The sequence below is a fragment of the Zootoca vivipara genome, chromosome 10, assembly GCF_965207765.1.
Source record: "Zootoca vivipara chromosome 10, rZooViv2.hap1.1, whole genome shotgun sequence".
Classification (NCBI taxonomy): Eukaryota; Metazoa; Chordata; class Lepidosauria; order Squamata; family Lacertidae; genus Zootoca; species Zootoca vivipara.
In genome coordinates, this window is record NC_142593.1 from 42796672 (window position 1) to 42868760 (window position 72089).

The 72089-nt window shown below is 43.9% G+C and overlaps 1 protein-coding gene and 1 pseudogene across 1 annotated transcript; one reads left to right on the forward strand and one right to left on the reverse strand.

Annotated features, from left to right (window-relative positions):
• Nucleotides 1-11331: 11331 nt before the first annotated feature.
• On the forward strand, nucleotides 11332-45556 carry EMB (embigin). The gene is made up of 10 exons (XM_035100730.3): nucleotides 11332-11474; nucleotides 25051-25131; nucleotides 28904-28966; nucleotides 31015-31210; nucleotides 32396-32487; nucleotides 38269-38408; nucleotides 40074-40356; nucleotides 41410-41446; nucleotides 42827-42902; nucleotides 43689-45556. The coding sequence occupies exons 1-9, from the start codon at nucleotides 11372-11374 to the stop codon at nucleotides 42882-42884; spliced, it is 1053 nt and encodes a 350-aa protein (XP_034956621.3). The 5' UTR covers nucleotides 11332-11371; the 3' UTR covers nucleotides 42885-42902; nucleotides 43689-45556.
• On the reverse strand, nucleotides 32977-33487 carry LOC148684457 (small ribosomal subunit protein uS19 pseudogene; annotated as a pseudogene).
• Nucleotides 45557-72089: the final 26533 nt, after the last annotated feature.

A 72089-nucleotide genomic window follows, 5' to 3' on the forward strand; every position in this document is an offset into this window, starting at 1 on the left:
TGGTCTCTGTTATCACCAAATGGCTCATTACAGGGTGTGGAGGCTGCCAGCCGCAAAAGGTCTGTTGTCTGCTCTCTAATCAGCATTCACTTTGCCAGAGGGTACTCTCTGCTGAAGAAAGAATGTTCTGGTTTCTTCTTCTTCTTCTTCTTCTTCTTCTTCTTCTTCTTCTTCTTCTTCTTCTTCTTCTTCTTCTTCTTCTTCTTCTTCTTCTTCTGATGTGCTACTGTTGTGCAGGAGACAAGACCTCTTCAGGTCAAGCATTGATCAAAGGAATATTTAGGGAAAGGCAGCAGCGAGATGGGAGGAGTCCCCTGAAAGGATTCCTGCAGCTAATTAAAGAGTTGGAAGCTCTTCCTTCGAAGACAGAGGTCCTCTGGCTGGGTCGGGATGGCATGGGGATGAGACGAGAGACCAACTCCCTTCTCTTGCGGGGACACAATTGGTGCCAGTGCCTTCCGTTAAGAGTTTGGGTGTAATCCTTGATGCCTCCCTTTCCATGGAGACGCAGGTTACAGCAACAGCTAAGGTGACACTTTCCCATCTTCTCCGCATTAAGCTTTTGGTCTCTTACCTCTCCCGCCTCGATCTGGCCACAGTGATCCATGCGACGGTCACCTCCAGGCTTGACTACTGTAATTCGCTCTACGCGGGGCTGCCCTTGAAACTGTCCCAGAAACTCCAGCGGGTGCAGAATGGGAGCATATTCACCCAGTGCTTTACCAGTTGCACTGGCTCCTGGTGGAGTATAGGGTCAGGTTCAAGGTGCTGGTTTTGACCTTTAAAGCCCTTTGTGGCTTAGGGCCCTCGCATTTATGGGACCGCCTCTCCTGGTATGCCCCAGAGAAGACCTTAAGGTCCATGAATAACCATAGTTTAGAGGTCCCGGGCCCTTAGGAAGTCAGACTATCCTTCACCAGGGCCAGGGCCTTTTCAGTGATGGCTCCGACCTGGTGGAATACTCTGTCCCATGAGATTAGGGCCCTACAGGACTTAACCTCCTTCCACCAGGCCTGTAAGACAGAGCTATTCCATCTGGCCTTGAATTTGAACTCAGCCTGATCTTTTATTTTCCCTTTTCTCCCCCCCCCCCCATTTTATGAAGATTACCCGCTCTGGGACTCCACAGCTAATTCTCCCCTGGCCTCCTCGCTGGCCCAAGTAGGACAAATTTAGCCAGCTAGCCCTGGTGACTATCTAATGTTTATTTTGGATGGATTTCCCCCAAATGGATTTTTGAACTGTGAGTTTTATTGTTATTCATGATTTTATACTGTATTTTATGCTGCTTTTATGTTGTATTACAATTAAGCATTTTATATTTGTTGTTAGCAGCACTGAGCCCAGGTTTATGAACCGGGAAGGGCGGGGTATAAATAAAAAAATATTATTATTATTATTATTATTATTATTATTATTATTATGGAGGTAATATGTAAAGCTGCTAGAAGGAGAGAAAACCATTGCTCAGGCTTCTCCTTCGAAAAAATATGTTTCTAGCCAAATAACTTTTCTATACTGCTTGATGTATAAAATACCTTTAAGTTAGACTGATACAACTTGTTCAAATTATGGGTAATTTGTACCCCCAGGTATCTAAAACTTTCCCTAGCTATTGGAATCGTCAACATGGCTGTAAAAGTCAGTTGTTTATGGGCTGCTGTATGAAAGCCTCCTTGTTCTCACCCAGGACTCCACCCAGGCAGGGCCCAAACAAACTCACAGGTCACCACAAAAACTCTCACAACCAAGGCCTACTGGCCTCACCCTAGTTCCTCACTGGAGGGTTTAGCCTCACCATGATGGGTGGAAACCTTTGTGTTAGTTTGTGTGTGTGTGATTCCTTCATCCCCACAACACCAATATCACTGGTGTTTCAAAGTTTCTGAGGTTCATTTGACACTGACATGGAACCAAGCCTTTAGTTTTTATCACTCCAGTCCTGTGGGATGAACCCTCTCTCCTAACTTTCAAATGTTTGCTGAAAACTCTTCTTTGCCAACAGGCTTGTGCAAACAACTAAGAAACATTTTTATTCTTAGTATAGAGACTTTCGTATGTTATTGACTTGTTTAGCAATAAGCTATTACCGGTATATGCTTAAGTGATAAAAAACAAACAAGCCCATTTCCTCTAGTAGTCAGCTGGTGTACTATTTTTTTTTTAATTTTTGTGTGGTTTTTATTGTACTACTTATTTATTATTAAATTTATATCTTACCTTTTCCTCCAAGGACCTCAATCCTTGGGGTTTTCCTCCCCATGTTATCCCTACAACAACCTTGTGAGGTAGGATAGGCAGTGACTGGCACAAGGTTCCCCAGTCAGCTTCATATAATTGTCGTAAACCACTTTGGTATTTTATGAAATTGCTGCAAGCAAATATTGTTATGAATAATAAATAAATGAAGTTAAGTAACATGTCCCAGTGTTACCTCAAGGAGGACTCTGATTCAGAGGACAATGTGGGTCTTCAGCGGTGCTTTTTTAATTTTAAAAAAAGCTTAGGGGTACAGTGGTACCTTGGTTCTCGAATGGCTTGGGTCCTGAACAAATTGACTCCTGAACACCACAAATCCAGAAATAAGTGTTCAGGTTTGCGAATGCCTTTCGGAAGTCAAACATCCGACACGGCTTCTGCTCAAGTGCAGGAAGCTCCTGCAGCCAATCGGAAGCCACGCCTTGGTTTTCGAATGGTTCCTTGAGTCAAACGGACTCCTGGAATGGATTAAGTTTGACAACGAAGGTACCACTGTACTCTCATTTTGACTCAAGAAAGTCACTGTTTTATAGTTCAGATCGGGGAAAACAAATACAGTAACTGGACAAAAGTACTAAGTTTCACAAAACATTTAAGCTTTCACAAAACATTTATCTGAAGAAGTGTGCATGCACACGAAAGCTCATACCAATGACAAACTTAATTGGTCTCTAAGGTGCTGCTGCAAGGATTTTTTTTATTTTGTTTCGACTATGTCAGACCAACACGGCTACCTACCTGTAACTAAAACATTTAGGGGTATGCATACCCCTGTGTACCCCCCGGAAAAAAAGTACTGGTCTTCAGTACTTTCTCTCATATCATCCTAAGAACTCTCAGTACCATTAACAAAATGCAGCTCCTGGGATTCCTTGGAGGAAGCCACAACTGGTGAAGAGGAGAATGTGGACATGACTGAGGAGTCAGGCAATCAATTCTGCCCCTCCTGTGTGATCATGAAAGGGGTTTACCCAGGGTAAGGCTCATCTCCCACAACCTGGGTCTGCTGATCCCCACTAATTAATCAGTTTTGTCCAATGTGGGTATAAATTGATACTCCAAGGGTACAATCTACCCAAAGTGAATTCTGAACTTTTAATTTAAGAGGAGTCCTGCTGGATCAAGCCAAAAAGCCTCTTTTAGGGCAGCATCCTAGTCTCTTCGTTACTAATTTACCTACTTAATTTATATCCCACCATTTAGTGGAAGATAAGGCTCTCAAGGCATCTTTCCTCCCTTAAGTCCCATTCATTTCACCAAGATAAATTTAAGCAGTACTTAACTCTTCCATGGAGATACGGTAATGGGACTTCACTTTGATGGTGCCCTGAGGCAGGAGTGGCTAACCTAAGTTTGAGAGGAAGAAGGGACAGAGAGGGAGAAAATGGTTTGTGTTCGCATGCCTGTGGATGAGGGAGGTGTATGCAGTGTGTTTGTTTGCATATACATTGACCATGCTGGCCCTTGGAAGGGTGGATGATGTGGCCCCCACTCCTACCCTAGGGATTTCAGATAAATTCCAAATCGGCTTCAATCAGTCTGCATTGAATATCCATATCATCTTAGCAGGCAAGCTCAGCAAACCCCTTTCCGGCCGTTCCCAGCAGCTGCTATTCAGAAGCATTCTGTGGCTGACCATGGAAGCAGAGTATAGCCATACTTATCATCCATGAATTTGTCTAACCCTCTTTTAATGCCACCCAAGTTGGTGGCTATCACTGCCTCGCGTGGGAGTGAGTTCTGTGGTTTCAGGAAGTGCTGTGTGAAGTACTTTCTTTCTTTCTTTTATCTGTCCTGAATCTTCCAACATTCAGCTTCATTGGATCCCTGTGAGTTCTAGAGACTTTTCTCTATTCATGCAGAATTTGATAACAGAATCATAGGGTTGGAAGAGACCACAAGGGTCATCCAGTCCAACCCCCTGCCAAGCAGGAAACACCACCAAAACATTCTTGACATATGCCTGTCAAGCCTCTGCTTAAAGACCTCCAAAGAAGGAGACTCCACCACACTCCTTGGTAGCAAATTTCACTGCCGAACAGCTCTTGCTGTCAGGAAGTTCTTCCTAATGTTTACCGGTAGGTGGAATCTTCTTTCTTGTAGTTTGAATCCATTGCTCCGTGTCCGCTTCTCTGGAGCAGCAGAAAACAACCTTTCTCCCTCCTCTATATGACATCCTTTTATATATTTGAACATGGCTATCATATCACTCCTTAACCTTCTCTTCTCCAGGCTAAACATACCCAGCTCCCTAAGCCATTCCTCATAAGGATAAACTTCTAAAGGTAAAGGCGCCCCTGACCATCAGGTCCAGTCGTGTCCAACTCTGGCATTGCGGCGCTCATCTCACTCTATAGGCCGAGGGAGCTGGCGTTTGTCTGCAGACAGCTTCCGGGTCATGTGGCCAGCATGACAAAGCTGCTTCTGGCAAACCAGAGCAGCGCACGGAAACGCCGTTTACCTTCCCGCCGGAGCGGTCCCTATTTATCTACTTGCACTTTGATGTGCTTTTGAACTGCTAGGTGGGCAGGAGCTGGGACCGAGCAACGGGAGCTCACCCCGTTGCAGGGATTCAAACCGCCGACCTTCTGATCAGCAAGCCCTAGACTCTGTGGTTTAACCCACAGGGCCACCTGGGTCCTCATAAAGATAAACTTCTGTTGTTGTTTAGTTGTTTAGTCGTGTCTGACTCTTCGTGACCCCATGGACCATAGACCATGATAGATAAACTTCTAACATGACTCAAATCCCAAACACGGCAACCTTTCCCCATAGGTGAGTGGCTAAATAATTGTTCTGCCTTTTCACCACTAGGTGGCTTAAACAAGATAGCTTCAGGACAATAATGTCTTTGCTTTTGTCATCATAGGTAAGTTGAAGAAGATGTAACTTTTACCCATTCAAGTTTCTTTTTTTTTCTTTTTGTATACACTATGGACTGACCTTGATCCTAAAACTTTGGTAACCAAACTGCCCCAATTTTAGTGGGCTACAACTCCCATCATCCTTTTTTTTAATAATAATTTTTAGGTTTGTACACTTGCTGACTGGGGCTGAACATCAGCTGCAGCAGCCCTAAACCCTGCGTGAGGCCCAAGCTTCACCCACACACCTTGAAGATGCCCTAAAGATTAAACTGAGGACATCTAGGAACAGCGTAAATCTCATTGTATAGGAGGGAATTAAATGACGATCGTGATTAAATTGCATCGATCCAATCTGCCTTCCTTGTTTATAGGCAGTGCTTTTGTTTTCAAGAAAAATACCGTAGGTGCCGGAACTCACCATGAAGTTGTTACAGTTAATCACCAGGCGACTCAGGGCAGCTCTGAACAGATGCCGGTTTGACAATACTGTAGTTGCATTCGCTGATCATAGAGGTGCTAAAAACTATGGCAAACTGTCTCCCTAGCTGGTATGAGGGTTGCCTCTGGTTCAGGTGCAGGTCAAATAAAAGCGCCCCCCCCCAACCTCCCAGGTTCGTTCTCTTAGATTCAAGTGGATGGCTAGGGCTGAAAAATAGCACTGCTTATAGGGATTGCAATTCAACTTCTTTTAAAAGGCTTGCCTATGTTTTATACCCCTAGGACTGCATAGGAAGGCTTCCAGGACCTTTAATGGGCCTTTGAATTTGGTCCTCAGCCATTTTTAATCCCTGGTTTAGATGTTTTTAATTGCTTCTCTTTTCTATATAATCCTTTCCTTTTAGGTTTGCTTTGTTCTTTAGTCACTGCTTCTCTCCTTGCATATTCGATGCCACAAGAGGCTGACACCACTGGATGCCAAAATGTGGGGTTTAATGGATTATGCTTATAAATAAAAGTCTGAATGGTTCCACGTTGCCTTGGAATTTCAAAACAAAAATGGTCTGAAAGAACCTTAAGCGCTTGCTGGAGGTATTTTTGTGCAAACTCATGACCCATCGATTGCAAAGGCAAAACTTTAACACTTAAGTCCATAACTGTGGAGGGTGTGGTAAGGGGTCAAAAAGAATGAATGGAAACATTATTCTGCTTTTATGTTACAATGTATTTAGTGGTTGGAATACTTGCCAGACTTTACTGTGAATGTTTGCTTGCATACTTATTACATTTACAACCACCTTTTCTAAGGGGATGCCCAAGCTTCTCCCCCTTCCATTTTATCCACACAAGAACCCAGCAAGGTAGCTCAGACTGAAAGATAGTGACTAGTCCAAGGTCACTCAGTGGGCCTCATGGATGAGTGGGATTTGAACCCTGGTCTCCCAGGTCCGACACTCTAACCTCTACACCACATGAAACCTAGCTGTGCATCACCGGCTGTGAATATGGCAGGAGGCAGAGAGAGGCAGGTTGTGCTCAATCCTTTCTGAGCTCCAGACTCAGGTCAAGTTGCCCACTTCCAGCCAGTTCCAGGTTGAGCAGGGCTGGGCAGACCTCAGGATCATTTGGTGTGATTGGCTTCACAGCTAAAGAAAGACAAGACAGCTGAAGAGAATGCACATTTAGCACTAGAACCTCCAAGGTCTACTAACCTGTGATTAGCTGCGATCTCTGCATTGCAGGGGGTTGGGCTGGATGACCCTTAGGTTCCCTTCCAACTCTATAACCAGAGCTGGAAACTAAATAAAATGTCCCTGAGCCTAGGTAGAGGCTATCAGTTCTGTACCCTGAGCTCACAATGCTTTCACGTAGAAGTCCACTCCTGCTAAGCCTGTTCAGTGGCCTAATTTTCCTCTATTTCACTGTATCTGAAGAAGTGTGCATGCACACGAAAGCTCATACCAAAATAAAAACTTAGTTGGTCTTTAAGGTGCTACTGAAGGATTTTTTTTATTTTACTAATTTTAGCGAGAAAAGCTATTTTGTTGTTGTTGCTTTGAAACAACTGGGAGACAGAAACCCTGTAAGTCACCCACTGATCCACCAGAACAGGGGTCAGCAACCTTTTTCAGCCGTGGGCCGGTTCACCGTCCCTCAGACCATGTGGTAGGCCGGACTAAATTTTTTTGGGGGGGGGAATATGAATGAATTTCTATACCCCACAAATAACTCAGCGATGCATTTTAAATAAAAGGACACATTCTACTCATGTAATAACATGCTGATTCCCAGATCATCTGCGGGTCGGATTGAGAAGACGATTGGGCTGCATCTGGCCCCTCGGGCCTTAGGTTGCCTACCCCTGCACCAGAAACCCTCAACCCCCTCCCTCCCATTAAAAGGCTACCTCTGCTGCTTCCTCTTACTCTTGCTGAAACCAGCTGCCTCCCCCCTCCATGAGTATATGCAAGCAAGAGGGCAATGGAATGAAAAGTTAGGAAACCATTGATCTAGATCAGGCATCCCCAAACTCGGCCCTCCAGATGTTTTGGGTCTACAACTCCCATGATCCCTAGCTAACAGGACCAGTGGTCAGGGATGATGGGAATTGTAGTCCCAAAACATCTGGAGGGCCTAGTTTGGGGATGCCTGATCTAGATGAACTGGGTGAGACAAGTTACAGGTAGGTAGCCGTGTTGGTCTGAGTCGAAGCAAAATAAAAAAAATTCCTTCAGTAGCACCTTAAAGACCAACTAAGTTTTTATTTTGGTATGAGCTTTTGTGTGCATGCACACTTCTTCAGATACACTTGAAACAGAAGTCAGTCCCTTATGTATATACAGAGGGTGGGGGTGGGTGGGTGGGAATGGGTGATGGGCTGATTGGGAGTGATAAACCTGTAGATGGCTGTTAACGACTGCTGATGACTGCAATTGGTCCTGCGGGGGGGGGGGGAAGCAAGGGCTGAGGTGCTAAAGAAAGCTTGATCATGCATAATGAGATAAGAATCCAATGTCTTTGTTCATCCCAGGTGGCTCCATGAGACAAGAGTATGTGAGACAAGAGTATCTCATTAGGAAGGGTAAAATCACTCTGCGCATGCTCTGAGGTGTTCTTATTTTATTAATATTAGAATGCTTATGGCTGAGCTCTGACATTTACAGCAAGCATCAAAGGTTAGTCCTGCTGAGTCCCTGGAATTAGCTGCGCAGGGTACTTTACAGCAGGACTCTTCAACCTTTTCAGACCTGAGACCCACGTTTAACCGAAGCACACATTTGACAGCCCATTTCTTTTCTTTTTTTTAAAAAAAGCATATAATCATATGGTGGAGTGCTGCTATTATGACCCACCTTAGATTAGGCTGCAGGCCAATAGCTGACACACCCGTTGAAGACCACTGCCTCATTTTATGGAGCAGCATACAAAATGTCACTCATAACTAACTAAATCAAATCAAGTCTTAAATTTTTTTAGACCATGGTGGACAGCTCAATGAAAACTTTAGCGGTAAGGAAAAATAAAAAAATATAAGGCTGAAATTATAGCAGGGAAAAATACCGCCATGCCTTTAAAGAAATATATGGAGTGACTTTGGGAATAAGTTGTGCATCCCCCCCCCCAAAAAAAGAATATTTTAGAGCTGCAAAAGATGCAGGAAAGAGCAAGCAAAAGTATCAAAGTATTGAAGGATCAAAAGACTTGATCACAACACACTTTGTGCGAAAGCACTTTGGGACATCAGTGTTTGGGGTAGAAATTGTGCATGGTACAACTGCCCATTTTCATGAGAATTGAACTCAGTGGGCCTTACTTCCGAGTAAACATTTTTGGGTTGTGCTGTAAGAGGTTCTGTGATGGAGGTTTAGAACAAAATATATCTCCTTCTTCCACTACACTAGATTGACAGTTTTTAGGACAAAAGGAAGTACTTCTTCACACAAGCCACATAAATGCCTGGAATTCCACCTCCAGGAGATGTAATGGGCACCAGCAGGGGATTAGGCTAATTCAAAGACAAAGAGACTTAGTCAATCAATGGCCAGGATGGCTATCTCCAGAGACTGCTGAGCCACTAAATACCTGTTGATGGGAAACAAACAGTGCCAGTGGAGTGGAGGGGTGTGTGTGTGTGTTGCTGTCAAGTTTCAGCAGTGTTCTCGGAAAAAGATTTCTGTTTGTTCAACCCAGAGGGGCTCTTCTTCATAATCTTATGAGGTTAGTTCTGTGGTGCCTCAACCATACATGCAAAAATACTGATACACACACTTCTCTGAGTGGTGAGAGACTTCAGCTTATACCTTTGTTTTCATTTCCTTGGAATGAAAGTCACTATAGAGGCTATGGTGTCTTTATTAAATATGGTTTTATTTACACATATATTCAAGCTGAGCATCAGAGCATCAGATCTTGCCTCCCCCATTGGAGTTCTAGGCGAGTTCAGTACAGAGAGAAAGTCAAGCCATTGTGTCTTCCCAGCTTTCAATGGCACTAGCCAAAAAATAGTCCCTGGTCTATTGTTCTCCTGCACCTCAGATGATGTGGCCTCCAGCCAGGTGAGAAGGTGGCAATGCCTGCCATCTCCCTCTAAATCAGGCATGTCAAACCTGCGGCCCTCCAGATGTTTTGGCCTACAACTCCCATGAGCCCTAGCTAGCAGGACCAGTGGTTGGGGAAGATGGGAATTGTAGTCCAAAACATCTGGAGGGCCGCAGGTTTGACATGCCTGCTCTAAATGCTTCACTGGTTAGTTGCTTCTATGGCAATACAGCCAACTCTTAAGTCATGGATAAAGGATGCTTAACCAACCCACAGTCCTATAACAAAACATTCACTGGGTTTATTTAAGTAGTGGCTGGTTGGCTATTGGTCAGGAATTCCACACTGATTGTACCCTGCAATGCAGATGCAGGTTATTATTACTTCTTATATTTATTAGTCACTTCCCCTCTCCTGCCTAAATGAAACTCAGAGAGTAATAAACAAACAAAAGAAATAAAAAAAATTGTCCAGTACCACCTTAGAGACCAATTAAGTTTTGTTCTGGGTATAAGCTTTGGTGTGCATGCACACTTCTTCAGATGCCTGTATCTGAAGACCTGTATCTAGAAACAAACAAAAGTTAGACTAGTTGACCATAGAGGTTCCTTCCAACTTTATGACTGTAAAGAGAAAGCAGAAAGAAGTTGCTGATAGCCTTTTTGAACAGATTTATGCACGGCATTTCTGTGCGCTGCTCTGGTTCACCAGAAGCTGCTCCCTCGGCCTACAGAGCAAGATGAGCGCCGCAACCCCAGAGTCGTCTGCGACTGGACCTAATGGTCAGGGGTACCTTTACCTTTACCTTAAGTGATTTTGGTTTGGTTTATTTAAAAAAAACCTCATTTTTTTGAACCAAGGTCCTTTCAAAATGGCTGCAAAAAAATAAAATACAGTGGCAACATTGCCAATCCAGTCTTTTACCATCACATACAAAGTAAGACTTTTGAGAAAGCCAAATGCTACGAGAGCAGCTAAAAACAAAACAAAACAAAACACTGGTATCCTAGTGCAGGCATCCCCAAACTGCGGCCCTCCAGATGTTTTGGCCTACAACTCCCATGATCCCTAGCTAACACGACCAGTGGTCAGGGATGATGGGAATTGTAGTCCAAAACACCCAGAGGGCCGAAGTTTGGAGATGCCTGTCCTAGTGGAAGCCAGAGCTGTCTTAGTGAACCTAGATTTTTTTTAATGCACCTGGAGTTGTTATTGTGCCGTTGTTCCTGTTTGCTCTGTATCTCTTGTGAGCCCATCCATTCACTCAGGCTGCAGTCCTAAACACACTTACCTGGGAAAAGCCCAACACGGAGACCCAGTGCAACTTACCGGTACTTTTGAGTAAGGATGCATAGGATTGGAACGTCCACTCTCTAACCCAGGCTTCCTCAACATTGGCCCTCCAGATGTTTTGAGACTACAATTCCCATCATCCCTGACCACTGGTCCTGCTAGCTAGGGGTCATGGGAGTTGTAGGCCAAACACATCTGGAGGGCATTCATTCATTCATTCATTCATTCTTAGAAAGATTCGGAGGGTCTAAACAGTTGCGCGATGGCCACACTTTCCCTTTCGCACCTGCCCAACGATTCGCTGGTTGGTTGCTCCTCTTGACGTCAGTCTCCCGTTATTAGTACGGCTCTTGGGCAACACCCTTCTCAAAGAACGAGGCGCTGGTTGCTGGAGCGGCCGAGCGGGGCGCAACGGAGCAAGTGGCCTGATCTCATTGCAGTGCTATTGCAGAAGCTTCTGCCAGCTGCAAGCAAGTATGAGCGCCTCCGTGGCGTTGCACTCCGTTCGCCTCCTTCTCCTGCTGGTTGTTTGCGGTGTCTTGGACGTCGGGAGCAGCAGCAACAGCAGCACTCCCGCAGGTAAGGATATTAATATTCGGTATGAATTTCCGCTGTGTTTTCTCCGGGCGGCTGGCAATCTAGGCAAACGGCCAGAAAAAAGGATGGTCGTTGCTGCGTTTCTCATCCCAAGGTGAGCAGTCACCTTGAGAAGGTTTGCTTCAAGGCAAAAAATAAATAAAACGATGACAATTATTTTCTCCAAACCGAGGGGAGGGGTTAGATTCTCCAAGGCATTTTAATTTTAATTTTAAACATTCTCTTTATTTACCCCAGCCCGAGTTTATTTGGGAGGAGGGGGTTGTTTTGGTGAAGTGATGTTCTGCCCGAATCTTCTAACCAGGCTTCCCCGCCCCCTGAAAGGTTAATTCCTACCTTATGACTATTAAGATTAAAAAGATACGCGGCTAAGGCGCTTCCAAACTCTGCATTCCCCTGGTTGTAGAATCCTTCATGTCCTCTTTTGTAAAAGCCATTGCCTTCCTAGTCTAATAAAAGGAAGGGGGGGGGAATAAACCGGGGGAGAAGGTAAGATTCCAGCAGGTGGTAAAGTGGAGGCAGACAATAGTCCCTATGGCTGGAGATCCGTGTTGTTGGAGCAACATTTCCGGTGGAATTAACTTAATAATGCCAGGATGATGGCCCATTGTTTCAGCTGTGAATGATCACTGTGCTTTATTTTGTGTCTGTTTGCTGCTCTGTGTGAATGATGTGCTACTTGCATGCCGTTGCTCTTTGACTCCACTATAACCACCACCATGCGCGCGCACAGTTATAAAGACACAAGGACATAAGAAGAGTCTTGCTGGATCAGACCCATCCAGTCCAACATCCTGTTCTCCCAGTGGCCAACCAGATGCCTGTAGGAAGGTCCCCCCCCCCACAGCAGGACATGAGCGCAACAGCACTCTCCCCCCCCCACTTGTTGCCTCAGATTTTTATTTATTTAGACCATTCCAATATCACTTCAGATATTAAACTGTCTCTAAACAGTCTGCAGTAAACTGAAACAACGGTTACAAAAAAGGCACAATAAAGTCAGGAATGTGAATATACAAACACAGAGGTGGAACTTCCATCTCAAACTACTACTCCCCCCCCCCAACAGCTCTCAGCATCCTGTCTCTCACTGTCATCAATGCTGGCTCTCACCCAAGACCTAACAAACTCACAGATTTGTGCAAGTCTCTTACAACAGAAGAGGGTTCCTAGACCAGGCATCCCCAAATTGCGGCCCTCCAGATGTTTTGGCCTACAACTTACATGATCCCTAGCTAACAGGACCAGTGGTCAGGGATGATGGGAATTGTAGTCCAAAACATCTGGAGGGCTGACATTTGGGCATGCCTGTCCTAGATCCTGCTGACATTGCCCTAGGGACCCATCCGCACCATAGAATTAAAGCAGTATCATACTATTATAAACAGCCATGGCTTCCCCCCAAAGAATCCTGGGAGGTTAGGGGTGTTGTGAGTTGTTAAAGGTAAAGGGACCCCTGACCATTAGGTCCAGTCGTGCCCAAATCTGGGGTTGCACGCTCATCTCGCATTATTGGCTGAGGGAGCCGGCGTATAGCTTCCAGGTCATGTGGCCAGCATGACAAAGCCGCTTCTGGCAAACCAGAGCAGCACATGGAAACGCCGTTTACCTTCCTATTTATCTACTTGCGTTTTGATGTGCTTTCGTTATTTATCTACTTGCATTTTGATGTGTTGTGAGTTGTTAGGGGACCCTTATTCCCCTTGCAGAGCTGCAGTTCTCAGGGTGGTTTAAAAGTCGGCCCCTCTTCCCAGGGAACTCTGAGAATTGAAGATCTGTGAGTGGAATAGTCTCTCCTTAACAACTATGCTTTAAATGTACAGTGTGCAGATAGGACTCTAGTCTCCGGCTCCAGGTCCCCAACCTCACTACACATTTAAAACTGTTTTAGCACTTTGAAGTCCTGTTTTGTGCACGCTGCATTAAAACCCTGTTTGGCACGATATCTGACGATTCTCCCCTCCCCGCAGTTTCCGCCACAGTAAATGCAGAGGAAGTGGTGTCAATGCTTCCTGTTTGAAAGTTTGAGAAGAGAGTGTTTTTACCAAATCACACAGTGAGGACATGAAATAAACCAGTGGAACTCTTTCATAGACTGAATTCCATTAGAATTCATAGGGTTTATAAAGTCACTATTGAAAAATATCCTTACCCCATGTTCCTTTCCTTAAAAATTGTAGTAGGCCTATAATGGCTATAGCGTCAGACATCTCCTGTACAACAGACAGCAGTTTCTGACTAGATTTTGAATTACTAGGCGTAGGGCTGGATCCTACAGAGTCCAAACTCACACACGTTACACCAAAGTCCTGTTACAATCATTGAGACTCTGGTTGTGTACAACCCATGCACATTAAAGCACATTCAAAGCAGTTTCTGTTGCTCAAAGAATTCTGGGTAGTGTAGATCACCCCAAACAGAGATATTTTAACAACCCTTAAAAAAACTACAGTGCTCATAATTCTTTGACGGGTGGGGAGAGATGTACTTTAAAAGTATAGTTTGAATGCAGCCTTAAGTTGATTTCAGTGGCAACTAAGTGCCACTTGCTTAGTCTGGATCCAACCAATCATCTTCAGAATTTCTGAGATTGGGTGGGATCACACATGCCTCTGATCTATTTACTGCTGAAGAGGCCAACAGGATGTATCACTGTACTGCTGGGATCAGAAGGATTAGAAAGAGATTGAGTAGTTTTATCTGACATTTGTTACTTTTTGAAGTTGAAGCAGTGTTGCCCACCCCAAATGGACCTGGTTTCAGCTTCAGAATTCTTGATCAGCTCAGCGTTGAGGTTCCCCTCCAACAGCACCGAGTGGTTGCTGTTAAAGTCTAGCCCAAAATTAAGCAAGTACCTTTGTGCTTTGTAGTATCAAAGCTGTTCAGAAGCTCCTCCATGATCTACGTTTTATCTTAAACAGAGAAACAAAGGAACAATTTTAAATGGGGAGCCGGAATGCCCCTTCACTATGAGAAAACGATTTTTAAGCATAGTGAAGTCATCAAGTAAAACCACTTGGCTTCCAATACTTCACACCATGGAGTATAATTTAATGCCACACAGTGGGGATGGCTGCTAGCTTAGACGGGGTCCTGCAACAAAATGGTGTAGTGTGGAATGTGCCTGTTCAGGGTTCCAGCCAACCAACCAGCTAGCAAGATCCTTGAGGATACTTCCATTTCATCTTCTCTTGTTTTCTGCTCCTGCAAAAGGCAGTCAGCATTTTGTTTCCTCAATCCTTATTGGACTGTTTGGATTCCTCTCCTTAGGGTTCTCCCCACTCCTGTGCCTCCTTCAAACCAAGCCTGCTGATCCTTTTGTAGATGGATATTGCAGTTTTGGCTACCTAAAATGTCCATGCGTGGAGAAAGATTTCTCAGTTAGTATGCAGAGTGGCTTTAAAAAGGAGACTAATGAATGAGTGGTCTCTCGTTGGTTATGAATCACGATGGCTGTGTGGAAATTCCAGGTTTGATGTTTTGGAGTTTTGTAGATGCAGAAGTAGGTCACCAGGTGAGGCAGAGCCACTAGGCTTCCTGGCAAGTGGGTCACAGTTGCTTACTGGAAAGCAGAGGCAGTGAGGTGGAAGGCGATTGGCACAGTGCGCATGCACTGGCAGAAATCCTGGGTTGGCTCTGCCAGTGCGTTTGCACCATGCTGACATCCACAACACCTCTCCCTCTCAATGAGCAACAGCAACACACCAGGCAATCAGGTGCGGTGAACCTTTGGCCTTCTACTTTTGGATGAACTGCAACTCCCACCAGACCCAGCAAACATAACCAGTGTCCAGGGATAATGGAAGTTGTAGTTCAGTGACATCTGGAGGGTCAAAGATTGACCAGAACTTGCTCAGATGTATACCTGAAGGAGTGTCTCCACCCCCATTGTTCTGCCCGGACACTGATGTCCAGCGCCGAGGGCCTTCTGGCGGTTCCCTCACTGCGAGAAGCAAAGCTACAGGGAACCAGGCAGAGGGCCTTCTCGGTAGTGGCACCCGCCCTGTGGAACGCCCTCCCTTCAGATGTCAAGGAGATAAACAACTACCTGACATTTAGAAAACATCTGAAGGCAGCCCTGTTCAGGGAAGTTTTAAATGTGTGACATTTTAATCTTTGTTGGAAGCACCCCAAAGTGGCTGGGGAAACCCAGCCAGATGGGCGGGGTACAAAGAATAAATTATTATTATTATTAATATTGATGGAGCATCATCCCTCGTGGAAATGGTGGGCCTCACTCGGCCTTTTCTGGATTTTGCCAGTCTGCTTATCAGCTGTCTATCATAGCTTGATGGATATTAAAATGACTCAGTGAATGCTTCATTTCTGCCCAATATCCTGCAGTGGTGGTGCAAGCAAGTACCTCTTCCACACTGTGAACTTCAGACTTTCTGGTGGAGTTCTAGGACAGAGCTGTTTTGGGCAAAGTGATGCCACCCTACAGAAAGATTGCCTGAAATTTATGTGCTTAGTGCCTTCTTGGAGTTTCTTCTCTGCTTGATGAGGTCAATCAGAAGGTGGGCAATATAGGAATACTATGCTGTATACAGTACTCAGTCAGGCCATTGACCTCCATCTGACCCAGTATTGTGAAAACTGGATGGCAACTCATGTCACGAGACATGGATCTCTCCTGGGCCTATCTAGAGATAATATTGTGGAATTAAACCTGGTAACATTTGCACTTGAAGCATATCCTCAAAGGAGGAGGTGAGAATCAAGAATGGGGGAGAACAGCAGCAGTTAAATTTTAGGCTCAGGCATTTAAAATGCTGTACAAAGCTCTGGGATGATTAATGGATTTCTCTCACATGACTATTGTGGGGATGACTGCAAAGCAGCAGTGATATGGAAAGAGGGACTAAAAAGAGAGAATATACAACTCAGGTTCAGGGATGCCAACTTGAATAAAATATTTGGAGGCCCAGGTAAGCCCCACCCTCTGAGTGTCCCTATTTTCCAGGGACAATACCCTGTTTTAGAGATGATGTCCTGGTTTCTGATTTCATCCTAGAATGTCCCACTTAGGATGTCCCTATTTTCATTGGAGAAATGCTGGAGGGTATGGAGTTATCTGACCCCCGAGCCATCTGAAGGTAATTCTGTATAGGGAAGTGTTTTTTTTTTAAAAAAAGTTTAATGTTTTATTAGGTTTTTATATATGTTGGAAGCTGCCCAAAGCGGCAACCCAGTAAGATGCATGGGGTATAAATAGTAAAATAATCATTATGGAATGGGAAGTCCCTAATTTCATCCGAGAAATGTTGGAGGGTATGCTTGCATAGCTGATCACATGTGGTACATGCACAGCATTTGAATGGCAATGCCCATCAACTTTGGGGGAAGCCCCCACGGCCCCTAGGAGTTGGCTCCTGTGCTCAGGTTCTTCACTCTTCATCACTGCTTTATGTTGCACCAATCCTAACTGTCTTGTGCAGTGCAACCCTACATATGGCTTACCCCCAGGTAAGGGTCTAGAAATGCAGCTTAGACACTGTTCTGCAAGGCACTCTGTTCCTGCAAATATTACTAATGTTGCAGAGAATAAAGTCAGACTTGAGGCCTGTATATTTTCAATTGAAGTAGTTTCATAGCTTATAGAACTTATAGTACTTCAGTTTCACCCCTTAGCCATTTCTCTTCAGTTTCAGTTTCCTGTAGGAAGTTTGTTCTTTGTATTTTAGGTATACTGGTACTTTTAATGGAACTCAGTAGGAGGCTGGGTGCAGATGTGTGCAACTGTGGCACACATACCGGTACACCCCTCAACTATTTCTCTTCATAATTTAATTTAACCCCCCCCCCCACCGCTTGTCCGCTATTTTTTGGAAGCAGACCTGGCAACCCTATGAATGGCAACAGCTTGGACAATTACATTGATGGGAAAAAGTGAGACACAAGGTGAAATAGTGTAGTGATTTTTAAAAGACAAAAGGGAAGTTTCAAGTGACATGGCATTTTTTAATTAAAATACATAGTGCGAAAGGAACAGAACTAGCAACCACCAGCAACGCATGGCTTCCTGTGGAATGACTATACAGTGGAACCTCGGTTTATGAACACCTCGGTTTATGAATTTTCGGTTTATGAACGCCGCGGACCCATCTGGAACGGATTAATTCACTTTCCATTACTTTTAATGGGAAAGTTCGCTTCAGTTTATGAACGCTTCAGTTTATGAACAGACTTCTGGAACCAATTACACCCATGTTTCAGTTTATGAACGCTTCAGTTTAAGTACTTCGCGGACCCGTCTGGAACGGATTAATCCACTTTCCATTACTTTCAATGGAAAAGTTCGCTTCAGTTTATGAATGGTTACTCCGCGGACCGTCTGGAACGGATTAATCCACTTTCCATTACTTTCAATGGGAAAGTTCGCTTCAGTTTATGAACGCTTCAGTTTATGAACAGACTTCCGGAACCAATTGTGTTCATAAACCGAGGTACCACTGTACTGTAAAGATGACACTGTCAATCCAAAAGGAGAATTCTGGTCATAAGAGCAACAGATGCTTTACAGTAAAACAGATGCACTCAATGCTCTGAACTACGTGTTACCCTCATCTTCTGGATGTTATACGTTGTTTTGTTCTTGTCACAAAAGCAAATTACTACCGTATACTTCTTTAAAAGAATAGACTCATTTTAAGGGAGCCTCCCCTGAAAAAAAAATCCAGTCCCCAATTGATCTATAGCTAGTGGAGGCAGCCTGTTTCCTTAGAAGGAAGCAGACATGAATCATTGCAGCAAAGAGCAGCAGGCTGATTAATTTCTCAGTCCATTATTGACAAAGGCATTATTGGTTATGATGATCTCAGATAAGACACTGTATTCCTTCCACTTGGGGGACATAACTGAAATGATCTCATTGGTCTGGCACAGACACAAAATGTTATTTGTGGGTTGCTGAGGACAACAACAGAGGCAGGAGACATTAGATGGAGAAGAGCCTCCATCCAAATGGCAAGAGGTGAATCTACTGTGTGACTTTGCAAGGCTGATGTCTAAACCCTGTTAGCACACAGATTCCCCCTTGCAAAAACCAGTACAATGTTTGTTAGTCATTTAGCAACCAATGAGGAAATGGAAACAACACACATTTACTCTTTACATTATACTCATACATTTTCCCCAGACCTGTCTCGTATGAAATATATTTTAACAGCATGTCAGAAAATGGCCCAAAATGAGATGGAAGAGGAGTCTGAAGAGAGGCAGAGCAGGGCAGGGAGTGTGGAACACCTGCTAGGTTTTGGGGAACTAAGCCCTGTGCACCTTGTCTTACCTTCTTCCCCATCAGCTAGCCTGTTACCTTGGATGTTGTGGGAAGACACTATTTTGCTGGCAGTGTTGCAGTAAGGCTGTTAGTTGGTCATCTTCTCTACAGACAGCAAAATGTATTGAAACAGCTCTGAGATGGAAAGGTGTGCATGAATATCCAGGCATCCTAGAGGGTATCTATGGTATTAACTGGGATTTGAATTTGGATCTTTCCAATCCTAGACTGACCCTGTATACTCTATGTTGGGGTAGTGAATCTGGTGCTCTTGAGAAGATGTTGCTTATCAGACCCCAGCCACACACTGCCCGTGGTCAGGAATTACGGTATAGAAGTTCCAACATCTGGAGGGCACCATGATCCAGAGACCAATAAATTTAATAAACAATAACAACTAATTAGGGTGTCTTTTAGCTGTTGAGCCTTCTAGTTGCCTGTAGAAACAGAAAACCGAGTCAAGGGTGGGTGCTCATGAAGGGTGTAAAATGGTGACACCCATGCGTAATAGTCGCAGGATGCAGCTTGTGAACTTGGTGATGTCTTTTCAGAGATACCAATTTTTGACTTAAGGGTTGATACTCATTTCTCCCTGGACAAAGTGTTGTTACTGGTAGCAGGGTGTGTGCTGCATAGAAAGAAGCAAGCCTAAGAAGTTACCCGTACTCTCATCCCTCTAAAGCAGGGGTGGCCAACTCCCAAGAGACTGCGATCTACTCAGAGTTTAAAACTGGCAGTGATTTACCCCCTTTTTGGGGATTCAGGTTAAAGTTGAGTTTTTTCAGGGAGGAGGTAAAATGTTGAGCTTTTTTTTTTACTTCCTGTCTGCTGCGCTGGCGAGAGGGCGCAGAAGCCTCAGCTCCAAGGCTTCTGGCTACTGCGGAGGGGGGGGGGAAATCCGCGGGGGCGCGCAGATCCCCGTTAAACCCCGGGTTGAGCTTCCCGGGGGCAAAAGCCTGGCGCTGCTCCAAAAACGCAACTCCTCCGCTGCCCAGGGAGCTCGGCAGAGTCCCTGAGAGTCAGCGGGGTGGCAGTTGTGGGAGCCATTTTGGGCATTACATCACCTCCAGCGGCGAAGCCGTGAGCCTTCATCCAGTTAGCGGCGGATGCCTTCCGAAAAGAAAACGATTTGAAAAAACTCCACGTGAGTAAAAAACTCTGATTGGCATTATTGAGCAAAGAATTGGACACGGTGGGAGATTCCAAAATTCGGAAGTCGGTCTCCTACATTGCTTTGTAACGACGCAGTAATCTGATCCCTAACAGGGGAACGAGAAGAAGCAACCAATTTGCCAGAAAGTAGGTGTTTAAAAAACCCCCAGGAGACTGGATCTCGGTTCCTGGAGTGATCAGTAAATGGATTTAGTATTTTTATTGGAAACATGATGGGACTATGTTATTTAGTTGGATTAACGGTATAACCAGAACTGGACTTAAAATGGCTCTCACTATGGAAATTGACTCCTGCTACATCCGGTCTTCTTATCTTTTGCTTTCCCACGGGATTTGAGAGGCAAGGACAATGGCAGTCCCAGCATTAACACAAGACTTTTATTATCAAAAGATCTATTTGGAACTCTTGAATATTAAAGATGAGCTGGCTAAGAATAATATGCAATGGAAACAAATCAATAAAAGACTTGATGAGCTAAGCAACAACACGAATAATGATGAGGGAAGAGAAGAATACAACTTTAAGGACTTAGAGGAAGAATCACATACGCTAGACAACATGGATAATTCAGAAGAATTTCAAAACTGCAAAGAAGAGGAAAAAGAAGGATGGCAAAATGCTCCACAAGTGGGAGATGTGGACTTGAAAAATGAACTCCTCAATTGTGAACCAGGGGTGTTTCCTGCACACCCAGTGAGAGAGGGAGGGCAGGGAAACCGCTGGGGAAAAAAAAATGGAAACAGCAAGAAAAGTGGGGAAGCAACAGGTTGGTTTTAAAAGGTATGGTTGGAAGTTTGCGGAAAGGGTAGGAGTGGGATGAAAAGTTATAATTAGGTGTTTTTAGGTTGGATTGATTGGAAGTCCGACACTGGTATGACTTAAGGAATTTGCTGAGATATCTGGGTAAACTGAGTCCAGGGAAAGGGGGGGACAAATGATTTTTAAGATAGTATTTCATTTTTGGTAAAAATTTAAGTTGGGGAAATATTAATTAGAATATATGTATATTAAAAATTAGGTTTTTAAGATAAAATTGAAAGGTGGTAATTTGAGAGGAAATGTTAATTGATTTTAAAATAATTGGTATTTTGTGAAAACTGCTCTATAAGGATTGAAATAAGAAACCAATGAGGGGGGAACCGGGGGAGTCCAAATGAATTAAGAATGATATAAGATTATTAGATATTTTTATTCTTTTTGTAGCTGTTTCTTTTTTGTATTTTTGTATTGTTTTTCTGGTTTTTTCTCCCTCTTTTTTTCTTTTTTCTTCTTTTTTGTGCTTATTTTTCTTTTTTGTATTTTATGTGTAAAATGAATAAAGATGATTTTTAAAAAAATGTTGAGCTTTTTTTAGGGGAGCCACAGTTTGGTGGGAGCCAGTGATCTACTGCAGATGTCCAGTGATCTACCGGTAGATCAAGTTCTACCTGTTGGACATGCCTGCTCTAAAACTTGAGCCAGTTGTCTCCTTTTTGTACAGTCCTCAGGAAATGTAGAACTGCCCAGAAATAGTCTTTCTGTTCTGGTTTTTTTTTTTTAATGCTATAGACTTGATTTAACAGGGAGGAAGTCCTTCTTTATCATTTTCAGCCATAATCACTAGTCATAACCATTAATCATTCACTTAAAGTGCTTTAGCTCTTCCCTGGAACTAAGTTGTCAGAAAAAGCCAGCCACTAGAGGGAATAGCCTGTTGTCTTTGTCCATGGAGTTTTCTTAGCAGGGACAGGGCCGTCTTAAGGTCCTTGGGCGCCCTGGTGCTGGGATCCCTCGGGCACGCGCCCCCCCACTCTTAAAAAAAAGAAAAGAAGGAAAACTCTTACCCGGTGTGCCGGGTGGCAGGAGCCTCACGGCAGCCCCCGCACCTCACAGCGGGGCCGCGCTGTGCCGGAGGCCGCTGGATAAGCAACCCAGAAAAAAGAGGTGCTGCTGAGGCGCGACAGGAGCTGCTCGCGGCCGGGCCGCCTCCGAGTGTCGCGGGCCATTTCCGTGGCCCACCTGCCGAGCTCCGTGCGCCGGCCAGACACGCAGCTGGGTGAGTGCAGGATGCGGCCGTCGGGGTTTCTTCCCGCCAACAGGGCGCTGCGTTTCATTGGTAGATGAGCTGACATGTGGCGTCGCCTCTACCAATGAAACGCAGCGCCAGGGTGAGGGATGACCCTGGCGCTGCAGAGCGGAACAGGGTCCTAGTGCCCCTGTTCCGCTCGCTTACCTCCCTGCTCTCCCGGCGCGGCTGGTGGAGGAAAAAGGGAGGCTGCCGCAAAGCTCCCGCACTTGCTGGGGCGCCCCTCAGCGCCCCCCTGATCGCCCAGGCGCCATGGTGCATTGCGCCACTGGAGTCAATGGGCGAGCCGGGCCTGAGCAGGGATACTGGAGTGGCTTGCCAGTTCCTTCTCCAGGTGGATCACGTTTAGTCAAAACTCTCCACTATGATCTGTCCACCTTGGGTGGCCCTGCATGGCATAGCTCATAGCTTCTCTGAGTTATTCAAGCCCCTTCGCCACGACAAGGCATTGATCCATGAAGGGATGTGAGAGCTGGACCATAAAGAAGGCTAATTGCCAAAGAATTGATGCTTTTGAATTATGGTGCTGGAGGAGACTCTTGAGAGTCCCATGGACTGCAAGAAGATCAAACCTATCCATTCTGAAGGAAATCAGCCCTGAGTGCTCACTGGAAGGACAGATCGTGAAGCTGAGGCTCCAATACTCTGGCCACCTCATGAGAAGAGAAGAATTCTTGGAAAAGACCCTGATGTTGGGAAAGATTGAGGGCACAAGGAGAAGGGGACGACAGAGGACAAGATGGTTGGACAGTGTTCTCGAAGCTACGAACATGAGTTTAACCAAACTGCGGGAGGCAGTGGAAGACAGGAGTGCCTGGCGTGCTATGGTCCATGGGGTCACGAAGAGTCGGACACAACTAAACGACTAAACAACAACAACAACAACAGAGGGAATAGCAGGAGACTGACCCTTCCAGAACCCAGGATGTGTTCTGAATCAGTCAGGACTTGAGATGACTTATATCTACTTTCAAAGCCACTTGCTTAATTTTGTGCATTGTAATTCAGTCTAAGCTGCTTTCAGATTTACCTGGCAAAATTACAATAATATATATGGACCACCAGGTTCTTTGTTAGAATTTTGTAAAACTGTTTTGTAAAAACATACAGTAACAACAACATTCTATTGGCAGAACTTGAGCGATATCTGTAAAATATAAAAAGTGAAATCAAGAAAAGAGAGGAAAAATTCTAGTGTAAAGTCGATATAAACTAACTTGTGGGTAATAACAACAACAACAAAAACCAGATATGATGGTGAAGGGTTGGAAGTTTTGTTTATTCATGGAAGTGGAATACATCTTGAGATATGATTTTGGTATGTATAATTTCAGTTTTGAGAATTTGGTTTGGTTTGATGTATTTTGTTATATATTTTATTTGTTTGTTTACATTTGGAAAGATCTGATGTAAATAACTTTTAAATCCTTATTCGAAATAAAGGTATTTTAAATATTAAAAAAAAAAGAATTTTGTAAAACTGCAGTGAGCTTATTTCCTCTACACTTTCTCAAGGGACTCGGGGCTCATCCATATTAGTTTTATACCACAATTTCAGGCACAGGTTTGCACTTTAAAGTTCTGTGTCAGAGTGTGGACTTTTTCTGTCCTGGCACTTTTCTCTGGAAAACCCAATTGCTGTTTGCTCCAGTTCAATGGTAAAACACAGGGTCTCCAAGGAAAAGCACCATGAAAAAACTCCATTAAAATATAGCAGACCCGCCACTTACTACCACAAATTAATAATGCGGTGGATCCGCTCCTGCTATCTGCCCCCAATTAAATATAGTGCACCCACCTCATGGTATACCAATTACACAAATTTCTACAATTTACCACAGGGGTTGGTTGTGTGAGGGGAAAATGTAATGATTTAGAGTCCCAGGCAGGAGCTGATCAACAAACAAGTTAACCAAAAAAGTTTATCAAACAAAGTGGGTCAGGAAATGCATCCCTAAACAGGTATTTAAAAAGGTAAAGGAACCCCGACAGTTAAGTCCAGTCGTAGATGACTCTGTGGTTGCAGCGCTCATCTCGCTTCACAGATGAGCCGGCGGGAGCCGAGGGAGCCAGCGTTTGTCCACAGACAGTTTTCCGGGTCGTGGCCAGTATGACTAAGCCTCTTCGGGCACAACAGAACACCGAAACCAGAGCAGTGCATAGAAACGCCATTTGCCTTCCCACCGGAGTGGTACCTATTTATCTACTTGTACTTTTTTGGCGTGCTTTCGAACTGCTAGGTTGGCAGGAGCTGGGACCGAGCAACGGGAGCTCACCCCATTGCAGGGATTCGAATTGCCGACCTTCTAATAGGCAAGCCCAAGGCTCAGTGGTTTAGACCACAGCGCCACCCGCATCAAAATAATAATAATAATATATCCAATATTCATTACCAGAGCCCCTGCCCTACCATTAGACAGAGTGTGGCCAGTAATGTAGTGGAAATTCAGCCTTTCCTCTTCTTAGATTATATAACCATCTTATATGGAATAATAATAATAATAATAATAATAATAATAATAATAATAATAATAATAATAGATGTATTGCAATGATCAGTGCAGCTCTCCAGATGTTGCCTTCCAGCTGTAACTGCTATTTTCTGTCCATGTTCGTGGGCAAATGATTTGGAGTATGCTACTCCAATATCTTCTTTTGGAATGACTTAAGTTGCATTTTCCATGAGACTTCGTTGCATGGAGGAGATGATGGAGGGCAAGGGAAGGCTGACCAGTGTGGTCCACATGGCCTACCCTGTGTCCCTAAGCTAGCCTGCTGTCCACAGGTGAGATGGAGGATGCTCTCCTGACTCAATAAGCTTTAATTTCCAGTCTGGTTTGCTTTTCCCTGTACAAGGGAATGAAAGGCAGGTGCCCTGTTCATAATTTGTTGTCAAAGGATTGGGACATTTGCTCACTGTGTCTGGATGAAGGGTCAGTTCCATTCTCAGGATCCAGAATCATAAAATTAAAACAAAAATCTCAAAACCGTACCATAAAAAGAATAAATATTTTGTATTCTTCTTTTCCATTGTATGTAGCTGATACTTTGACAGCCCAAAATCGCAACCAGGAAAGGACTTCCAGCAATGGAATTTTCTCTCGGGGAACTTCCACCTCAGGTAACAACCTATTATTATTTTCCAGTAGGGCTATTTTCTCATGTCTGCTGTTTCTACCAGTAGTGATGACAGCACAAGATTAATCTTGTGCCAAGGGAGTTTACACTCTAAAATATTCCAGTTATTGAGAGGAGGAAGATAAGGCTGAGGAACACCTTGTGTTTTTCTTTTGCCCTGTAGGAGTCTTCTTGTCACTCATTCCAGGAGAAGCCTGTACCTTGTCATGTATTGATTGAGTTGCATTCTTCAGCCCGGGCAAGTGCACTTGGTAGCTCTGCTGATAAGATTGTGTAGGCAAAACCGAAACAACAAGTGTTGCTGGTGACTTAAAAAGAGGCACGTAGCAAAATTCTCAAGGCTGCAATTCACGCATCCTTTAAGCTGGGGCTAGGCACATTCCCACCCTCTCCTCCTCCTCTCTTAATAAATGCAGAAAAACCAGATTTATTACCTGGATTCTTGCTGGCACTGACATGAATCAGACCCCAGCTTTTGCACCTCTTACCCTGTACTAGAGAACCCGGGTGGCAGCGGGAGGGTTCAGCAGCCTGAGACACCTACGGGAACATCTGCACCACACAAAGGAAGCACATGACTTACCCCCAAAAGTCACGGAGACCGCCATTTACCCACACAAGTCCACCAATCCCAGTGTCCTTAACAAACTACAGATTCCACAATTCTTTGTGGGGACAAATGTGCTTTATACATGTGTTGGTTGTGCTTGGATATATGGCGCAAATCTGCTCTAAGGCTACATATGCACCATACACTTAAAGTACATGATGTCCCCCCCCCCCAAAAAAAAATATTCCAGGAAGTGTAGTTTAAGGGTGCTGAGAATGATGGCTCTGCAAGGGGTAAACTACAGCTCCCAGGATTCTTTGGGGGAAGTAATGTGCTTTAAATACACACAGTGCTTTTCTTCTAGAAAAAAAGGTGCCAGTATTGTGTAGTGTTGAGAACCCCCAGAAAAAAATTGTGTGTTCAGACCCAGAGACTCCCCCCCCCTAAATAAATTCACACTTGACTCAAATTTTAGTTTTAGTTTTTGGCAGAATTTAGGCCACAACTTTATTGATTACAGAAAGCGAGTGGTTGCATAGGCTCTGGTTCGACTAGCTCCCTGCACCCTTGCAGGTAGTGCTGACCCTGGGCACCAGCAGGGGTCAGCCAAGGGTGAACACCTGGATAGGTGAAAAGCTGGGAACAGACTATGTCTGCCACCCAGATGTCCCCCTCAGGGGGACTAAGGCACGGGCACAACCCCCTCTCGGGGGTTGACCAAACCATTTGAGTCCCTGGATTACTTTAACGGAATATCCTTCACATAGGGATGGCAAGAGCATTCCCCCATCCCTATCACCTGAACCAGTGCCTATCCACAACCTTACAAGTTGTGACGATTTGCAATGCGGGAGGTGAAACCCAAATGGCAACAGCCAATCAGCCAAGTGGGGGAAATTCCTGCCATGCCCTGTCCCAACGACAGACGACACACGACGGCATAGCAAGGTCAAGCACAACAAAGCCCTAAAAGTAGGGAGAGTGTGTTCCGAACGCACAAGCTGAAAGAGAAGCTCTGGGTCATGTGCATGGGTATATATAGGTCCCTCGATCCGTTTGGACAGCACCCCATTGGCCAGATTGAACCCAACATCGAGGGACCTACCAATCGGGTGTTGTGGCTGACCAATCTGACCCACCCTCAACACAGGATGTCAGTCTCCAGGTCTCACCACAACACGTGCCCTCCTTTAGGGAGGACAAGATATACCACTGAGTATACAGTATGTGCAGCCTAAGTCTTGGCAGCATGGCCTACAGGAAACAGTGTATTTTAAAAATAAACCTGGTCTGGTTGAACTGGAGGCTACTCCTACCTGAGCCCATGCTTGCCTGCCTTACTTACAAGCATTCCAGAGGGTGGCACTGTGTCTCATTTTAACATCAGCGTTGCCCTTTGTAGAACGCGGCTGAGTTAGGAAGATAGGAGCACAACTAGAACTAGTTGGCGCCACCTGTTGCTGGTTCTACCTGACGTTGGGCTCCCTGTCTTCCACCCACCCAGTCCCAATGGACACTAGCCGCTGCCGTTTGGTTGCATGTTGGGTATCGAGCTGTTTCAGTTGCTTATCAGGCCAAAGGGGCCCAGCCCAGGAAATGCTAGACGAGCTGATTTGTGCTCATTGTGTCACCTAGCCCAAGGTTACATTTAGGGAAGTTCTGCTGTTTATTTCTCAACTTCCTGTACAGGTTTCCTGTACTGTAGTGGGTGTTTGGTGGGCTGCTGCCTTCTTGCACTGTTTTGTGGGCTTCTGGGAAGCATCTGATTGGCCAGTGGTGGAAACAGGATGCTGGACTGAAGTGGTCCCTTGCTCTGACCCAGCAGGGCACTTCTTTTGATGCTCTGAAGCTCCATTCTCTTCCCCTCCAGAACCACCAGTCAAGGAGTCCCAACAAACAGCTGCCTTTGAAACAGCTCCTTGCTCCAAAACATTTTCTCTCATCCACAGGAAGGGAGGAGCTTTTAAAACACACGCGCGCACACACACACAAACACACACCCCTCCCTAGCAGCTCACATATTATATAAAAATGAAAAGGAGCCAGACCCCTGCAGTGTCGGAAGACTTTTTCATGCTCCAAAACATTTTGAAAGAATATTGGGGTGGTTCTGATTTTCAGCAACATAGGCTTGGTCTTTGGAATGTATTCTTCCTAAATATCTCAGACCACAGATCACAGCTATGAAGAGCCAAGGAAAACATTACTTTAAAAGTGTTCCTGCACTTAATGTGCCCATTCTTCTGCAAGGGTCAAGACAATGGCAGGCAGGCAGGGGGCACTTAACCCTTTCCTGATATCCAAGAGTCGTCGTACCCCCAGTGCTATTTGCATTGGGAGGAACAATCCTTGGGATATACTGGGAATAATTGCTGGAGAGAGGGATTCCTCCACCCCTCAGCATTGTGTGTTTGTCTGTGTGCATGAAGATCTCCCCCTTTGTCTTGCCATAGTCTCCATGCTGCTTTTTCCTCTTCCTTATGACAACTACTTATATGTGTATTTTGGGTTTTTTTCAATTGTCTTTTAAATGTGGTAATGCAATTTCACCTTACTGTAATGTATGTGACCTTACATTGAGTTTGGCTCTTAGTTTGTTGTTTAGTGTGGCCAATGGTTTGCAGAAGAGAAGGCAAGTCTGCAGTGAGAACGATTTTGTGATTAAAAATGTGCCCTTAGTCCACTGTTCACTTCAGATGAATACTTCTTAAGAGTCAATTCAAGACATAGCAACTTCAGTTTAGAGAAGTCGCTGATTGCAAAGGCCTCTGAGACCCTGGAGAGTAGACCAGTTGGGACCAGTGGTCTGCTCAGAATAAGGCAGCTTAAAAGATCTACCTTCCACTGAGTCTTCTTGGTCTTACTCCAACTCTGCATAACTCAGCTTTCCCCAGCCTGGCATCCTCCAGATGTTCTGGATTATATCCACAGCCAGCACAGTCATGCTCAATAGCCAGTGTGTGGAGGAAAAATATACACACAGCATAAGGGTATCAGAAAATGAACTAGGAGGATAAGGAGAAGCTCTGAGCATAAGGCTGTTTTTAGTGGCAGCCCAGTGTTCTTTATGAATTGTACTTCTGCTCCTGTGGTCCTTATATTTTTTGTTCAATTAAAGAATGTTAAAAGAGCAAATTAATCTTCTGCTGGATCTTGTTCTGCTCGATATGAAAATGAATCTAGTCTCAACTTTTCTTTCTGGCAGCTCCACGTTCCATTGCACAAGCGCCGATCCTGCCTTTCAAGAAGTATAATTTAACCATGAAGGGTATGTTTTCTCCTCTTAATCCTGAACATTGATTGGTAGTAGAGAAGTCATGCTTTTGCAGGGGAGGGGAACCACAAGCAAGATTCCAGCCACCATGGCCATGGAGAAAAAATTCAAAACATCTGATCAAAATTTTCTAGAGCAGCTAAAAGCCAGAGAACAAATTGAGGGTGGAGGGTGGAAACTGCTTGCATTTAAGGCTGTGCTGAGATGGACAGTCTTCATGATGATGTTTTATGAACTTCATGGGCCCCCTTGACAGCGTGTGTGGGCTACACAGGTAGTAAATATTATTATTTGCATTTTTGCCATTAAATAATTTTAGGTCAAAAAGTATGTGTATAGAAACCAAACCTGTCTGACGATTTAACTCCAGAATACAAAGTACAGCTTATGGGTAGCTGTGCAGGAAACTTTAGTGAACCATGTGTGTCTGAGGTTACCCACTGAGTCTTTCATTTTTATATCAGACCAAGCCCTATGGTTTTGCTGCTACCTTTTTCTGAGCTGCTCCATAGGGATACATTCTTAAACCAGTTTGTCAAGTTCCTCCCTTTGTCGAAAAAGAGACAGAGGTATTTTAGCGCTCCTTTTTGGTCATGCTGGGCATAGGGACCCTCTTACCACAGATATTTAAGCTGCTTGAGGAACCTTTTTTTAGGCTGAACAGTCAGGGATAAATTGCTTCACATAAAATAAATACTGAGCTATTAGGGATATTTCACAGAATTTATATGGAGGAAAATTAGTTGAACTTAACCCAGTGGAACTGTGATTCATTAAGAACATGGGTAGGCAAACTAAGGCCCGGGGGACGGTTCTGGCCCATTCGCCTTCTAAATCCGGCCTGCGGACGGTCTGGGACTCAGCGTGTTTTTACATGAGTAGATGTGTCCTTTTATTTAAAATGCATCTCCGGGTTATTTGTGGAGCATAGGAATTTGTTCCTTCCCCCCATATATATATATAGTCTGGTCCCCCACAAGGTCTGGGGGACAGTGGACTGGCCCCCTGCTGAAAAAGTTTGCTGACCCCTGATTAAGAACATAAGAGCCTGCTGGATCAGGCCAATGGCCCATCTAGTCCAGAATCCTGTTCTCAGTGGCCAACCTGTGGGAAGCCTGCAAACTGGTCATGATTGCCACAGTGCTTTGCCCACGTGTGATTCCCAAAAACTGATATTTAGAGGCATACTGCTTTGTGGACCTTACACCCAAAGGCTTCTTTGTCTAGTTGTCATGGACTAGTTGGATGCCGAGGAATGGTGGGAGGAACCAGCAGGGGAACCAAGGGAAGAAGGCTTAGAGCCCAGGGAGTAGTGGTGGGACAACAATGAGTGGTTAGAGGGAGAAGACTGGGAAGAGGAAGTGCTGGAAGCTGAAGACTTAACAGGCCTTAGTGATCTGGGAGAGTCTGTAGCAGAGAGAAGTCCAGAATTGGAGGCAGAAGCTGAAGCAGGAGAATGGAAGGAGGAAGACCAAGAGGAAGAGATGGGTCAGGCTGGCAAAGAGGCTTGGTTCTCTCTCCCTCCTGCTGTGACAAGCTTCCCTCCCCCTTTGTCTCCCAGAACCAGAAGAGGCATGAACAGGACAGAGGAAAGGTTGGCTGCACACAGGCACAGTCTCGGATTGCTTGGAAAAAAATCCTGGGGAGAAGGGGACTTAGATGGCAGTGAAGAGGGTGGGGACTTTCAGTCGCGGCAACTGATTTTCATGGAGTAAGACCACTGGGAATAAGCTGCTTTGCTCATTAATCAAGTCTGTTAAGATCGCGTTTTTGCTAATAGTTAACTTCAAATTTGAACTGTGATTACAGACTAGCACGTACCTGTGACACTTGTTGATGCAAATGCACTGGGAGCATTTACTCCAAAGCAAGTCCCTGAAATTGATGGAAATAACAGTTTTAAGTATGTTTGGTAGAATTGCAGAATGGTAGGGCTTTTCTAATGTCCTCATTGCAAAATAGTGTGTTGTAAAAAATAAATATGTAATTTCATGTTAAAGTATTTTCTGTTAAGCACATAACTTTCTTTTTATTTCCCATAGATTCCCCCAAAGATTCAGTGCTTAAAACCATCATTTTACAGAGTCCAGCTGAGCTTGAATTGTTGTGTAGTTTGGTTCTTCAGCCTTCTATGGATGTGGAACAAATTGAGGTTGTTTGGAAGAAGGAGAACGAAACAATAAAACATGACACAATCTACAAGAATGAAAGCAAGAACAGTTGGTGCAGTCGACATGAGTGAGTGGCCTTTCTGGTTTGCCTAGTGTATTACAGCGTTTGTAAGGAAGGAAGGTTTGATGCAGACAGGTGTATTGGCATTGCTTCCCCCCCACCCCCAGTTGATGATCTTTTGCAGGGTATGAAAAATGATTCTGATATAAAACATTGCATTTGCAGTGAGGAGGAGAGCTTAACTATGAGAGCCACAGGGCAGCTACTGCAAAGGGCATCTTTGTGTCAAAGTTTTTTCTTTCCATTCACAATGTGTAGCAGCATTTACATGGGGTCATAAAGACAGACGTGCCCCAGCAGTGGCAGCCAATTATGCGGCATCATCATGTAGCTTTAAGTGCTACAACATTTTACCCGAGGTGGAAGGCATGTGATCTACCAGATGATATTGGAGTTCAACTCCTATCACTGAGTTGGCATGGCCAGTCGTTGGGGATGATGGGATTTGTGGTCTAGTAACATCTTCAGATAAGGACGCAGGTGGCGCTATGCTGTAAACCACTGAGCCTTGGGCTTGCCGATTGGAAGGTCGGCAGTTCGAACCCCCGCGACGGGGTGAGCTCCCATTGTTCGGTCCCAGCTAGCAGTTCGAAAGCACGCAAAAAAAAAAAAGTTCCAGTAGATAAATAGGTATCCCACTCCGGCAGGAAGGTAAACGGTGTTTCTGTGCGCTGCTGGCCACATGACCCAGAAGAACTGTCTGCGGACAAACGCCGGCTCCCTCAGCCTGTAAAACGGGATGAGCGCCGCAACCCCGGAGTCGTTCATGACTGGACTTAACTGTCAGGGGTCCTTTACCTTTAACTTTCACATCTTCAGAACACATCCCTGATTTTACCTTTGAGAGGTGGAGACCTCAACACAGGGATGTCATTTTTGTTGGTGGCCACATAATGGGTAACTAAGTCTCACCTAATGGGTAAAATATTCACTGGAAGTTCCATCTGTAGTATTTTATCTGTGGTGGTTTGTTCATACAAGATGCACAGCCCATCAATTGATCTGTTGCACGTGCTACAGTTTGCAATCTTCCATGAATCTGGAATATCCTTGTATTAGCAATTTTGCCTTCACTCTCTAATTCTACTTTCAGTTTTTGCTTTTTGAAGTTAATTCCAGCTTCTTATCACTCATTTTTAATTTTTTTTTAAATAGTCATATAACGTCAATTATAATGCTTCTTCTGTTAAGGGTCAATGTCACAACAAGAGACCAACTTGGAAACTATACTTGTGTTTATAAAACCAAACCTGAAGAAGTTAATTCTACATTTCGTTTGCAAGGTAAGATCATGAAATGGTTGCTTCTTTTGTGACCCTATTTATTAATAGTGACATAACCTAACCAGGGTTTTATTGCCCAGCTATCGGTTTCAATGAACATTTGTGCTAATAGCAATAAAATCCCATGAAGCCAAATTGGACAAGGGTGTTCAGCATTTTCTTCCCTCCAAAATACTTGTTGGGTTTCACCCATCCCTGTTTATGATGCTTTGCTGATACAGAGATAGAGGTAGAGAGATCCCATGGAAAGCTTCCATTGCCTTCCTGTCCAACTCTATCTTTCAAATGGACTTATAAAGCAACTGTGAATACCTGTGGAAGTGGGCTTTGGTGTGTCATGGTAGGCTGAGCATTGAAGAGCACTAGGACCATAATGGAAGGGAATAGATGGTGGAGGCAGAACATGAGAAGAATCCTCAACAATCTGAGGGCATGTTGATTTACAGTGGTACCTCAGGTTGCGAACTTAATTTGTCCGGAGGTCTGTTCTTTTTTGTTTTTGTTTTGTTGGGAAACCCTTTTATTTACACGATAGACACAACTCTTCCCAAATTCCCTTACTTCAGAGGAATGAACCGAGAGGAGTGGGTGGCCCCGATTCCAGGACGGCCGTGCTTAACGGGCTTGTAAGTGATGGAGAATTCTCCCAAATAGTGGCCAATCATTTCAGGCTTGATTTCCACCTGGTTGAAGGTCTTCCCATTGTACACGCCCACCATGCTGCCCACCATTTCCGGAAGGATAATCATGTCTCGCAGGTGGGTCTTGACCACCTCTGGTTTCTCCATGGGCAGGGCTTCTTTCTTGGCCTTGTGAAGCTGCTTGAGGAGGGAGTCCTGCTTGCGGCGCAGGCCGCGGTTGAGCTGCCGGCGCTGGCGGGCGCTGCATCAGCTGCTCGTAGGACATGTCGAGGAGCTGGTCCAGGTCAACACCGCGATAGGTGAACTTCCGGAAAGTACGCTTCTTCTGCTGCTCCACTTCCGCCATCTTCGCCGCAGTCTCCTCCAGGAAAAGCCGGAGGTCTGTTCTTAACCTGAAACTGTTCTTAACCTGAGGCGTGCTTTTGCTAATGGGGCTTCCTGCTGGCACATGTTTCACTTTCTCATCCTGGGGCAAAGTTTGAAACCCGAGATACTGCTTCCGGGTTAGCAGAGTTTGTAACCTGAGGTGTTTGTAACTCGAGGTACCACTGTACTTACATTCAGGGTTAGCCACATTTCCCCCCCAAGCAAAAAATATTGGTTTGATTGCACAGGGAATTAAATGTATGCAATACTTATACCCTCTCTCCCAAGGTGAAAGCAGCTTGTAGTAATGTTGAAATGAGAACAACATGAGTCTTACATGCAAAAAAAGTTGCACCAGAAACTACCCACATGCAGAACTATTGTAAATGAAAACAGAAATGGGCCTCATTCATTGTGCATTGCAGTGGGCATTTATTCATTCTGTAATAGGTACCCCATCTTTCTGCCAAGGGGCTCAGGGTGCATAAAGCCCTTCCACACTTTCTATCCTTTCAAACCTGTGAAATAGATTAGGCTGAGAGACAGTGACTGACCCCATTTGCATTACCCATTATGTGACATTGGCTCTTGACACCACTGACATACTTATACTTTTGCAGCGGTTTACAAGTATAAAAACCAACGACTCAAAAACACTAAAATATCAACACACGTAATTAAAATATGCACTCAAACAATAACAATAATAGCAAGTTCTATAAGTAAGCATACCGCTTGGAGCAAGCAACATTTTTAAATGTTATCATTTTATCTTTAAGATGCATAAGTGAGTGCAGTACTGAATGTAATATTTTCAACTTTTTTATTGGGTGGTTTTTTTTTGGGGGGGGGTTGGACATAGCTTTGTGTTTTTACATTTATATACTGTGTTTGTTCCTGGAGTTGAAGTTCTATCTCAGGCATCCCCAAACTGTGGCACTCCAGATGTTTTGGCCTACAACTCCCATGATCCCTAGCTAACAAGACCGGTGGTCGGGGAAGATGGGAATTGTAGTCCAAGACATCTGGAGGGCCGAAGTTTGGGGATGCCTGTTCTATCTAATGTCCTGACTTTTTGTATTTGTTTTGTTTTTGTTTTTCACTTTGTTTTCCCTGCCCTCTCCTTCAAACCTACCCAGGATTTGCAACAGTTTTTACTGATGCTTTCCCTTTTTACTGAAATGGGATTGTAAGAAAGGTACCTTGATGTAAGATGATATTTTACTGAAGATGCAAGTTGCTGAATTATTAAGATGGGGCTAAATATAGAACGGATGGGGCACATTGATGGATGCCAATTAAATATTAATGATGCGCTGCCTTTGTATATGCCGTAACTATTTCAGAGCAAGAATGTTTTGAAGGACTTTCACTTGGACTGTTAATAAATTAACCTTCAATTTGCTAGTTGCATGGATACTTGTGGAAAAGCAGCAGCCAAGCCGTTTTCTTGAAAAGCAGCTGTTTCACAGGATTAGAATTTCATTATTGCAGAGTCAAGTTTTGCATTTAACTTGTGGCAAAAGGACACCCATTCATTGCGTTTCAGTAATACTGTTTTTTTGAAATATTTTTTAAATGCTGCTGTAGCACCAAGGCAATTTCTGACCGAGATAATATCCAATAATGCACCCTTCATTTGCTGGGGTGGATCTAGACACAGGTTAAAAAGCTATAAATAAGTCAGAAGTTAAATCAGGCATCCCCAAACTGCGGCCCTCCAGATGTTTTGGACTACAATTCCCATCATCCCTGACTGGTCCTCTTAGCTAGGGATCATGGGAGTTGTAGGCCAAAACATCTGGAGGGCCGCAGTTTGGGGATGCCCGAGTTAAATCGTTACAACAAAACGATACAATAGCCTGGGCTTGAGTCTGGACTAAGGATTCTGAGCCCCTGTTCGATAGATGATATACAATCACAGAACAATCCAGGATTTGGGCCATTGACCCTTAAACTCTGAGTTACGATTCGCAGCTTGGGAGTTTAGACAGCCAATCATGGGAGTGGGAGTGGCCCAGGCCTTCAGAAATGTATATAAGCAGTTGCTTTGCCCCTGTTGTCCAGTTATGTTAGTTCAATAAAGGTTTTAGCTGTTATCACTGTGTCTTGCCTCGTGGGAACCCACCTACACTTCACAGAGGCTCTTTCTGTATGAGAAAAGTGATCAGGGGAGAGAGTAGAAAGTGCAAACTTTGTTCATCATTCTTATTGTGGAAACTTTGCTTGTATCATGGCTAGGAAATGTATTTCCCAATCCTATGCATATCAAGGGCGGATGAAGACTTTCCGGGGCTTGGGGCAGCACCGTGGGCGGGGCATCGCCCCCACACAGCGCAACGGTGGTGTGCACTACGCACGTGTGGTGCCGCTGCACATGACGCATGTGTCGTACGCACATGACACATGCACAGGAAGCACATGACGCATGCACCATATGCAGTGGCTCCACACATGTGTGCTACACAGCAGAGCCGCCGGCAAACGACAGCGCCATACGGGGATGCTGCCGCCCAGGATCCTCCACTCGCGGCTGCAGCGGCTTCATCCCCGCAGCAGCTGCAACCCTGTACAGCGCTGGGGATGTTTGCTGCCGGCTCCACTGCATAGCGGGCCTCTCCGCAATGGCCGCAGTGGCCTTCGTTGGTGGAGGTGAGGAGCCCCCCCCCCCTGCTACGACCCTGGTGCATATTTCCTCAGAGGTCTGCTGTAGTCAACTACAGCCTTAGGCTGCAATTTTAGACATGCCTACTTTTGGGGAGTAGGTTCCATTGTATTCAATGTGTCTTCTGAGTAGACATATAGGATTCTGCTGGTGAGTCTTTTATTATCAAGTGAATTGAAGCTGGCTTTTTATATGGTTTCCAGTGGTCTCCCATTTAACTTCAGCTAACTTGCAAAATACAATTGTGCAGCTAGGCCTGGAGCTCAGGGCTGTTGAGCACCCTACAGCCTGCTTTCCCTTCCAAATGATTGCCCAGAGAATGGCAAACAAGCTTCCTTAAAAAAGAAAAAAAAGAAAAAATCATTTTATAGTCATGTGGCAGCCAGCCAGACATGTACATGGTTGCAGATGTTGAGCTTAATTAATTTTACTTTAAAGATATATCTCCTTTTTTGCAACAAAACTGTACTTGTTCTCAAATAAATGTGTGTTGAATCTGGGCAGCAGATATAAATGGCATATTCTGCATAGCCTACAAGTGTTCCATATAAACTGGGACATCTTATTTTTTAATGCGAGAGACCGGCAGCCATTTTGGTTGCTGTGATCTTGTGCAGTTTTGCAGCACAAAAGTCCTTTTTTGAGGGGGTGTGTGATTTTGTGTGGGGTTAAAAAAACATGCATTTGGTGGCATTGTACTTGAAAATAGTGCCTTTTGGGGGGGAAATTATGGTGTGAAATCATGACAACCAAAATGGCTGCCATTCTGTCATGATAAAAAAAAATGGGAAGATGGCATCTGGGAAGATGGAGTCTCAGATTTTGGCTTTAAACTCTTGGAATGTATGTATTCTGTAGTCAAGACGGTGCATTGATTTTAGTGAGCTTAAAATGTGGAGGATACATGCTCTGTGTATTTCATTTCTTATTTTAAAATCAGTGGAGGCAAACTGCTTAAAAACAAAACAAAACCTTGAACATATCTGGAATGTAGATGCTGTTTTAAAGCATGGAATGGGGGCAGAGGCAGAAGAAAAGTTAACTGTGAGCCTCGTAGTTGAAGTAATGCATATGGCTGTTGAAAGCTTTGTGCTGCCCCACCAGTAAGGCACCATTTCAAAACACAATGGGATAGCCTTGTCATGTTCACTCTCCTCTCCTCCCCAGCCCACCCCCTTTTGGCTGACGCCTCCGCAGATCCAGTCGTCATCGCTTATTCCGAGCAGTGAAACAGTGTGTGCCATCTAAGAAGGAAAACTTTCATTAAAACAGAGCGGCATGACAAAAGAGATCGCGCTCTGCTGACGAACATTAATCAGACTGAGAAGCAGTGATGCTAATCAGATACATTTGGTTTCGTGCTTTATATGCTGAGCTCTAATTTATCGGAGAGATTAAAGCAATATGTTTTAACAGCGCTCTGCTTCTCAGTTGGCTGAACCCCTGTTTACACGAAGAAAGGAAATGCAGGAAGGACATTGAATGGGTTGCTTGTATTTGGCTCTTTTGAGGCCGGTTATCTTTTCCTTGCTCTGGTTCATGCATCCAGCTGGGAGAAATTAGCATGGCCTAGGTTTGGCAGAAGCCCCTTCTGTAACAATAGCGAAGATAAGGAAGTAGCAGATCCTCCAAGTGTCCCTATTTTCCAGGGACAGTTCTGGATTTACAGAAGCCATCCCAGTTTCTGATTTGATCCCAGAATGTCCCGCTTTCCCTTAGCAGAGGGGTAGGCAACCTAAGGCCCGGGGCCCGGATGCGGCCCAATTGCCTTCTCAATCCAGCCTGCAGACTGTCCGGGAATCAATGTGTTTTAACATGAGTAGAATGTGTGCTTTTATTTAAAATGCATCTCTGGGTTATTTGTGGGGCATAGGAATTTGTTCATTCCACACACACACACCCAATAGATAGATAGATAGTCCGGAGCACCACATGGTCTGAGGGATGGTGGACCAGCCCACGGCTCAAAAAGGTTGCTGACCCCTGCCTTCAGACATCCCTATTTTCATCAGAGGGTATGGAGTAACTCATATGTGTTATAGATCCTTGGATGCATCCTTTCACAAGTGGTCTTTTTTAAAAAAAGTGTGTTTTGTTTTTTTCCCTTAGTGCCTGAACCGCATGGAAAATCTGAGCGCATAATCAGTTACGTACGCGATTTTGTGGTCCTGGCATGTTTGATTGGCAGTGAAACCCACCAATATAACCCATCTTCCTGGGTTTGGTATACAAAGAATGGAAGCGAGCAGGTGAAGTTCCGCTTGATAAAGGACACACATATATGTCATTCAGTACTTTTATAGGAAGCTCTCTTCAAATGCAGTCTAGAAATGGGATAAGGGTTGGACACAGGGATGCTCCTGATGCAGAAAATAAAACTATCATTTTGAGGATTCCATTTTCTTTTGAGCCTATGACCTAACTCAGGCATGTCCAACAGGTAGATCGTGATCTACCGGTAGATCACTGGACATCTGTGGTAGATCACCGGTAGATCAGTGGCTCTGTGAGTAGATCACAGTCTCTTGGAAGTTGGCCACCCCTGACCTAACTAAACTAAAAATGCCTGTGCCTGCTTACCTTTCACTGTACAGAACACTGAAAAAATATAATCTATGGTGGTCAGTGTATGCATGAAAAGAGAGCCGACTAGGCATGGCAATTGTGATTAATCTTGAATTGTTTTATAGACAGATGAAAGAGTATATTGGGAGACATTTAATGAATAGGGAAATGAGTCAAAGTCTTAGTAAAGAAAGACACTGAAAAATGATTATACCTACTCACATGATATTGCATGATCTGAAGAGCAAAAAGATTTTGATTGGTTCAGGGTAATGTCATTGGATTCCATCTATTACGATTTCTGTGATCATTTAATTGGGGAATAGAAACCATGTGATCTTGGTAATGGGAAACTGTTTATGCTGCCATTTTGTGACTGGTGGGCTACCCTATATTTCAGTGCTGGGTCCTGGGGATAGGAAGTTTCTGAGAACCCTGCCCTAAAGAACTTTGGGCATTGTAGGTTTACTGAGGTACTTTAACATCTTATTATAACAGATTCCTACCACCAGTGCTTTTCTTCTAGGAGGTAAGAGGTGTTGGTACTGCAAACCCTTGAGTAACCCCAGAAAAAAGCACTGCCTACCACCTTTACTAGACTCTAGTCTTCAAGGTTTAAGTTTGGTGTGGACTAAGTAGTAGACTGTTTCCTGGGTAGAAGAACATTTGCCCAAGGAAAACATACCAGTAAGCTTGCATTCAAACCCCTGGCCCAAACTAGACTGTCAATTAAGTACTTGTGAATTGTACGTTTCCGAGCACAATTCAAAGTGTTGGTGTTGATCTTTAAAGCCCTAAACGGCCTCTGTCCAGTATACCCGAAGGAGCGTCTCCACCCCCATTGTTCAGCCCGGACACTGAGATCCAGCGCCAAGGGCCTTCTGGCGGTTCCCTCACTGCGAGAAGCAAAGCTACAGGGAACCAGGCAGAGGGCCTTCTCAGTAGTGGCGCCCGCCCTGTGGAACGCCTTTCCATCGGAGGTCAAGGAGATAAACAACTACCTGACATTTAGAAAACATCTTAAGGCAGCCCTGTTTAGGGAAGTTTTTAATCTGTGATATTTTAATGTATGTTGGTAATTGTTGGAAGCCGCCTATAGTGGCGGGGAAAACCCAGCCAGATGGGTGGGGTATAAATATAATAATAATAATAATAATAATAATAATAATAATAATAATAATAATTGTGCCATTTCCTTTTCCCTTTCTGCTTTTCCATTGCATATATAGTTTCCCTGTTAAGAGTATTCCATTCCCATATTTTAATTCCTACTTTCTGAACTTCCAGTGCTAACATGAGTCCATTTTATGTCACCCTACTAAAGCTTTGTGAACTTGTTTTTGCACCAGGTGGCTATTAATACTACTCTGATGCCAGAAAAGTACATCATTATGCAAGAGCATGCCAACATAACAAAACTGAAGATCATGGATCTCTCTGAGAAAGATACTGGGGTTTACTCGTGTGAAGCCGTGTTTCCTCTAGGTGCAAGAAAAGGCGAAGTGTATCTCAAAGTTCTCACCTATATGACACCCCTCAAGCCATTTCTTGCAATAGCTGCAGAAGTTGTCCTTTTTGTAGCTGCTATTTTTGCCTATGAAGCGTGCACCAAAAAGAAAGAATTTCAAGTTGGTAAGATATAGGAGGAGCGCACTTTTTGGTAATGTGTTCCTTTTATTACTTTTGACCAAACTCTGGGAGGCAGTGGAAGACAGGAGTGCCTGGCGAGCTCTGGTCCATGGGGTCACGAAGAGTCAGACACGACTAAACGACTAAACAGCAGCAGCAGCAGCAACAACAACAACAAATGTGCTCTCTACTATACACAGGCCTTTCCTTTCCACATGCCCTCCTCCAATCTGTCCCAATGAAATGGATTATACTACAGTTGCAAAATACATTGCTACACACCCCTATACTACACGAATTGGATTTCCAGGGTTCGCTATAATTCTTCGGTAAAACCCAGTATACTCACAATGTGGTGCCAAACAGATGTTACTGGACTATAGCTTCCATCATCACTGATGATAGGCCATGCTGACTGGAGATGATGGGACTTGTAGTCTAAAACCTTTGGAAGACACCACGTTGGAAAAGGCTGGATTAACCAGTAATCTGCAATGTAAGATGATCTGAAAAGGGGCCATCGGTTAGCCAAGCTTGCCCTAGAGAAAGAAATGACATAAATCAAATTGGATGGTATTTTCTAGTGCTTAGACTAGGAGCCAACTCCTAAGGCCAAGGTCCCTTCGCCCCCCCCCCCTGCTGATTGGCATTGCCATTCAAATGATGTGTGCATGCCATGTCATGTGATTGATTATGTGGAGCAGGGCTTACCTGCCCTCTCAATATTTTATTCAGGTTGGCACCCCTATCAGAGGACGTGTTTTCCCACTTTAGATAAGTCACGTAGGCAAGTTATGTAGGACTCACCTTGTGCATATTTGGGCCTTTTCCAAAGTGGACAAAATAATTAGCATTCGGTAATTGCCGAATGATCAGTAAGTTTTGCTCTGCCTCAGCTGTGGCTGTGACTGCCAGTGTGTTTACATCGTGCCAGCGAGAACCACTTAGATCTTCATGTGCTGGCCTGCTGATTTAACATGGCACACCTGTTCTTATGCTCCTGTTAATGCAATGATGGATATGCGAAATAATCATTGGATTTTCTTTGTCTCACAGAAGAAGCTGAAAAAGAATTTGAACAAACAGAGACCCTGTAAGTAGCAATTTTATTTTGCCTTTTTATAGGAATGCCTAAATAGTATGTGCTGAAAATTTAAGCGGCCTTGGCTATTGAGCTCAGTAGGGTTGCACCCATTAATCGTGGCATTTTCAAGAAGAGAAAAGTTCTGTTCTTAATTGATGCCGGTTTGTAATTAAATGTAGGGATTCCGAATTATTTAGTCCCTCACACCCCACCATGACAGTTGCTCTCAAATTCCCAGGCAAAAAGTCTGTACATAAGAAGGGCTCTGGCTCTCCTGCATCATGCCAAAGGTCTATTTAGTTCAGCACTCTGCTCTCATAGTTCCCTCTAGATGCCCATGGGAAGCCCACAAAGCAGAGCTTAAGTGCAGCAGCATTCTCCACACATGTAATTCTCAACAACCAACATTTGAAGGCATAGTGCCTGCAACAGTGGAGACAGAACATAGGAAGCTGACTTATATCTGCTCAGATTTTGTCCATCTAGTAGCTCCCTAGAGTCTCCAGTACAGCGTCCCCTCACTTCCTAGCTGATATTTTTAGTTGGAGATACCAGGGGAAGATACCTACATTGGGTGTGTTTCCTCCTAGATGTTACTATAACCCCCATCAGTCCTAGCAAGCATAGCCAATGGCCAAGGATGATGGGAGTTGTGGCTTGGCAACATTGGAAGGCCAAAGATTCCCTACATGCTACTAAGCTAGTCTTTTTTCCCTGACAATAACTTCTCCATGTGGGTTAAACCACAGAGCCTAGGGCTTGCCGATCAGAAGGTCAGCGGTTCGAATCCCCGCGACGGGGTGAGCTCCCGTTGCTTTGGTCCCAGCTCCTGCCAACCTAGCAGTTCGAAAGCACCTCAAAGTGCAAGTAGATAAATAGGTACCACTCCAAGCGGGAAGGTAAACTGTGTTTCCGTGTGCTGCTCTGGTTCACCAGAAGCTGCTTAGTCATGACCTGGAAGCTGTACGCCGGCTCCCTCGGCCAATAAAGCGAGATGAGCGCAGCAACCCCAGAGTCGGTCACAACTGGACCTAATGGTCAGGGGTCCCTTTACCCTTTACCTTTTACAGCACAATTGGTAGCTAGAATTGACTGCAAGGTCATGCTCCCTAATAGATGTGTTTCAAAAAACTAATGAACAAATCGAGAGGGGAAGAGGAAAAGAAACATGGCAGCTGTACATCCACTGGCTGATGGGTAGAACCAGGTTGGTCTTCCCCTTGTTATGCTGTTCTTCCTGGGTGGCGTGCTCTTCTGGTTGGTAGTGAAGGTTCCCCACATGAAAGGTGACAATAGAAATGTCTGTCCAGAGAAAAGGGCAACTCCAAACATAGGAAAAACAATGATTCACGATGTTTACAGGCTTATGTTAATGTCACTTCTGTACAGGAGAACGGAAGACAGCAATGGCGTGGAAAATAGTACCACCAGGCAAAGAAAGGCTTAAGTTGTTTGTGGAAGGGCGGTAAGTTCGGAGTCCACTTGAAAGCTTTGGGGACTGTAACAAAATTGAGTAATAAGTATGCTGTCTTGTTTCAGGGCCACCTTGCCATTCTCAAATGTACAACTTCACTCACCTTCACTGAAATGAGTAGAAAATGCTTTCAAATAAGGGGAGGGGAAGGTTTGATACCGTATTATTGCAAAAGATTGTTGATGGTATGTCTTAGAAACAGGAAGTTTTAAGAGAAGTCACCAAGAGCACTACTGATGTGGGGCTGGTAAATTGTCCCCTTACTGGAGGCCTACACAGCTTCAGACCTACCAAAGTGAAACAGTTCCCCAGCCATGCATTGCGGCCAACCAAAGTTCTGATAATGCTTCTGGCTCTGGCGCTTGCTTAAGACTACAGGAACCAAGGGATGGTGATGGACTACTCAAGCTATGCATGCTCATCTTAGTGTATCACACCAAAATTCTGGGCAGGAATACCATGACTGCATAATCTTGGATGGTGATACTACAGATTTAAAAAGTGATGGGCATGAACCAGTATTATTTAAATTGTATACTGTCCTTCACCTGTAGATTTCAGAGTGGTTCACAGCATAAAAATACAAGATAAAAGCACAAAATACAGAATAACAACAACAACAACAAATAAACAACAGTAATAATAATAATAATAATAATAATAATAATAATAATAATAATAATATAATAATAATAAATAATTATTATATAACTCCATCCCCTATCTTAGATTGTTTGGTACTTCCATATATAGTTATATGTGTTCTGTTTTGTTTAGATGAAACAAACCTGTTGGAAATCTGACACACTGGAAAACTTCAGGAAGATGTGGACAATGGAATCATAACTATTTGGCTTCTGATTATGGTCTTTCTAGATATATGTAAAAATAGTGCTTTAAAATGCCTTTTTAGTAATGAATGTATAAAATGATGCTGATGTCATACACGTACAGTCTGAACCAATGTTGCTGTATGCAGTTATAATCAGTTTTACCAGTTTGGGTGTCTTGGCTACAGTTACCTGACCTTAACTTTCAGCTGTGAGTCTTAAGTATATACTGTATGAGATGCTTTTTTTGTATATGAGGCTCAGCACTCACTGTCGAAGTTACTCAAGGCTTCAACTGATTCTGTTGTGTTAGGAAAGCAGTGCAGCAACAGACCTAATCCATGCCAGCCATGAAGAAAAGATGTAGCAGGTATACTGTTTGTATTTAGAATTCTACTGATAGTATGTTATCTCTTCACCCCCTTTAACCCAGAGCAGGTTCGCACAAATTGGGTCAAGATGACCATATTTTAGCCGCTCAGAAATTTTTGTGTAAACTCTTAGAATCTCAAGAATACCCTTTTAGAGAAAAAATGCTTGGAGAAATCATGTTACATGTTCAGATAATTGAAGGGCTTGGAAACTAGACATCAAATAACAGCCCCTGCCTTTAGATTTTTTTAGTTGTGATATTTTAACCAATAGTATTATTTTAAAATATTTTCATGTAATAATTCCAGGGTCCTGAGTTGGTCTGTCTGGCAACAGAGGTATGCTTTACATAACTACTGGACAGCCAAGGCAATAAGTTCTGGTAATTATGGTTATGTTACTGATTTATGACCTCACCAAAGTGTTGTAAACTTACCACAAATCTCTTTATTAAAAAAACAGAAGAACCAAGACATTTCTAAAATATTATCTCCCATTTCTTGGATGTGTAGCTACATATTTCTGAATCCTGAAATTAATCTCTTAACCTGTTGCACAAATGCCCACTCTGAAAATTGGGCCAATACTGGTTACATTTTGTCTGTCTTTTGATGTTCCCAAGGATTTTGTAATAAAGAAAATGATCACTAAACCTGAACAAGTAAGGTTTATCAGACTCCCTCAAATCTTCAGGGTGCTCAAACTCACATGGACACTGACACAATCAAGCCATAGTTGAGATTTCTTAAGTGACATTAGCATCCTTCGCCTGTCTCATGAAGGGGGAAACATGTGAGTACCAGAATTAGGACTATGTGGAGCCTGCCCATTCTGACTCCACCGCCAGACTCCGCCATCCAGTTTGCATGGACTGCCTTTCTTGAAGGAGGCTATGCATAAGGAGCGGAGGCATTCTTGATGTAGACTCTCTGCCGATGATGGACATCTGCAGGTGGGACCACCAGCATGGCCCTGAGCCCAGTAGCTGTGTCACCTCTGTACATTCAAACATTCCAGAACCTTCCATCATGTTGCCCAGTGTAGTATAATTGTTCCAGGCTTGTCAGAAACCTGGGTATATGTTGAGCATTATAGGAAGGGAAATGGTTATCTAAACCCGTACAATTGCAATATGTGTGCAACTTCAGTTCTTCAAGCTCCTTCAGAGGTTAAGTCGGGGGGCAGTGTTTTCTCTTTCTGTATTCTGTAGGTATAATGTGAATGGAACTTTTATTTCATTAACGACCAAAGTGGAAGCAGACAATATTATAAAGGATGCATAAATGTCTTTAAAGTCTACCTGTACTATGAAATGTAATTCACTGGTTTTGATGAACATTAAGGAGCAAAATGGGTAATGGTCTCTGGAGAGTTCCAGTATATATATTTGATGCCTTAAAACTCATATGATACAAGGATTATTAAAGACCTGTGATTTCTGTACATCTCTGTGCATGTTTGTGTGAAAGAGAAATTATCTCATGCATGATATCCTAGAAACAAAAAATATATATTTTGACAACAGAACGGTATTTTTACACACACAGTTCCGTTTATTATATTCCATATCTATAATCTAGTTTCATCCCTTCTCGCTTGCACATATATAATTTGAACTAACATTCAAGGAAGGGTTGCCAAATCATAAATGTAGAGAAGAAAACTTCATATAAAGAAACTGTAGGCTCCCCTCTGCCACACCATCTTTTGCACTGAATGAAGTCTTCTCTTAAGTTCAAACCTTAACGACCTTGCAGCTGATTCAGTTCTGCAGTTTATCTCCTCTCTTCTAGCACGTGCCTGTATTACGGTCCAAATGAAGCTCTAATTAACAGGAGAACCTCTGTTTCTTAATGGCGGCGTTGGAGGGTTTTCAGCAGGCAAAGAGCTTTTGCACTGAGCGCCTCCATGCTGGAGTGAGAGCCAGGTACTGAGACGAACTGCGAGTGAAGGCCCCCCCCCCAAAAAAAATCCCTGGGGAGAACTTGCAAGGATAATTACCCTCAATCATCCTTGTTTTTCCTTTGCCAAGATCTCTTGCTGTCGTGGGAGCTGCCTCCATTAAGGGGAACCGAAAACGGAAACTGAAGAATGGCATTTTTAGTGGAGATTAAATTTTGTAATTGTATGCTGGCTTTCTGAGGAGTAGGCTCATTTAACTTGATGGGTTTACTTTGAATAGTCATGTACAAGATTGCTCTGACAATTTCTTAATAAAATAAGTAAAACTCAGTTAAGTGTCCATATATAAACGTTAACTCTTAAACTGTTGGAAATTCCACAAAACTCTGTAAAAACAATCCAGCAAGCGATTAGAAGTGCAATGAGTGCATGTGCAGAGTATGTGCAGAAAATTTACAAGGAAAGGTGGCAACATGCCCAGTATCTCCCCTGATGCCCCCAGGCACCCTATACAGTGGTACCTTGTGTTACATACCGTCCCCCTTACGAAAGCTTCGAGTTACGTACTCTGCTAACCTGGAAGTAGATGCCCCTTGTTGTGAACTTTGCCCAGGGATGCGAGCGGAATTCGCACTCCAGCAGTGCAGCAGCAGCGGGAGGCGCCATTAGCTTAAGTGCGCCTCATGTTACGAGTGGTTTCCGGTTATGAATGCACCTCCGGAACTAGTTCGTAACCAGAGGTACCACTGTATCTTATTCCGGTCCTCCCAGCGGAATCCCACAGAAGGACTCCTGGTAATGCAATGGGGGTCTCTCCCATCTTCTTTCCCCTCTCCCCACCCTATGTGCCCCCTTGCACCCACCTAATTGGTTCATGGTAGGGGGATGGGGAGAATAATAGATGTGGGGGGAGGAGAGGGCAGTTGGTTCTATCAGGCAAGTAACAATGCCTGTGTTGTTGGAGTGATCTGTGCAAAGCTCTGTTGAGTTCCTCCCATTGTAGCTAAGTTAAAGTATGTGTAATTTAAATAGTAAATACTTATACTTCCCCTGTCCACCACACCTGGCCATGTCTTCTGCTGGTTTTAGATTGTAAGCCCCTTGGTGTGTAGGTACCTGTCATACCTGTTTCTTGCAAAGGAAACATTTAGATCAGGGTCCCCCAAACTAAGGCCCGGGGGCCGGATACGGCCCAATCGCCTTCTAAATCCGGCCCGCGGATGGTCCGGGAATCAGCATGTTTTTACATGAGTAGAATGTGTCCTTTTATTTAAAATGCATCTCTGGGTTATTTGTGGGGCATAGGAATTCGTTCATATTTTTTTTCCAAAATATAGTCCGCCCCCCCACAAGGTCTGAGGAATGGTGGACCGGCCCCCTGCTGAAAAAGTTTGCTGACCCCTGATGTAGATGAAGGAGAATGATTTACAGAGCACCATCCATATGCCAGTGTTGATGTGCACCCAAAGCCTTGGTAGAAAATCAGCAAAAAAAACTTTCATATCTCTCTCTCCTTCCTCCCCAATCAACCCTGCCAACAAAAGGCTACTTGAGCACATTGGCACCAAGGACAAAAGACCCCACACCCCAGTGTCTTCCCTTTATCAAATTGATACAGATTCCAAATGAAGTGAAATAATATAGTTAAAACAATTGGCTAATGTTGGTGACATTTCGAATAAATTATGTAATCTAGCTATACAGTAAGTGGAGAAACATCATTTGATTTATATTCCCCATTCCACGGATCTTGAGAGAAGCTTTTGTAGAAGCTGAACAGAGAACAATGAAGTAGAAATGGCTGTTTTGACCTTTGAGAGGAATCTGAAGTGTGAAAGAAGAAGAAAACAGGAAAAGAATAATATTTCATTTACAAGTCATGCTGGATAAGCAAGTAGCTGATTGTGTTGTCAGCAGGAGAAAACTGATATCCTCATCGGATGAGGTTTTTTTAAGCAAGGAAATTAGTTTAATGATTTTGGGGTTAATCTGCAGCAGTTTACAACTTCAGTAAAAACACACTAAACAACTGAAAAGGTGAACCAAACAGATGATTGATACAAATGTCTTTGGTCAAAATTATTGTTGCTACAACCTCCCTATCGTCTCTTAGGTTAACTATCTGAGGGGCAATCAAAAGTGCCATTTGTTTTAGTTATAATAGAAGAAAAATTATCTTATTTGTTATGTTGAACAAAATGTATATAAGGATTTTAAAATCTATATCCCAATTTTCTGCCTGTATATGTTCACTTTGCCATTAATGGATGGCAAAGTGAACAGAAGGACTCCTGTGTTGTTAAATCTTGCTGCAGGCCTCATTGTATAAGATCTAATCCAAAAATGTGAAAGATAATCTATAATAAAGGATGAAATATAAAACTACAAAAGAAACCTTATTCTCCTGCAGATTTAGGAGCTGGATTCTGAAGTGAAATCCTACCTTTTTACAACCTTGAGTTCCCTTTCTTTTTTATTTGTTGGAAACTTTAGTTACAAGGAAAGGAATACCACTGGGCATTTTTCCAGATTGGCAGGTCTGGAGTTACATAAACCTCTGTTTTCCCTTGAGTGTGATAAAAGACAAAGAAACTGGACAAGCCTAATGAAATGGCTACAAGTGTGCCAAGTGAAAGACAGGAAACACTGTGAAATAGTGTCTGATTTTTTCAAAATAAAAACTGGCCATTACAATTCACCTTGGTTTTTCACATGGGGCTTTTCATACATCTGCCTCCATCGGTATCCATTAGCATCACCACGAAACCAATCTAAGGCCCCAGTTGTACTTTATAGAGCACTATCATACAAACTGTTACGACTTTCCACAATTACTTCACCGTAAGGGTAATACCTGTTAGGAGAGCTTGCAGCTTGGGTGAGTGAGATTGAAATGATCAATTACAATTTCTAGAGTTCAGAGGCTTTATTCATGCAAGCATAGAATCAGACTGGTTGGAAGGCACCTTGAGGGTCATTTAGTCCAACCCCCTTCAACGCAGCAATCTCAACTATATATAGAGATTGACAGATGGCTATCCAACCTCTGCTTAAAAACTTCAGTGAAGGATAGTCCATCACCTGTCATGGGAGTCTGTTTCACTATCTTGGCAAGAGCCATTTACAGGATGACTAGAGATGAAAGAGAAAATAGTAGACACCTTATCTCAACAAGTTGGGAGAGAACAACAAAACGGGCCAGGTTTTAGTGCTGCAGACAATGGCTACCAGGAAGCGCTGGCTAGGTTACTAGACAAAGAGTGCCCTCATGGTTTAAAGTAGCACACACATTAGCTGGAAGTTCGGGAGAAAGGAAATTTATTTTTCTTCCCAATGGAACTATCCAGGATCAGGTGGAGTGGGGAGCTGTCCCAACCACGAACCACCTTGAGCCATGTGGATCAGGTGGCAAATTGGGAGAGGGAGGGTTTTGCATTTCCCTTTCTACAGACCCCAGTGCTGCCCCCCTCCTACTGCTATGGTTGCTCCCTCTTGCAAGCCAATACTGTCACTGCTTCCCTCGCTCTATTCTAACCTGACCCTTTCCTCAAAACATGGTTCTGAGCCTGCCAAGGCTGCTACCATTAACAGCTGGAGTGAGAAGAGGTGAGGTGGTCTGCCTTCCTCATGTGGCACCATGTGTTGCGCTGGCCCTTAGACAAAGCCATTGTTGTCACTGCTGCTGCAATCCAGGTAAGGGAGGCTATGGTGGCACAGCAGCAGCGGCAGGGTGTCCCTTTTTGCTACATGAATATCGGGGTTATTCTAGAGTATTAAACTGACCATTAGGTCCAGTCGTGACCGACTCTGGGGTTGCACGCTCATCTCGCATTATTGGCCGAGGGAGCCGGCATATACCTTCCAGGTCATGTGGCCAGCATGACAAAGCCGCTTCTGGCAAACCAGAGCAGCACATGGAAACGCCTTTTACCTTCCCGCTGGAGCGGTTCCTATTTATCTACTTGCATTTTGACGTGCTTTCGAACTGCTAGGTTGGCAGGAGCTGGGACCAAGCAACGGGAGCTCACCCCGTCACAGGGATTCGAACCGCCAACCTTCTGATCAGCAAGCCCTAGGCTCAGTGGTTTAACCACAGCACCACCTGGGTCCCTTCAACTGTCAGGTTAGTGGAACAGAAAACAGGACAGGTTCAAAGAGTGAGAGAGCATCCTGCGATTACAAAAGTGATGTCAACAAGTTTCAGGTGGCTTTGTGGTTCAGAAAAGTCAGTGAAAACGGGATGTAGTGCTGAAAACCTCCTGAAACAATCTGTTGTCATTTGGGACAAGGGTAATAATGTTATTAGCCAATGGTTTTGCCAGGTTTGGGCATAATAATAATAATAATAATAATAATAATAGGTGCAATACTGAGGGTATAAAAGGTAAAAAAAGAGAAAAGCACATAGAGATCTGGTTCCCAGCCACTTCTGAAACATCCAGCCATGGGAGTCACCCGTTCTACTTTGCTAACAATCTTGTAAGTGCTTAATTCTATTTCCCTTGTAGGAAAGGTTGTGCAATGAATGTGTTTGGGCACTTTATTTACTAGCTAGAAAGAATACAATTAGCATTGAACCATCTTCGTGTTGATGGTTTATTACTGGTTCAGCTGATGTCTGCTAATCCTCCTAGTCTATAGATTTGGGGAATTGCTGTTTGTGAGCTTTGCAGCTTTTCAGTGTTCAATATCTTTAACAGCATTCATAGGAAGAGAATTGTGCACATTTATTTCCAATGATCGCAGCTAAGAATTGTAAACCTGTCAGAACCAGGTAGTTGAATTCAGCCTCTACTCTTTATGTCTGGTACTATATATTATGACACAGGTATATAGATTTCAAAATGCTGTGCAATTTCCTCATTGACCAGAAGATGTCGGCATCCTACCATGAATTGGAGTGCTCCCTCTTTCTCAGGCTTGAATGGTTTGTTTTTAAAAGAAGGGGAAATAAATACATTTCTATATTTCATAAAAATTTATACACTGCTTGATGTTTGTTGCTTTTAAAAGCTTGAAGCCGTTTACAAAAATATAAAAGGATAAAATTATCTAGAAAATTATCAATTATTAAGAAAAATTAACAACAAATAATTTAAGATTTTCAAAAAGCTAACGTAAAAATAGACTAAGAACAGATTAAAACTCACACCAACTCTGCGTAGGCTTGTCTAAACAGTAATGTTTTGAGAAAAGAGGACAGTGAAAGCAGCTGCTTGATATCAACGGGCAGGGAATGCTGCCACACTAAAAATAATAACCAAGAAATGTCAAAAATAGATAACCGCAACGAATGTCTATAAATATTATAACTAGAGGTGAACATGCATGCTGGCTGGATTTTTCATTTTATTTTTTTAAATCAGGCTTTTAAGTCACTTCAAATGAGTCGGACAGTATAAATATATGACTCTGTGTGTTCTCATTCATGTCAGTGTCATATCCAAAAGTGGAATGGGCCAAGTGGAGGATTACGCAAATGGGATCCTTTTTAATGAGGGTCCTGGTTGCGTGCGGGCCCCCAGGACATCCCCGCAAGGTGGGTTGTTGCTAGGTGTGGTCCAAGCCTTAACCGTAAGGCCCTGGGATCACTCCAGGCTCTTTTGGCCAATCAGGGCGAGTGGTGTGATTCCTGGGGCCTATAGAATCTGGGGGTCCTGGATCTCGTCCGAAGTCCGCTTGAGGGGCTGGGCCATGCCAGGACCACAGGAACCCCGGGGTGAGCTTCAGTAGGTCTTTATCGATGTTGCTCCCTCATTTGGTGTTTAGCCTTATAGACTACCAGCCAGAGAGGCAGAGTCAGTTATAGTCTGTTGCCAATGCCTAAGCCAATACCGCTCACTTTACTGTAATCAATAAAGTTGTGGCCTAAATTTTGCCCAATAACTTATTTGTCAGTGTGAAGTTATTTAGAGGGGAAGGGCTCGGGGGCCTTGGAGCACAAATGAATTGATGTTTTGGGGTGTTTGCTCTTCTAAGGGAAGCCTAAGAAGTGTGCATGCACACGAAAGCTCATACCAAAATAAGAAACTTAATTGGTCTTTAAGGTGCTGCTGGGAGGAATTTTTTTATTTTGTTTTGACTACGTCAGACCAACACGGCTACCTACTTGTAACTGCCTTACCAGTGTTGTTGATTTGTGATACTGGATGTGGTGGAAGCAGTGGACTCTACATGCTAGGTGGCAGCTGCCCCTTCTCTTTGGGGTTTTGTCGATTTGTTTTTTAAGGCACAGAAATAGGGGCACCATTGAATCAGGATGCATTGAAAATAAGCTCCTAGCATGGCCCCCTCTCAATGCCTACGGGGGAATTTATTATTATTATTATTATTATTATTATTATTATTATTATTATTATTCCAGCAGGACTTTTAAATGAATTCTGATTTTATAGTTCTACCTGGTTTTTAATTTTTGTGTTGACTTACTTGTACACTGCTTAGAGATTACGGCAATTAAGCGGCATATAAATTGTCAAATGAAATACAGTGAATATATCCCCCAAACAGTGAAGAAGTATGACACATAGGCAGCGAGGGGTATAGTTTGGGGAGAAAAGGAGTGGTATGGGGGAGAGTCCCAATGGCCAGGCACAGAAGTCTTGAAGTTCCCCACCCTTGTTCTAGGCAAAGATCACAGCAGATTAGGTTGGGATCAACTGCAACTTAACTTTCAGCCTTGGTTGAAAAATAGCAGCAAACATTTTCAGGGAGCACCCGAAACTTCTTGCTGCTCCACCAAGTCACCCCTGATCCCAAGTGATTGTGCTAGCTATAGCCTTGATCAACTGAGCACTGCAGCCTTGTTATTAACATATTACTGCAATTTAGTGTTTTAGGCTGATGGAGGTGGTGGGGGCAGGGATTTTTCTTTACAAAAAAACATAGATGGGCATTTTCTCTCTGAAAACTAATTCAGATTTCTATAGACATCACACCAGGCATTTAGCATAGGGCTAAGGGGGACGTGGGTGGCATGGTGGGTTAAACCACAGAGCCTAAGGCTTGCCAATCAGAAGGTCGGTGGTTCGAATCCCCGCAACGGGGTGAGCTCCTGTTGCTCGGTCCCAGCTCCTGCCAATCTAGCAGTTCGAAAGCACATCAAAGTGCAAGTAGATAAATAGGTACCGCTACAGCGGGAAGGTAAACAGTGTTTCCGTGTGCTTCTCTGGTTCGCCAGAAGCAGCTTTGTCATGCTGGCCACATGACCTGGAAGCCGCTCCCTCGGCCAATAACACGAGATGAGCGCCGCAGACCCAGAGTCGGTCACAACTGGACCTAATGGTCAGGGGTCCCCTTACCTTTAATTTAAGGGTTTTCAACCAGCACTGAAGAGAACCTACCGGTAGTTCTTTTGAATTTAAAAGATGTTAACTGTTTTAGAGGGCAAAAATTTGGTTGCATACATGGAAAAAAATAATATGTTATCTTTTTAAAAAAATTAAATACTGTTTTGTCTTTGCCAAGTTTCTACGATCAACCTTTGTGCAGTCCTTTTCAATAGCCTAGCCAGAAATTTATGAAGTATACACTGTACACACAAACATTCTCTGTAAACTTATAAGAAACTTCTTCTGTCTGATGGCAAGCGACCCACAACAGGCCTTTGTCATTTTCGAGTGAGCCATTAATTTTAGCTGACAGACCTGAAGACAGGATAGGAATTTATGCTCATCCTGTAAGCCACCTCTTTCAGCTGACTTAACTAAAGAAATCACTTTAATTTCTGCTGTCTTATCCCATTTGCCCAGAAGCTCTGAACAATGTCCCTTTGCAAAGTGGCCCAGAATCTTGCAAGCAAATGTTTTGGATGGCTCTTCTGTGTCTGCCCACCCTGATAAGCCAATTAATATTTTGTCACTCTCACTGGCAATTACAGGAGGGTGATTTATTGAAAGGAATCTGGAGTTGCTTGCCTGCTTAGATCATCTTCATTGACTTTGGGTCATTGTTTGGTTCCCGAGGAATAAGAATTTGGACGATGATTAAAGGCCTGCTGCTTGGTACATACCACTTTCATTGATTATAATGAGCTCCCGTGACTTATACCTCAAAAGGTCTCTGCTGCGTATCATAACGTTGGTTCAAAAGTGTTATTAGAAGGATTGCATAAGACATTTCAGTCTGTATTCCCTATTCCTATTAGTGTTTGGTGACTGCATTACAAGGGTGAGAGAGTAAGCAAGCTCTCCCCCCACCCCCGACAGAAAATAGTATCTGAGCTGGCCAGACATCACATTCATCTGTACTTGGGTTGCCCTTGAACACTGAATGGTGGTGCATTTCAGGGCCGGCCCAAGGCATTTTGCTGCCTGAGGTAAACCAGAAAATGGTGTCCCTCTGTTGGGAGTCATGGGAATTGTAGTTTGAGCTTAGATAGGGAATATCAATCTCAGGGACCAAATTCAGTCTCCAGGCCTCCAGTCAAGGCTCTCCACTTCTGCTTTGCACCCTCTTTGAGTGTGTTTGTAGGACTGAAATGTGCCTTTGAATGGAAAGGAGGTACTGTGGTGGTGGGAGAGGGCTCATCTCACTCCTCTTCTTCACCACCCCCCAAACCAGACTCCTCTTTCCAACAGAGCTCTCTGTCACCTTTGCACCACGGCTGGAGACTGAAGCTGCTCTCTTACAAAGCTGGGAGCCTGCCTATCAGAAGGCAGATGCACACACAGTGTGGTACCTGAACAGGACTCTGTGTGTTTGTGGTTTGATAGAGGCAAGGAGAGGCAAAGAAAGAAAGATGCCATGAAATGGGGAGGAGAAATGCTGTGGTGAAGCAAGGGTGTGTGTGTGAAATGGAACAGGAAAGTGGGGGTGGAGAAGGAAAGCGTGTGGTGATTTAACAAGTGTGACGTTTTCCTTCTCCGTTTCATCCAAGGTCATTTTTCACCAGACCAAGCCCACCTGCCCCACACTTAACATCACATGTGGGGCTGGCAAAGAAACAGCAGGATTGGCTGTGCAGATTATTTCCTCATAGAAAGCCAGGTTGAATTCAGCACACATCAGCGGGAGAGTTCTCCACATTAAGCCTTGATTTGAAACTGTGGTTTGAAATGAATTTCCAACTATGTGAAAAGGAAACCCTGGTTCGTTTAAACCAGGGTTGGAGAACTTTGGCCCTTGGCCCTCTGAACATTGTTGAACTCCAACTCCCATCAGCCCCAGCCAGCTTAGCCAATGGCCAAATATGATAGGAATGTAGTCCAGCACCATCTGGGTGGCCACATGATTTAAACCATGGTTAGTGCTGCTTCCAATGAAGTGTTTAATCATTTGGCAAAGAGGGAATTTCCTCCTGGGTGGGATGAAGCAGCAAGACAACAGCATTATGTGCGCACTGACCACAATGCTTGGTAATACCAGCTGGGATAAAGATCTCTATTCAGAAGACTTGCCCGTGCCAAAACCATGGAGAAGGTGCCTTTTCTAAATGTCAAAGAACAGAGTAGCATCGTGATTTTTAATTATGCCATCTGGACCACACATTTATAAACAAAGATAAACAGATTTAGATGCCTCAAATAAAAAGCAAAGGATGGCAAAGGAACAGTTTTTAAGGGGATATTTTGTTTTGTTTTGTTTTCCCCTTGGGAACCAAAAAGGAAATTGTCTCTTTTAATCTAATAAATCCCTGCATGGACGCCTGGGGGCAGTAAATGTTCACATTCTGCAAGTCTAATTCCTGCTGCTGCAACTCTCCAAGCATAGACAGTTATTGGAACAGTACAAGGAACATAATAAGAAAAAAAATTATTTGAGGATAAAGCACCGCAGGGTTTCAAAACATTGCTAAATTAGGCCCAATGGCCCCATTATTTGCCATTTGTATTTGGTATTTACATAAATGCGTCACATTTATGTAGTAGGTGGGGATTCTTTTTTACAGAAAGTGTTTGGAGGGTTTGGGCTGTATTTAGGATGCAAAAAGAAGAGGAATTTCATAAGAACTGAAGTTATTCTGCACATTAGAATGATGTGGGGCAAAGTCATCATTCTGTGGCAGGCCTGCACATTGTTTAGACTCGAAGCTATGTTGGTTGTTGGGTGATTTTTGTGGATGAATGCTTTTACTGTAGTATATTTGTTTCCTTTTAGTGGATTTTGATGGTATATTTTGTATGCTGTTGTCCTTGTAAATTGCTTCAGGAGTGTTAAGTGCCACATCAGTTGAATAAATGGAATTCAATTGAACAAGGCTCACATGACAACGTGGTACCTTTCTTGACTCAGAAATTGTCCTAGCTTTCCCCTTCTTTATATGGATACCGTATGAATCGCTCCTAAAGGCCACTCTCCAAAACACGGGTGTCCCCCCCCCCCTTGGCATGGAGTCTGGTGGTCAGATGCTCAACCCTTCCTTACAAATGGGAACCCCCTTTGGCTCAAGATTCTCCATCAAGTGGAATCATGTGCATGTGTCGTGGACTGGTTGGACACAGAGGAATAGTGGGAGGAACCAGCTAGGGAACCACCAATGGAAGAAGGTTCAGAGCCCAGGTGGGACAACAATGACTGGTCAGAAGGAGAAGACTGGGAAGAGAAGATGTCAGAAGCTGAGGAAGTAACATGGCTTAGTGCGCAGGGAGAGTCTGTGGCAGAGAGAAGTCCAGAATCAGAGGCAGAAACTGAAGCAGGAGAGTGGAAGGAGGGAGGTCAAGAGGCAGAGATGAGTCAGGCTAGCAAAGAGGCATGGTTGTCTCTCCCTCCTGCTGCGATATGCTCCAATTCCTCCCTTGCCTCTCAGAACCAGAAGAGGCGTACAAAGGGAGGAGGAGAGATTGGTGATGTGCAGACACAGTCACCAATCGCTTGGGAGAAAACTCTGGAGAGGAGGGACTTAGGCAGCTGTGGGGAGGAAAGTTTTATTTAAAACCAAAACAAATCCTGTTGTTGATTACCTGCTCTGTGATATCTCAGTGACCCATTTCTGTGGTTAGATATATGTGGTAGAATCTATTCCACACATACCCCATGGTTAACATATGGTATAGCCCTCTTCTGGGATGCGGGTGGTGCTGTGGTCTAAAGCACTGAGCCTAGGGCTTGCCGATCGGAAGGTTAGTAGTTCGAATCCCTGCAACGGGGGGCGCTCCCGTTTCTTGGTCCCAGCTCCTGCCAACCTAGCAGTTCGAAAGCATGTCAAAGTGCAAGTAGATAAATAGGCACCACTCCGGCGGGAAGGTAAAGGCGTTTCCGTGCACTGCTCTGGTTTCGCCAGAAGTGGCTTAGTCATGCTGGCCACATGACCCGGAAAAACTGCCTGTAGACAAACGTCGGCTCCCTCGGCCAGTAAAGTGAGATGAGCTTTACTTTTACCTTTTTATAGCCCTCTTCAGTTAATAGACATGTAAAAGTGGGTCACATATTTCATTATCTTCTTTGGTGATCACTTGTGGTCAGGTAAGATTGTCTTCCATGAACACAGTCTTAACGGTGTGTCTATAGGTGACTGTGGAGGCCAATTCTGGATCTACATGTCCTTCCACAGTGGGGACATAGGTTTCCAGGTGGGAGTTGATCATGGTGAGGGTTTGCCAAATGTTCTTTCCTATTAACACGTTCCTCCCTTTCATCCTGAGTTTGAGTGTCTTCAAAGGCCACGACACCTTTCGTAAAGGCTGTTCTCCAACTATCTCTCTTCTCTCCTTGAGAAATAGCTTATTTTCTTGGAGAGGCGAGTAAGAACTAATCTTCAGTCATGCAATCACTGGCTGGTGAGAAATCCCACTGAAATCTCCTCTTTTCACAACCTGAAAAAAGAGAACAGAGCAGACTCCTCTCTTCCAGCAGGTCACTATAGATTGGCATAGGAACAGCGGAAGCTGTCTTATACCTGGTCAGACATATCTAGATCAGTGTTGGTCTATCAAACTCAGCTTTGGTCCATCTAGTTCAGGATTTCAGACAATATCCTTTCACAGCCATACCTGGATATGCTAGGGACCTTATGTGCTCTGCCACAGAGTTACAGTGCTTCCAGACCTGCCAGCACATCAGCAGCTATTTAAAACATCAGTATCTTCTTCCCTGCCTCCATAAGTATTCAGTGAGGACTGTGTGAGTTCGGTTGGTCCTTTTATCTACAGCAGGATTAAGAGCAAACTGGGTCATCAAATCAGTCTTAAAACCAAAACAAATCCTGTTGTTGATTACCTGCTCTGTGATATCTCAGTGACCCATTTCTGTGGTTAGATATATGTGGTAGAATCTATTCCACACATACCCCATGGTTAACATATGGTATAGCCCTCTTCTGGGATGCGGGTGGTGCTGTGGTCTAAAGCACTGAGCCTAGGGCTTGCCGATCGGAAGGTTGGTAGTTCGAATCCCTGCAACGGGGGGCGCTCCCGTTTCTTGGTCCCAGCTCCTGCCAACCTAGCAGTTCGAAAGCATGTCAAAGTGCAAGTAGATAAATAGGCACCACTCCGGCGGGAAGGTAAAGGCGTTTCCGTGCACTGCTCTGGTTTCGCCAGAAGTGGCTTAGTCATGCTGGCCACATGACCCGGAAAAACTGCCTGTAGACAAACGTCGGCTCCCTCGGCCAGTAAAGTGAGATGAGCTTTACTTTTACCTTTTTATAGCCCTCTTCAGTTAATAGACATGTAAAAGTGGGTCACATATTTCATTATCTTCTTTGGTGATCACTTGTGGTCAGGTAAGATTGTCTTCCATGAACACAGTCTTAACGGTGTGTCTATAGGTGACTGTGGAGGCCAATTCTGGATCTACATGTCCTTCCACAGTGGGGACATAGGTTTCCAGGTGGGAGTTGATCATGGTGAGGGTTTGCCAAATGTTCTTTCCTATTAACACGTTCCTCCCTTTCATCCTGAGTTTGAGTGTCTTCAAAGGCCACGACACCTTTCGTAAAGGCTGTTCTCCAACTATCTCTCTTCTCTCCTTGAGAAATAGCTTATTTTCTTGGAGAGGCGAGTAAGAACTAATCTTCAGTCATGCAATCACTGGCTGGTGAGAAATCCCACTGAAATCTCCTCTTTTCACAACCTGAAAAAAGAGAACAGAGCAGACTCCTCTCTTCCAGCAGGTCACTATAGATTGGCATAGGAACAGCGGAAGCTGTCTTATACCTGGTCAGACATATCTAGATCAGTGTTGGTCTATCAAACTCAGCTTTGGTCCATCTAGTTCAGGATTTCAGACAATATCCTTTCACAGCCATACCTGGATATGCTAGGGACCTTATGTGCTCTGCCACAGAGTTACAGTGCTTCCAGACCTGCCAGCACATCAGCAGCTATTTAAAACATCAGTATCTTCTTCCCTGCCTCCATAAGTATTCAGTGAGGACTGTGTGAGTTCGGTTGGTCCTTTTATCTACAGCAGGATTAAGAGCAAACTGGGTCATCAAATCAGTCTTCTCACAGTTAACAGGAACCAAAACAAAGTCTTTAATTTGTTAAGAGAGAAAATCCTGATGGAATTTGATTGCTTCCAAACAAACACCCATTCCACAACAGCTCGGCTGCCATCACCATCAGCTGACAAGGTACCAATTTCCCTCTGATAATAAATTCTTCTGCAAACACCCAAGGGCGGCAGACTTTTATTATCTGCAGTTGCAGCTTATGCCCCTCGTTCTGTTTGAAAGAAATATATGGGCCCTTCAAAAGCAAGATGACATTTTGTTATTATCCCCCATTTCTCATACATAGCACGAAGGAGCTTTTATGCTCTGTGAAATGCACCAGCGCCGATATTAATAAAATGGAAGGGAATTTTAGGATGAGTAGTTTTAGGGCATAAGCTATCACATTAGAGGCCATGTCTCTGCTGCCATTTATTTAGGAGTGGAGAAAGGCTCCTTAGGTGTAATCCATGCCACATTATGCCATTGGTGAGGGCTGGGGAGGCAGAAATTAATCTGTTAAGTGAGAGATCTTGTTGGACTGCAACTCCAAGCAGCCCCAACCACCATAGCCAAAGGTCAGGGAGTTGTAGCCCAGCAAGAGCTGGAGGTCTCCCTTTCTTAGATGAACCAGGGTTGTCTAGAACAGTGGTTCCCCAATTTCCCACTTGCCATCTAGCACTTCAAAATTGTGGAGGTTCAAGGTCATAAAAGTTACCTTTCACTTTATTTAAACTGAGCATCAGTCTACACCAGGCATCCCCAAACTTCGGCCCTCCAGATGTTTTGGACTACAATTCCCATCTTCCCCGACCACTGGTCCTGTTAGCTAGGGATCATGGGAGTTGTAGGCCAAAACATCTGGAGGGCCGCAGTTTGGGGGTGCCTGGTCTACACAGACTGATATAATTTAAAAGCCAGGCTTACTTTGATTTCTCTAAGTTTATGAAGCTAGGGAGCCTCGGGTTTCCATATAGGAAGATGAATGACAAATTCAGGTATTTTGTGATCCTAAATGGTGGCCTCTTCAAGAATTCTTAGAAGGCTATTTCTTGCTTCAAGCCTGGGGCTGGTGTAAAGTTGCACCGCTGAAGAGAAAGACAAGTGTCTTTCTTCCCTTTGCTACCCATACTTTCCCCATGACTCTGGCCAGTTTTGACCATTTTGCTGGTGTATTTTTTACCACTGGAACTGCACCTCTGTTAGCTGGCTCTCCTGGTATATCTGGGGTGGTCTATCCAGCATGAGAAGACAAGAAGAGCCCTACTGGATCAGGCCAAATGCCCATCTAGTCCAGCATCCTGTTTCACAGGAACCAACTGGATGCCTATGGGATGCCCACAATCAACACATGTCCTCTCCTCTCTTGTGATTCCCTGCAACTGGCATTCAGAGGCATACTGCCTCCAACTGTGGAGGCAGAACATAGCAATGATGGATAGTAGCCACAGATAGCTTTATTCTCCATGGAAATAGCAACAGCATTTCCCCCTGGTTGTAGCAGGGTTTTCGCCACACCATAGAATCCCCTTAGCTACCACAACTGAAGTACAAAATGGTCCCTCTCATTTCAATGTTTCACTTCTAACATGGGCTAAAACCAGGGCCAGATTTAGGTTTGATGAGGCCCTAAGTTACTGAAGGTAATGGGGCCCTTTAGATGTCCAGTTGCATAGCTGCCAAGTTTTCCCTTTTCTCGCGAGGAAGCCTATTCAGCATAAGGGAAAATCCCTTTAAAAAGGGATAACTTGGCAGCTATGTCCAGTTGTGCTTTGTCAACAACAAATTGTTGCTGTTTTTGTGTGTTGAATATATGCTATATGGTAATTTATGGACCTAATAGGTATCTAAAGCCATTTGCACATAACAAAATATGTATTGTATCAAAGTAATTTTTGAACTGAAATACAATTAAGAAGAAGTATATTAATAGTGAAATACAATTAAGAAGAAGGTTACTAATAGTGAAATAACTATTAAAATGATTGGGGGCCCGTTATAGTGGAACCTCTACTTACCACCATAATCCGTTCTGGCGGCCGGTCCTTTAGGTGAAATGGGTCGCAGGTAGAAGCGGTGTTGTGCGCATGTGCAGATGATGGCAGCTGCTTCTGCACATGCACAAATGGCAGAAGCGGTTTCTGCATGTGCGCGAATCGCTGCAAACCTGGAATTTACTTCTGAGTTTGCTGCGGTCGTGACTTGGATCATGTCCAAGTAGAGACAGTCATAAGTAGAGGTTCTTCTGTACTTACATTACAGGAGCCTACGCAGCACAAAACACTGTTGCTGTATGTAGGTTTTATGTTTTTCCTTTTAATTTTTTTGGGGCCCCCAAGAGAGTGGGGCCCTAAGCTATATATTGTTTAGCTTATACATAAATCCAGCACTGGCTAAAACATATTGTGTTTGCCTTCTGGTAAACAGAATTTTCATCAACACAGCATATCTATTAAAAGTAACTGAAGAACAAATGTTGTTTGTTTTCTCTCTTTCCTCACTTTTGAAACTTGTACCTTAAATACTTCTGCGTGTGCTTTTATAATGCTATGCAGAAATTCAATGAAAACCTATTTTGAAGCAAATATATTCTAAGTTCTTCAGCAAAGCTGAATCTGAAGCTAGATGAAGTTTTTTCCCTTGCTGTTGATATTTGACATTTGCAATGTTTTCCTCCTCAACTCGGAAAGTGGTACAAGTTATGTATTTTGTGTGTGTGTGTGTGTTGCAGTGAACATTTTAAATAAACATTCTGGCATGCCCATTTGGACCTTTGTTGATTCTTGTTTCACTTTGCTTGGGCACAACTGTAAAAATCGGCACCAGATACTGTGCACATCATGGAGGTTGTGTTGAAAGAAAGAAAGAAAGAAAGAAAGAAAGAAAGAAAGAAAGAAAGAAAGAAAGAAAGAAGTCTACACACAAAAAACCCCTCCTGAATACTCATTGTAAGAAATCTACTGATGTATCTTACCTTTATTCTAAATCGGGATGCATGATTGCCTCCATCATCAGAACAACCCTGCAAGGTAGGTTATGCTGAGAGATACCGGTAGTGGCTGGTCACTGTGCCGCAATGACTATCTGCTGTCTCCATGGCCAGAGACAGTATCTTTTTGAGTACCACTTGCTGGAAACAGCAGAAGTATGTCCTGCTTGTGGGCTTCCAATCTGGTTGACCACTGTGAGAATCAGATGCTATATAACTATAGATGGGCCATTGGCCTGATCCAACAGGCTCTTCTTATACTAAGGGATTGGAACCTGGGTCTCTCTGATCTAAGCCAAGTGCAGAGAGCGGGGGTTGATCTACTTCTTTTGGAGCCCCTATATTGCAATGATGTTTCTGTATGCTGTCATTGTTTCCCCACTCAGTTCCTGCTTTGGCAGCATTCCCCTTCCTTCCTCCAGGCTACTGCATGTGCATCTTCTATGATCTGTCACAGGAGCAACACCAGCCAGTTGACAGTCACATGGTAAAAAAGACGACTTTGTGACACTACGCAGCTGAGTAGATTTTTCAGGCTTAAGAAAATGCTTTTGCTTGGGGAGGATGTGGTTAAACCACTGAGCCTAGGGCTTGCTGATCAGAAGGTCGGCGGTTCAAATCCCCGCGATGGGGTGAGCTCCTGTTGCTCGGTCCCAGCTCCTGCCAACCTAGCAGTTCAAAAGCATGTCAAAGTGCAAGTAGATAAATAGGTACCACTCCGGCGGGAAGGTAAACGGCGTTTCCCTGTGCTGCTCTGGTTCACCAGAAGTGGCTTTGTCATGCTGGCCACATGACCTGGAAGCTGTATGCCGGCTCCCTCGGCCAATAACGCGAGATGAGCGCCACAACCCCAGAGTCAGTCATGACTGGACCTAATGGTCAGGGGTCCCTTTACCTTTACCTTTATATTAATTTAAGACCCAATGATTATTGTGGCAATGATTATTGTGTGTGAGACCTCAAAGGAGAGGATGCTTTTCAATGCCACTAAACATGCTTGAAAAAAGTAATCACACCCCACCCACCACAATTCTGCTCAGGCCTAGTTTTAATGTTTTGCTCTCTGTTTTGGCTCAGCAGTCTTCATAACAAACAGGGGCCCACAAATTTGAGAATCTGGCATGTCCATTGTCACAAGGTAAACAAGAAGTCACCCCAAACCCTGGACATCTTAACAATTTCATGTAACACAGCCTACATTCGATACCATTATCTATTCATTATTCCTGCCTTGAAATGTGGTCAGAGGGAGGAAATTCTTAGGTCTGCGTTAGAAGTGTGTGACAGCTCTGATCTGTGAAAGCTTTGGGGGAGCACATTTCTTCTTAATTCCACATTAAAGGATTGCATAAAAGTGGCCAGACTTTCTCTCACAAATCCCACAAAAGTCAAGCAAATGTGTCTACACTTGGAACTTGCAAAAAAACACAAAACAGGTCTCTTTCATTTACAGGTGTTTAGATAGAGCAGGGGTTAGCAAACCTTTTCAGCAGGGGGGCGGTCCACTGTCCCTCAGACCTTGTGGGGGACTGGACTATATTTTGTGGGGGAAATGAATGAATTCCTATGCTCCACAAATAACCCAGAGATGCTGTTAAGCAGCAATGTTTACCGAGGCTGTTGCACGGATGCTATTTCCCACTTGGTGTTGTGCTCAGAGCAGTATGAGTCTCAGAATTCCTTTTAAAACTACTCAGCTTCCACCAAGGTGACAGTAACTTTAAAAAAATAATAACATAAATTAAATCATTTGCCCATCTGCTGCAGGGAACTGGTGGATCAACAGGTGACATCAGAGCCAGCCAACAGGTAGCAGTAGAAATGAATGCCAAATGTCTTCTTGGATCCCATCCCTAAATATTTGCACTGTTAAATCTGCTGTGTTACCGTTGCACCATTCCCACAGATTACCCTGCCATAACAATTACCCTGTTTGTGCATTACTCACATGCAGGGCAATCATGAGTGGGAGCAAGAGTTGGGGTGGGGTGGGGGGGCTATGTCCATGCCCATGGTCTCTACACTGAGTGCAAATGCCTGGAATATAGGCACTACTTGAGAGCACCTGTAGGTCTCCAAATAGCACACCTGCAGGAGTGGGGTCCTTCCCTGCGGTGGGAGGAGAGGAGGGAAGATGAAGGTGTAAATAAATGAATGAATAAATAAATAAATAAATAATTTCATTTATACCCCGCCCTCCCCAGTGAGAGCCGAGCTCAGGGCGGCTGACATCAATAAAGTTACAACAAAACGTAAAAGAAAGAAAAACAATTGATTAAAATGCAGATTAAGATACAATTTTAAAAATGTTTTAAAATGCAGCCTCATTTTAAAATGGCCCAAATCAAAACCCAAAGGCCAGGCGGAACAGCTCCGTCTTGCAGGCCCTGCGGAAAGATGTCAAATCCCGCAGGGCCCTGGTTTCCTGTGAGAGAGCGTTCCGCCAAGTCGGGGCCAATACTGAAAAGGCCCTGGCCCTAGTTGAGGCCAATCTAGCCACCGTATGGCTCGGGATCTCCAAAATATTGTTATTTGTGGACCTTAAGGTCCTCCGCAGGGCATACCAGGAGAGGCGGTCCCGTAGGTACGAGGGTCCCAAGCAGCAAAGGGCTTTAAAGGTCAAAACCAGCACATTAAATCTGATCCTGTACTCTACCAGGAGCCAGTGCAGCTGGTAAGGCATTGGATGAATGTGGTCCTGTGGCCGGGACCCCGTAAGGAGCCTCGCCGCGACATTATGCACCTGCTGGAGTTTCTGGGTCTAAATCTAGGAGGAAGCAGCCCCAGACAGCATGACAAATGGACAGGGGAGAGGGGTGTCATGGTCCAACAATGTCTGGAAGGTCACAGGTTAGCCACTCCTACCATTAAGGGTCTGAGCATCAATAAAAACACTTTAAATCATCACCTATCTTATGGTGCACCACCTGGCGCGTACACCTAAACATGAGCAAGCTTAATAGTGACAAAAGTGGCACGTTATTCTTGATAGATTGAACATTCCTGCCACCGTAATTGCCTGATGCAGAAGAACTCAGTCCTAAAGCTTACTTTCTCTTCACTGCACTGTCTGTGTTCTTGAAAAATGAAAGAAGAGAAAATGATGCAGGAAATGGAGTTACATAACAACATTATTTGCAGTGTAAGTGTGCCAAACGAACACATACGACACTAAGATGAAACTGGATGACTAGCAGCACAATCCAAGATGTGCCTACTCAAGGGGGGAGCGGGGAGTCCCACGGTGCTTCCAGATGGCCTGTTTATTGAGCATTCATTCAGATTAGTTCGCAAGGAGGTCAGATGATGCCAGCTACATAATAATGTCAGTATTCACTATGATTTGATCATGGGGAGGTTAGGTGATGTTGCATCAAGGCATATGCTAGCCTATGCTATACAGTAGATTGCCATGCCAGTTTCCTTATCTCAAAGGGCCTGATCTTTTGGGGAGCCAAGTTTGGTGTGCAAGACCTCACAAACAGTGTTATTTGTGCAAATTGAATCCCACCTAAAAAATAATGGCAGTCTGGAAGCACCACCACTTAGTCCAATGGGGCTTGCTCTCAGATAATTGTTTTGGAGAAAGAGGTTTGGGAGACATATCCTTACTCTCTCGTAACAGAATTAAGCACAGCAGTGATTGCTCCAAACACATTCAAACTTGGATAGATTGCCACCTGCCCACATCCACCTTTAAACAAACATTTCATACAAAACTACTTAGGCTAGAATAAATCACAGACACTGAGTTTTGCGAATAAGTGAGGATATTACTCACAGAGTTTCCAGAAGTTACATCAAACAAATCTCCATTTTCTGGAAGTAAAATAAAGATGAAAAAAGTTTCCAAATGACTTAAAATAAAGAACGTGGTTTCTTTACAAAAAGGACCATGCAATATTTGGGTTAGCAGTGATGCAGGCTATAAAACTACCTTTTAGAGAGATTCAGGTCACTTGCTGTGACCCATTGCTACATGGCTTCTTCCTTGTTTCAGAAAGCCTGAAGAGAAAAGAGGGGGGGGGGCTAAGCCACACCCACTGGCAACTTAAGCCCAGAGCTCCAGTTAATCCTTTCATGCACGCAAGTGTGAATCAGTAATTGTATATTACAATCAAGTGTGTATAGGACTGAAGCCTAAATGGGTTCAATAAACAGGTATTTATGTTCTTAAAGGCAGTGCAGCAAAACTGGCAAGCGGGAGTTGGGCACGTTGACAATTCGCTTCTCTTTGTATCTAACAAGGCATACACTATCCTTGTATAGGAAGTAGTTAAATAAAAAGGAGTTCAGCTGACCACATCCATACAGCTGTGTTAAAGAAGTTGCTGATATCAGGGGGGGAAAATGCACTTCTTTTTCTACAAACTGGGGAAAGTGACTGCTGGACTTAATCAGCCGTCTTTGCAGCAGTCTAGGGAGAGAAGTCTCCCATCTCATTAGGGCAAGACATACCTACGGTGAACTGAAGCACTCTGATCAGAACTAAGTTAACTAGACTGTGGGGTGGGGAGAGTCAGTCTCCAATTGTGTAGAAATGCAGGATGTTGTGGAAATGTGTGAAGAAATGTGGAAGACCTGAAAAAACAACAACCATAATTGTGACAATAATAAAACTATCCATAAAGCAGATAATCAAAAAACATAATTTATCTGAGGGGTGTTCACATGTTACATTCAGCGTGTGCAATCTGTCTACACATGTAGACAAATAGTTGAGCTGTACACTTATCCTCATATAGCACTCAACAAGTGTAGTCTGTGCACCTGTGTACACAATGGTTGAACTGTAAGATTTTACCACTGTCCGGATTAGCTACTGCATCAATTTCTTTAATATCAAAAGTAGTAGTGGCTTTGATCCAATTCCCCAGGAGTCTCACAACTGCAACATGCTGACTCCAGTCGTAAAATACACAATACACACTGAAACAGCTCCTCACACAGACAGATTGTGTAATTCAAATACAATAGTGGGAAAGGTTCTGCCTTCTACTAAGTTTATTTTTAGCTGTCCTTGCTTTGGAATCTGGACTTTGGGGATAGATAGCATTTTGCCTGCTAAAAGATGCCATCTCTTGCTACGTATTGGATAAGAATCACTGATGAGTCACACAGAAGCCAGCTGAAATTATTCATGAGCCCCACTTACATGGAAATGTACTCATTGTACGATCTTGCCGACTGCTGTTAGTTTTTTTTAGTGCTGGATCCCAGTCTGAAGATGGTTTCTTTCAGACCACACTCAGATTGTAAGAAACAAAATTAGGCTGAAATGTGAGTAACGAACAAGCATCAGACCCTCTGTTTCCTGTGTGCAGACTGTGATTGTCACCTTTGTAGCCAAAATGGCATCAGGCGTGCATAAGAGCTTCTGGAATGCCAAGGTTTGCAGAAGTACAAACGCTTAAATCCCTCGCAAAAATGCCTCATGAAGGCTGAGCGCGGTGACTGACAGGGGGCGGGGTCACTAACAACCATGCTTTCGCATGCACCATGACACCTATGGGTGTCAGATTGATAAGCGCTGCTGTAAATATTCTATCAGTCTATATATATTAGAAATATTTCCAAGATTCTCCTCCCTGGAATTTCTCTACTGTTCTTGCGGTTCTGAATTGCTAGTCTTGTTTCCAGCTGAGACCAGAGGCCCCAGAGCACCTGAGAGCCAGTGTGGTGTAGTGCTTAAGAGCGGAAGACTCGTAATCTGGGGAACCAGTTTCGTTTCTCCGCTCCTCCACATGCAGCTGCTGGGTGACCTTGGGCTAGTCACACTTCTCTGAAGTCTCTCAGCCCCACTCACCTCACAGAGTGTTTGTTGTGGGGGAGGAAGGGAAAGGAGAATGTTAGCCGCTTTGAGACTGCTTCGGGTAGTGATAAAGCGGGATATCATATCCAAACTACTCCTCCTCCTCCTCTTCTTCTCTTGATCTCAGCATTCCAGCTATCTTGGCATCTGGTATGATGCATTCTGAGATGAGCTGGCTGAAGTTCTTTTGTTAAGCATCAGTATGTTTTACAAGTTGAGCCTACCCAGTCAGAAGTAAGCATCACTATGTTCAAGGGAGCTTATTCGCAGGAAACTATGCATAGATTGCTGGTTCTAATAAATTGTGCATTAATCAATGTACCACTGCTTCTTCCTGTGTGTGTGTGTGTGTGTGTGTGTGTGTGTGTGTGTAAAACAATGCATCAACACAACTGGCTGTATTTCTGGACTCTTCTTGGGGGCATAGTGACAGCGGCTGTCAAGATGAGCCCCTGGAACTTCAAAATTTGCCACTGGCAACAATGCAACCCATGGAACAAAATCAATCAACATTGCACACTGCAACCACAACCTTGAAAGCAGAGGCGGTTTGCTCGCGCTGGGTGTCAAGGCAAGAGGGCATCACAGGGAGCACTCCAAAAATGATATAAAATGGAAGGTGAGAGGTGGGTGTGGGTGTTACCGAATTTTAGCTTCGCACAGGAAACCACTGAAATTTGAGAGTCCAAAGTCTGCTACTGCTGAAAGTGCTTGTGTGAACTGACACTGGGTTTCTGCTTCACTTTGCAAGTGGATGGTATGAAAAAACAGAAACTGGGATATATTTATTTAGAACGAGAAATATATTGTCACTCCAAGTGAATGGTGTGTGTGTGTGTGTGTGTGTGTGTACATCTAGCATGCTCAGTATGCCCTTGCATATTGCAAAGATCAGCCATTTTGAGCAAGCTGGTTTTCAAGATAGGATGTCTGCCACCCTTGATTTTATTATTGAGGAATCATTGATATATTTCTAGGGACTGCAAGTGTCCAGAGAAGGTTGGCATGGGATGAACCTACATAGTTCACACATCACAGATTTCCTGTGTACAGATATTACAGCAGTAGGAAAATTGGAAACTGGCTTCTATCAAGTCAGACCATTGACCTATATAGCTCACTATTGTCTACAATGATTGGCAGTGGCTCTCCAAAGGTTTCAGGCATGAGTTTTTCCCAGCCCTTTCTGGAGATGCCAGGGATTGATCTTCTGATTTGTGAAGCATGTACTTCTAGATGTATAACTATTCCCCACTGAAGGAACTGAACCTGTAATGTGACTGAATCAGGTAGAAGCAATTCCCCAATGAATAGGGCTAAACACACATTGGTAGTCTAAGTTCAGATCATGTGTTGTTGTTGTTGTTTAGTCGTTTAGTCGTGTCCGACTCTCCGTGACCCCATGGACCATAGCACGCCAGGCACTCCTGTCTTGCACTGCCTCCCGCAGTTTGGTCAAACTCATGTTCGTAGCTTCGAGAACACTGTCCAACCATCTCGTCCTCTGTCGTCCTCTTCTCCTAGTGCCCTCAATCTTTCCCAACATCAGGGTCTTTTCCAAGGATTCTTCTCTTCTCATGAGGTGGCCAAAGTATTGGAGCCTCAGCTTCACGATCTGTCCTTCCAGGGAGCACTCAGGGCTGATTTCCTTCAGAATGGATAGGTTTGATCTTCTTGCAGTCCATGGGACTCTCAAGAGTCTCCTCCAGCACCATAATTCAAAAGCATCAATTCTTCGGTGATCAGCCTTCTTTATGGTCCAGCTCTCACTTCCATACATCACTACTGGGAAAACCATAGCTTTAACTATACGGACCTTTGTCGGCAAGGTGATGTCTCTGCTTTTTAAGATGCTGTCTAGGTTTGTCATTGCTTTTCTCCCAAGAAGCAGGCGTCTTTTAATTTCGTGACTGCTGTCACCATCTGCAGTGATCAAGGAGCCCAAGAAGGTAAAATCTCTCACTGCCTCCATTTCTTCCCCTTCTATTTGCCAGGAGGTGATGGGACCAGTGGCCATGATCTTGGTTTTTTTGATGTTGAGCTTCAGACCATAATTTGCGCTCTCCTCTTTCACCCTCATTAAAAGGTTCTTTAATTCCTCCTCGCTTTCTGCCATCAAGGTTGTGTCATCTGCATATCTGAGGTTGTTGATATTTCTTCCGGCAATCTTAATTCCGGTTTGGGATTCATCTAGTCCAGCCTTTCGCATGATGAATTCTGCATATAAGTTAAATAAGCAGGGAGACAATATACAACCTTGTCGTACTCCTTTCCCAATTTTGAACCAATCAGTTGTTCCATATCCAGTTCTAACTGTAGCTTCTTGTCCCACATAGAGATTTCTCAGGAGACAGATGAGGTGATCAGGCACTCCCATTTCTTTAAGAACTTGCCATAGTTTGCTGTGGTCGACACAGTCAAAGGCTTTTGCATAGTCAATGAAGCAGAAGTAGACGTTTTTCTGGAACGTCTACTTCCAGATCATGTAGTGAAGATAGATTTTGAAATTGTATTTATCTATATGGAGATAGATGTCAGGTATACATCGGTGATGACTTTGTCACTGATTTGTAGTGTAATGCCTATCTGATTTTGTCTATCATTCCCATTCTTGTATAAATGTACAGATATATACATGAAAACAAAAAAAAAATGTTTCTAAGAACCTGAGGGTTCACTGGGATATAACCACTGAGCATGCTTAGAGTTCATTGAACAGGGGTGGGGTTTTTTTGGGTTGTTGTTGTTGTTTGGCCAGGGAGACACAGTCAGAGTTATTTTTATACTTCTGCAAAACCTAAGATTTCCCTAAGCTGCTGACCCCTCTCAATATTGGGGACGACATTTTGGTGATATAAACAACAGCGCTCATTCCTGAACAATGAAATCAGAGAGAATGATAACTGAGATTATTTTGATGGAAAGAAACTGTTCCTACTGAAACGTAGTCAGGAGAAATCAAAGGAATCCTGCCTGCTATATTCATGTATGCCACGAGTTCTGCCTCTGATGAGAAGCTGCAGGCATGCAAACATGTGGACCTGAGGAAAAAGAAGTAGTGTTTTTATGAAGAACTGGGTGTGCACATTAAAGGTTTCCAGCAGACAGCGAGTTCTGAGGCTGCCAGCTATTTTGTTTATATGAAACAAACTGGAGACAGATTCTTTGTTCCCTGTTTTGACAGTTGGGGATGGGAAGTAAGAAGACATCAATATCATGATCTGGGGGATCTGTAAAATAGTGTGGTCCCTTTCACTTTTAGGTTATGCAAAGCAGTGTTATGCAATTTTGGTACACCCCAAGTCCCTGCAATCAAGCTATATTGACTTTAGCCCTCTTCGAGCTTTTCTCCCCTTTGATTGCAACAGGAGACAGTGGGGCCACATATGTTCAACAGTGGAATGGCACCCGCCCCATTCCTACACTGTTGACATTCTTGCACTGTTGACTTCCATGCACTCTTGCATTATAAGGTCCAAATGCACGCAAGCTGTCTCCATAAACCGGAACCCTGAACGTTCCCTTCCATAAGATTCTAGACCACAGGGACAACCCATATGTATTGGGTGGGTTTTCCCCTTCAGATATTCCAAAACACTGACAAGATAGGGAAGGGACCTGTGACTGAAAGTGCATGGAGAGGAACTTCTGAAGCAATTACACTGGCGATATATATATATATATATATATATATATATATATATATATATATATATATATATATACTGCTATATATATATACTGTATCTTTCTTTATATAGCAGAAATGGCCCAAGCTATTTTCTAACATGAAAACACAGTTCTAACTGTGCACCCTGCAAAGTACTGGGTGTGCACACTGGCAGTCTGTCGGAAAACTAGCAGCTGCACCCACTGGCAATTTGGCAAGAAGCAAGTTCACTGG

Coding starts and splice junctions, on each gene's coding strand:
- EMB (XM_035100730.3), top strand. CDS start 11,372: ATGAGCGCCTCCGTGGCGTTGCACTCCGTTCGCCTCCTTCTCCTGCTG. Junction 25,132..28,903: donor TCGGGGAACTTCCACCTCAG/GTAACAACCTAT, acceptor TCTTTCTGGCAG/CTCCACGTTCCATTGCACAA. Junction 28,967..31,014: donor GTATAATTTAACCATGAAGG/GTATGTTTTCTC, acceptor TATTTCCCATAG/ATTCCCCCAAAGATTCAGTG.